This window comes from Lactuca saligna, chromosome 8 (genome assembly GCF_052625555.1).
Source record: "Lactuca saligna cultivar CGN05327 chromosome 8, ASM5262555v1, whole genome shotgun sequence".
Classification (NCBI taxonomy): Eukaryota; Viridiplantae; Streptophyta; class Magnoliopsida; order Asterales; family Asteraceae; genus Lactuca; species Lactuca saligna.
Genome location: NC_136424.1, coordinates 78035027 through 78107115, shown reverse-complemented (window position 1 = coordinate 78107115; position 72089 = coordinate 78035027). Strand labels below are relative to the sequence as shown.

Genomic DNA, 72089 nt, shown 5'->3' with positions numbered 1-72089 from the left:
AGCCCACCCAACTATATAAATCCCCTACACTTCTTGGAATTTCGGCCCTAAGCTTGAGAAACCCTAGTATATCCAATTTTCCACATCTCCCCAAGTCATTCTTTGCATTGGGTGTTTGTGAATCCATTAGATACACAACACTTGGGGCACTAAGCTTTCAAGAGTCAAGGTGGTTCTCGTTATTGCTACATAACAAGTCAGGTAATGATCAAACCCTAATTTCATATGAATTTTGATTAGTGTATGCTAGATCTTGGGTTATTGATTTGGTGTTCATATTTGTATGTTCAATAAAGAAAAACATTAATCCAAATCAATTAGGGTTGTATGATCATATAGGAATGCAGATATGCTCAAAACCCATCACTTTCAGCTCATAAGTTCTGCCCCTGCAGATCCCAGCTCTTAGGTAAACCCCCTTGTAAGTGAGTTATGCTTACCCTACTTTAAGTATAACTTATGTTTATATTGTTATAGTTATTATGAACCTATAAGCAATACATGAGCTGAGAACTTTAATTTTACAAAGTGTTATAATATCTTTTAACTACTTGCAGTACAGGTAATCTGGTTTGAAGGGCCACATAAGGTTGATGGATTTTAGAACATCTTTAATGCCAAAATGGTTCTGTCCTCCGGTGTTTCATGTCTAGCCCCTGACTGTACATAGTAGTTGAAAAATATTGTTTAACGCTTATATAATACAATAAAAACAATATTACTCGATTAATGATTAGACACAATAAATATTAGACTAAAATCTAGCAATAATGATACTAGGTTTTGTCGAAGGAAAATAAAATTGTTAGAAGCGAAGCGCTGCCCGAGTTTGGAGTCATCACTTTAAAAAGTGAGTGCATAGTCACTTATAAAGTATCTTTATCTTTATCTTTATCATACATACTTATAAAACTAACATTTTTTTTCTTGAATCTCATGCATTTGAAACCCTATTTTTTAACTTCCTCAAACCACATTCATTTGAAACCTATGTTTAACTAATGCAACTCAAAAGTTTTCTTAATTATGATTTAACACTCAAAAGTTTTATAACTTATATTATGTTTACTTATCATTTAGTGAAAAGTTTACTATAAAAAGGTCAATATATTTGGGAATCCATGCATACAAATCATATATAAATTTCAGAAAGAAAACAAACTTATAGGTTTTTGTGTTGGGTTGAGGTCTTATGACCATTTTTGGAGATACGCTATTATATTAGAACTTTTAACTTGTAAGTTTGATATACTAATGCGTTTTTATATTTTCTTCGTTTTTGGATTATTGTAATACGGTCGTTGTATATTGTGGTTTAATCGTTAATATATTGATCATACGTTATATAGAGTCATGTCGAAAATATTTAATCAAATATTTTAAATGTATATTTTTTGTTTTGTAATTGTACTGTTTCAAAAAGATAATTAATTAAAACTCATATATATGTTATATTTTCCATCTTTCTATCTCTCTCTCTCTCTCTCTCTATATATATATATATATATATATATATATATATATATATATATATATATATATTATAACAGATGTCCAAACACTTCAACCAAAATTCATTTAAAATCTAATATTTTAAATGCTTGTTAATAATGATTGTAAAATTTTCAACATATGTTACTTAATTGATTGATTAATAAAAATATTAATGATTAAACTCCTAACTCTCAAACTTATATTATTTAATTTGTTAGTTAACTAAACTATTTTTCCTACATAGAGATAATATTTTTATGTTTGGTTACTCATATTTGTTTATGTAATTAGAAAAAAAAGTATACATAAAATAACTACTTCAATTTCACATAGGAATCGATACCACTAGAGAGGTATGTTGTTGTTAACCGATGATAGGAGATCCACATATCCTTTTTAATTATTTATATTAACGCATATTAATATCTATTTTATATTTCTATTCACCTTAATTTTGTAGGTACAAATTAAGGAAGAGGATTGTCGGCGCACTAACATAAAGTCAAACGTATGCCTTGCAAAATATGTAATTAAAATTAAATATCATATTTATTAATCGAATTATTTTAAAACTTTTGATGACATTTATGTATAATGATATATTTTGTATGACTTCATTCTTAATTTCAATGTTTAATATTTGAAAGTTCATATATGAAACCTTAGATGTTTTGGTGTAATATAAATAGTGTAATACAAAGTTTATTAGTTCAATAGTATTTATTAATAGCTCATTCAAAACAACTTATTTCTTATTTTATCCAAAAAAAAAATTCTCGGACATAAGAAAAGTAGATTATATTACTGTTATACAAAAAACTTATAATATATATTGGATATTATAAAAGTAAAAGTAAAGTTTATAAGGTATGAACTATATTAGACAATATCAAATTATAAATTGATGGATTTTTATGTTATTTGATAATTCGGTTAATGTAAAAAACATGACTAAAACTATAAATTTCAACATATTTCAATTTTTTCCCATAATTATTTTAACCGCTTAAATGCATTATTGCGCAACGCGCAAGATTACGCTTAGTATACTTGTAAATGAAACATTTTTCCTTTCATCACATTCATTTGAAATTCCCATGTATTTTTTCTTTCACCACATTCATTTGAAACACCCATGACTTTTTAATTTCTTTCTAGTAATAAATACAAGTTGTTTAATAAGGTTAAATAAATATCAAACCTAAAGTGTAATCATATATAAACTAAATTTCAATATCAAAAATTTTAAATAATATATTTACTTTTACTTATAAAGTTATGTTTGTTAACTTTTAACATATTATACTTAATTTATTAGTTTTAAAATATTGTTTGATGTAAACCATTATCATTTTAAAGATACAATTTTGGAACAATTAGTATATGTAACGACCTAAAAATCAAGGGTAAAAATTTTATTTTTATTATAGCCAAAACATTGATACCATTTATTTCAAACATTCCAAGACATCGTTAATTAAAACATTTATCAGAGTTTATCCCAAAATCATTTATTGCGGAAATCATAGGTTTGTGCACTACGATCAATCCGAGCCCTTCTTTTCCAAATCGATGATACCTAAAACAATAAATAAAGCTATAAGTACGAAGCTTAGTGAGTTCTCCGGAGCATACCCACACAAACCACATAATCATATAATCCATATAAGCCATGCATATTAACATATAGGGATGTCGTGGAAACCTTCCAAGGTCTTACACCAAGTGCCACGGGAAACCCCCATGTGTTCTTTACTAGCCGCCACTAGAACCCCCACGTGGTCTTGACTAATTGTTGCAAGAACCTCCACACGGTCTACATTAATCATGTAAATATCATACATGTTAAACAAGTAAACATACTAGGAAGCCATGGAAACCCTTCAAGGACTTATACCGATTGCCACAGGAACCTCCTAATGGTCTTAATATACTGCCACGGGACCCCCCCCCCCCCCCCAGGGACTTCCATACAAGTGTCATAGTGACATGTCATATATTCAATTATCAATCTAAATAGCATAAAACAGGCCACAGGAACCCCACATGGTCTTCGCATAAATACATAACAAATTGACAGCACATTCTCAAATATCCACTACATGCAAGAGTCACAAAGACAACTGTCATACTACATATAACTTAATTGCCATGGGAACCCCCACATAACATTCATAAAAATACATAATGTATCGATAGCATATCCTCAATAATCATTACAACTAGGCAAATGGGTCGGCCTTGGTGCCTTCGATCCCTTGGTATGGAGAGGAGACTCATCTCGCACTGCTTAAGTCCTGCGGATAAAACTCTCATTAATGGTTGATAGATTCCTGAACTGTCAACATCATTAATAATTAGGTTCCAATGCATAACCATAAGTCAATGCTTGGGGTAAAAAGATTATTTTACCCATAACCTAACTTGGTCCAAAACCAAGGTCCAAACACATACTCTAAAGGCCCACAAACCAATCAATGAACTAAGGCCCAACATATGGCCCAATTTTTCCAAATTGGGCCCAAACCTCTATATGGATTTATCTTAAGGCCCAACCATTTAGTCTAGTCCAAACATTTTGCATTTCTAATGGCCCAATATCTCATAATCATAAAGGACCAATTATGGCCCATCTATGGCCTAATTTTCCAAAATGGACCCAAACCCTCACATGGGCTATCACAACTAGCATTTTTGCTAGGAAATTCTATTCTCATGCAAACATCATCTATTGTAAGGCATGTACTCTAAGTGATAATCATATTCTATGCTTAATCAAAACCATCCATTTAAATAAAACTCTTGATTTAAGTTCAAAACCTAATACAATACATCTCATATGGATTGAAAACCCTAGAAATCCCAGTTCAAGTTAATTTGGACTAGGAATCTCTTATTGGGCCTAATGGACCAATAAACTTTCAATGTGACTACTTTGGGCCTACAAACCTTATTTGGGCTCTAATTGGACCCACTTCCATGAAACTAGGGTATTTCCGGTCATATGGGCCTAGAATAATCCATCTTATTTCTGATGGGCCATGATGGGCTATAACTAGTTTCATAAGCCCAAATGGGTCGTAAATTACATCCTTAGGCACCATTGGGTCGTGAACCCTCGTAAAGGCCCAATCGGCCGAAAAATATTATTTTGAGCCTCATGATTTCGAACTAGGTCTAGGAATGGCCCAAACTATCTCACTTCCTTTTTCTCCTACCCATTCTCGACCCATTTAAATAAAAAAAAAGTTTAACTTGCAAGTGCCACCTCAATGTTGCATGGTGGTCATCCATTCACAACAACCACCATACAACAAGGTAAGTCCCATGTATCTATGCAAGGTTTTCTCTCTCCCTCTTCCCTCTTCAAACTCATGGCCATAAGGCCTCCCCACCATCACTCTTCATTTTCAAACTCAACATTTTCTCTCAAAACTCAAAGAAATCATCTCATAATTCCCTTCCAAATTTCATGAGTTGTATGGGTGTTTCAAGAGAACTTCATCAAAAACTCATCTATTTTGGTAAGGTACTATTACTCAAGAAGTTTAACTTCAAGTTTACACCTTAAATCTCTTCTTAACCCACATTATTTTATGATCTATGCTCTTAGAACACCTTGGAGCTCGAAAATCATCTCAAGAACACACCTAGGGCCGAGATTTCCTCATCTCATCACCAAAAACCGAAAACATCAAAGCAATGTGAGTTCATACCCATTGTTTTTTGGTTTCACTATGTTTTGGGGGAGTATACAAGTTACTTGTGTGCTAGATCTATGTATTTGTGCATGTTTATGTGTGTTTTCTAAGTTATATGTTGTGATTATGTGAAGAAATTCATAGATCTCGACAATATATGTAAACTAAGACACTTTATGCAACTTACTATAAAGATGAAAGTGTTATACATGTTAACGATGTTGAAAAACTAAACAAAATCTTGTAAAGGGACCATTTTTGACAAATAAACAAAAAAATGGATTTTTATGAAACTTATGGTTTTACATGGACTAAAAGAGTCATATATACATAAAAATGGTTCTTTATGATAATCATAGTTTTAAAAGGGCTAAAAGTGTTAATATTTCGTATAACGGGCCTTAATGTGGGCCCTTACGGATTCATTGGACTTAAATTGTAAATTTACGATTTTTATGGATTAAATTGTCATTTAACTCAAATTTGAGCCAAAAATGCAAATTTACGGTTTTATGGGCTGAAAATGTCGCTTTATTTGGATTTGGGCCTAAAATGTTATTTTTACAAAACTTGGGCCGAAAATGTCATTTTTATCTAAAAAGGGATGAAAATGCAAACTATATATATATATATATAAATAGGCCGAAAATGTAAATTTTATAATAATGGGCTGAAAACAACAATTTATATTTACTTGGGCCAAAAATGTCAACTTATATACAATTGGGCCGAAGATGTCAATTTTCATGATATCGGGCTAAAAATATCACTATTACAAAAATTTGGCATTTATGTTATTTTGGTAAACAATTGAAGAAAAACAAATGACGTAATAACAAACAGACTAAATACATTGATTACACGTTTATTGTGCCTTAAGGGTCCATTTACATGCTTATTGGGCCTAATACTTACCTTACATGTTTATTGGGCCTTAAGGCTCCATTTACATGCTTATTGGGTCCAAAATGTACAACACATGCTTATTGGGCCTTTGTGGCCCATTTGCATGCTTATTGGGCCTATACTATACATTACATGTTTATTGTGCCTTAGTGGTCCCCCTACATGTCTGTTGGGCCTCGTACATTCACATACATACTCGTTGGACTTTTCGAACATAAAACGTACTCGGAAAAACATTATACATAACATGATACCATATTCGCGTTAACACATTTGAGGATCTAGTGAGACATGTCGGTTGACACCTCTAGAGTGTACGATCGTAGCCTGTAGTTATAACTAGAGTCTCCTGGAAGGAGAGCGAGAGTTTGTGTATAGATCTATATGGGGTGACACCCTACACCTGAGCTGTTTGCTGCGGTTAGACTAGGCCAGTCTAGGGTGACAAACCTTACCTTAATCAAGTCAGCACCTGAAAACGCCACGACAGGTGAATTTATCATAATCAAGTGTGGTTAAAACGGTTCACCTAGAGATTCTCTCCAACATAATTTTATGGAACACCTATAAAATCTTGTTGATACGAAAACATACATACACTGATATTCGGTCTTAGGGTTGAGACCACAACACTCTTATAAACAAAAAAATATGATTTTCTAGGGAAATACACAATTAAACAATACCTTTTACTTACAACAGAAAATACAGGATTTTTAATCGGATTACATCTTTATATACATTCCAAAAACAGAAAACACACATGCATTAATACTTGATTTTGACACATCATGTTCAAACTATTTTTCAGAAAATATTGGATTTTTTGGTGTTTTACTAACAATACAAAACTTTCATTCGAACATGCTTATGAACCCACAAATATTATATATGTTGACGTTTTCAAAATAACTTGTATTCTCAGGGAATCGTTAAGCGGAAAGGTCTACAAGAACATGTGGAATTTTTTGAATTTTGTTATCATCATACATTGAATATTTTGGCGTGTAACTTATGATGCTATATTTTATGTAAAACAATGTTGGTTGTATTTTGATATGTATGACGATGGTGTTGTCTTGTTTCAATTATATACAATGTGATGATATTCCAAGATGAACTTACGCTCAAGCCCCCCGACGGTTCCGTCGTCTGGTTCGGGGGTGTGACATGGGCCTCACCCTAAATCCCATCTATAAATTCTTAGTCCATATGATTGTTCTTGGATGGCCCATCAATAGCCCAGTCATCAAATCCCAATAGAAAGGCCCAACTGAAGGCCCAAGCAAGATTAGGGTTTTCACATAAAATGACGATTAGAGTTAAGTGTTTCTTACTTAACATTAAGGACTTAATCCATTAAGTCCATCAATCTATTTTGGTCAATCATATAATGTTGTCGAGCTTAATGCATAATTCCTATTCATTCATCTAAAAATGCGGGTCCTGACAGTTCAAAGCCCATATATCTAAAATTAGGGTTTTTTAAACCCTAATTAGGGTTTCCAACCCATCACAACCCAATTAGGCCCAATAGATAAGTCTTTGGATCAATTAGGGTTTCATTAGGCCCACTAGGGTTACATAAGTCGGGCACCTCCCACTACCACCTCGGGTAGTGGTGGCCAACAGCAGCTCATGGCGGCGACCACCACCTCATGGTGGTAGTTAGGGTTCTAGTCCATTTCTGTCCAAGCGTACCAAAAGCAACTATACACAAGAAAAAGCACACCGCCACCCAACACAACGGCTGATGGCGGCAGCCATCACCTCACGGTGGTGGTTATGAGTTTTTTTATTATTATTCCTACACCGATTACAATTTACAACACAAAATCCCGAATAACACACAACCACCAAGATAAACACACATAGCCACCCTTATGGTGGCCGGCGGTGGTACAAGGCGGTATCCACCATGGTTGGCCGCCATGGTGGTTCCTTTATAGCTCCGACCAATAGAAAACGAGCATAACACGATTAGCAACAACAACAGTCAACTATGTATGCCAAAACGGACGTAGCCACCTACCTGGTGGCGCACGATGGCGACAATAGTGGTACCGACGACGGTCATGCCATTTGGCAACAACTCACGGTGGGACAACACCACACGAACACGACAACACCTCTGATTGAGCTATCTACGAGAAACCGGTGACATCCCCGACATAAACAACGCGTTAACATTGGTTTTCAGGTTTGATGGTGATGGTGACAACTGGTAGATCTTGAGCGACGTAGAGAACAACAATGGTTATCAGCAGCAATGCAACAGTGGGACGGTGGTGCTTTGATGGCGAAGTAGCGGGTGGTGGACGAGGGTCTCACACGGTGGTCGCTAGCTAGTCGGAAAAATGGGGTACATGGATGGTGGCGCCGGTAGGGAGACATAAGGGTGGTGGTGGCGGCTGCATCCTTTCCTTAGGGTTAAGGTTTGTGACATGGTGAAGGTTATATACCCGATTATGAAAAACTTTCCCATATTTACATTATCAACACCTCCAATCTAACTCTTTCCAAATAAATCCCATAATTTACCCTTCATACCCTTGCTCCCATAATTCCTTTCATATACAGTCAAACAATTACCATTCAACCCCTTAGCCTCCAAAATCTCTTCAAATTAAGTCCCAATAGTTTACCAAGTAGTCCCTGCCTTCATAATTATTTATGAAACCAATCCTGAACTTACACTTTTAACCCTCGAAGGTCTAAATTATATCGTTTTACTTCCCGAGACAAACACCCGCTAAATATTATGGATTTTAGGGTCATTTAAAAAATAATATAAAATATAAATTTACATATTGGGGTTCCAGGTTTATTATCTTATTACTCCATTTTAAACAGAGTGTTACAATATAAAATACTTACATTGTTCATTTAAGTATAAAATTACAGGGTCAACTTAAATATAAATTTTAGTTTAACTTACACAACCCAAAAAATATTTTGTAAATAGTTAAAAGTGATAAATGGTAGTGTCTTTCTTATAATGATTATAAGTAGGTTAATAAGGTAAAATAAATATCAAATCTAAAGTGTAATCGTAAATAAACTAAATTTCAATTTTAAATTAATATCTCTATTTTTACTTTCAACATATTATGCTTAATTTATTAGATTTAAAATGTTGTTGTATTTAAACCTTATCAGTTTAAAGCTACAACTTTTGAACAGTTTGGACAAAATACTTAAATTGTTAATTCAAATATAACATTAAAGTGTCAACTTAAATATAAATTTCAGTTTCACTTAAAAAATCAAATAATATTTTATAAATAGTTAAAAGTGATAAATTGTAGTGATAAACGCAAAAACTAAATTGTAACCCAATTTAACTAAAATATTTCCTAAAGATATTTTTATAATCGTAAATTTTTTTCAAATAAGTAGCTTAACATAACTTAAAATAATAATAGTTTAAAATAACTCTATATAAATGATTATATTGTTACCTTTAAATCAAAAAACAATGTTTGATGTTTTAAATAATTATAATGACAAAAATTTAAAAATCAAGAAAATAAAATTTAAAAAATTATTTATCAATAATTACTATAAATAACATTAAACTATATATTATATTTAATTTTATTCATGTGTAACTCGCTGATAGAAGTCATTCAAATGATTGAGATTGTGTGGTTATAATATATATATATATATATATATATATATATATATATATATATATATATATATACATACATATTATCATATAATTCAAAATAATCAATATATCATATCAATTTAGTATATACATATATATATATATATATATATATATATATATATATATATATATATATATATATATATATATATATACATATTATCATATAATTCAAAATAATCAATATATCATATCAATTTAGTATACGAATTATTATATCAAATTTAGCAACAATGTTATTGTTATATTTAAAAAAATATATATTTGTAAAGACTTCAACTATATAGGTGTTTCTACGCAATGCACGTGCATTTGCTTAGTTTAATATAATTTATGTCTATGTGTGCATATTATCTGTGTTCTTGATATCTATACTAGATGAACGAAACATACATGCTTTATTTGATTTAAATTGTATGTGTATTTTATACCTATCAATATGTTGGGAAAGATGGGTAGATGAAATAGATGATGATTGATGAAATAAAATGACGAAAGGCCTCGATGTTTAAGCTGATCCAATCATCTGGCGGACTATAGACGGCGATCGCGGACTATTATAGACAATCTAGTGGAACGCTGGCAGACTCACAACCTGTAGGTGTTTTTGAACTACATGTTCACCCGGTGTACTCCACCCCCTCATGGTTGTCTTATTTGACATATATTACCGAGGAATCCCCTAAGCAGTGTTTGTCATCCCGATGAAAATCCTTAGGATAGGTCCCTTAAATTAGATGCTTTAAAGACAGAAAGTGAGGATAACGGGAGTGTGTAATCTGGTTGAATGATTTGATGTAATTAAAGAACTTAATCGTTATGGGATGAAAACCGTATGTGCTCACCAGGCCCACAAGTCTGGCCCACTAAGTTTGTTGTATCACAGGTAGTGGCCATAAAGCATAGTAGTGATGATCTGATGAGAGATCAATGAATTATAGACCATTATAATAATAGATGTTGTAAGGCTTATGTTGTTTCTATTTATGCTTTTGATTTTTATCGACATTGACATCCCAAGGTTTTTAATATAATGAAAATACAATTCTTCGGAAATGCTTTGATAAATTCTTTATCATATTTTGGGAACAAATTTCGCAAATATTCCTTCAAAAGTATACTTTGATTTTCAAATAAAGCATAAACAAATCGGTCTTTCTGGCCGTGAAATTGGGGATGACACAGTTATGTTCTTGGTCTGGTTTGCTTCCTATATACTCCTGGTGAATATATCGAGTTTTCTCTCTTGTGTGGACTTTATGGTGCTGGACAATAATAGATGAAAGTTGTTTTTATTTAACATTGTTGTACTATGTGTTGTGAATGGTTTGGAAAACTCATAATTTTATCATTTTCAAGAAAGTAAAATACAATCATTTGAAGACGACAAATGATATATTTTCAAATAGATAAACATATTGAAAGATCTTGTATGGCCAATAGTCATTAGAGAATGATATTGGTAATAACATATGATCATATAATGTCACACCTTATAACAAGTTACCACTAACTGATTATTTATTAAAATAATTTGATTATTAATAAATATTATCAACACTTGTATTCAAATGAAAAAAACATTATTTTATGAAAATAATATTTTCCAACATATTGAGAATTATTGTTTTTACGAAATAATAATAAAAGAGAATAAAATTGGCTTAATATCATATGTTATAACTCTTTGACACTTAGAATAACCATTTAGTTAAGGACTAACTAGCTAGTTATGAATAAAATAAAATGCATTCTACTTTTGTCTCTTCCATATAATGGCCGGAAATTTAAGGACTATTGTGACATCCCCATTTTTACGGTCAGAAAAGACCGATTTGTTTATGCTTTGTTTTATAAAATCAGAGTAATCTTTTAAAGAAAATGGTTGCGGAATTTGTTCCTAAAACAAGATAAGATAATAACTTATCAAAACATTTCTCAAAGAGAATGTATTTTCATTTAATAATAAAACCTCGGGATGTCATGTTCCGATACAGACATATAAGCATAAACAGAACTTACATTTAATTACACAATTGATTTATATCTCCTTTAAATCTCTCTGTGAAATATGTCTTCATATTAATACCTGTGATACCAAGAAAACTGAGTGGGTCAGGCTTGGGAGCCTGGTGAGCATATAGGGTTTTCATTCCACAATGTTATATCATATATTTATAAATATAGAACATTCAAACTTGTACAATTTCACCATATAAAGGCAACTCTTATCCCACCCCATCGATCCTCACAACGACACGATCTAAACCCTCGTATCTAAAATTTTCCTCTTTACATGATCCCTACTCACGGATCTAAAACTAACCTTTTTCACCTGATCCATACTCACGGATCTAAAACTACCTTTTCCCCTGATCCATACTCACGGATCTAAAACTAACCTTCTGATCTGATCCATACTCCCGGATCAATAATTGTACCCAATCCATACTCCCGGAATAAGGACAATTAACTATACCCTAATCCTGATCTGATCCATACTCCTGGATCAATAACTGTACCTAATCCATACTCTCGAACTAGGGACAATTAACTTAGTCTTTATCCATACTCCCGGACTAATAACAAGTTTTATCTCTTTACCTGATCCATACTCCCGGATCTAAAACTAACCTCTTGGTCTAATCCATACTCGTTGAATAACTAGATCAACAACAACAACATCGGGGCCTCTCATCTGTTTATCACACATCAACTATCTACCCATGTTCTACCCAACATATTAGTAGATAAAAATATATATTTTTATACATAGTTTAAAACATGTATAACATTCTCATTCAATACCTATTCCACATAACAGATGAGGCATACCCACATAACACATATTTCATAGAGAATAAATCAGATCTATGAGATAGAAGAAAGTGAATATACATTCACGCATATAACAACAAAATATACACATAACATGTATTTTATATTAAATACTTAATAATTATGCGTTAGAAGAAAGTAACCACATACTCACTTGATTAGAAGATGATCGGACAACACTACGACTTGTAGAAGTAGTATTCTTCGGCAGATCTGGAAGATGTTTACAAAAACCGGGCTCCTCGCTGGCAGAGCTTCGGCTTGGGAATCACACTTCTCGGGATCTTTGGGGGCCTCGGGACTTGCTTCGGGGCTCGGGAATGATACCGGGGCTTCGAGATGTTTCTTGCACGAAAAACGATGCAAAAACGCGAGAAAACGGGAAGAAATGAGCAAACTACTCGGCTGCCCTCGACACCCTTTTATAGGGGCTGGAAGGTCTAATTACGCTGGGCGTAACGACGATAAGGTCGCTGACTCCCCCCATGGATAATATCGGCCAATATATATTTAAATTAAATATCGAAAATATTTAATAAACTTCAAAAATTCATATCTTCCTCATACGAACTCCGTTTTCGACGTTCTTTATATCCCCACGTAGGTGAGACTACGCTCTACAACTTTTGTTTAGACTCCATTGGCTAATTTTGACTATATTTTTATTATTTATTTTTAGTAGGCGGGGACAGGAAAACTCCATTATAAAATCATAACTTCTTTATCCGACGTCCGTTTTCGCCTATCTTTTTATCGTTTTACTCCTATTAACGATACCTTCGATTCTCATTTAGATTGTTTCGGCTAAAAACCGCTCGGTCTCAAATCGAGCATTCGGGCTGCATACCGCTAAGTCGAAACTTCGAAAAATCATAACTTCCTCATACGAAGTCAGATTTGGGCGTTCATTTTATGTACGCTCATGGTTTAATGTATTCTAAGACTTTCATTTAGATTGATAAGGCTAAATATTGCTCTAACGTAAATTCACTTTTTACGTCGCGCTGTGTCGTGCCGGTTCTGTCGTGAAACTTCGACAGGTCATAACTTCTTCGTTATAACTTGGATTTTGGCGTTCTTTATATGCACGAAAACCTTGTAACGTATACTATAACTTAGTTAAGATTATTCATTCTAAATAATATTTCATCAAAAATTCATTTTTGATGCCTATCGTCTCTAGATTGACTAGCCCTGATCTACGGGCGTTACAACTATGCATGAGTTTACTTTTTGCATTGTTTAATGTTTAATCCCATGCTTGAAAGAGTAGGCTTTCACTTTCACTTTATGGTCTAGACTTTGTTCATACTTGTATGCATAAAAGAAAGGCTTAAAGGATGAAAGCGTTGGCTTTTCTACTCAAGTTTCTCTCGTAATATGACTGCCCATTCTGTGGGTTTTATCCTACTCTCCCCCTTTCCTCTGTTCTTGCAAAAGGTGTTGGAATTTAAGGGTAATATGCTATTTCTTTTTAAGAATATTTTGGTATATGTTGTAAAACTTAATAATAATATATATACAAGTGAAGATTAACATATTAAAGAGGTTTATTCTTGCTTTGATGGATAACTGGGTGTAAAACCCGTGTATTACACGGGCTGATTAAAAAAAATATATTAAAATGTAAATAATAAGTATTTTTTAAAATAAAGTTTTGAAATAAGGAATGAAGAAACATATTAATTGCAATTTATTATAATATTTATTACATTTGATACTCTACATATATAAGTATAAGATTATGTGACTTTCTAATTTTAAATTTTGAAAAAACCATAAATTGACACGTGCATATTATTTATTTAAAAAAATATCACAAAATAACAAGTGTGAAAACTCATTAGAGATTGACATTTGGCAAAAAAAACCCTTCATTTATTAGAAATGATTGATAATTGATACTTTACACATATAAGTATAAGATTATGTGGATTTTAATTTTAAAAATTGCAAAAAATCATAAATTGATATGTGGATGTTATTTATTTAAAAAATCACAAAATAACATGTAACAAACCAATTTTCAAGGCCAAAAATTGTGTTTTAATTATGTTACTTGTAAAATAGTTTACTGAAAAACATCATTAATATCATATCAGTCCATAATTCCATAAGTTAAATGTCATAAAACATGTAGTGGAATAATAATAATAATGTCAACATTTAATCCCAAGAATCTCATAATGCAGAAATCTGGTGTGCGTGTGATGTGCAGCTACCGTGCCGACTCCTTCCCCTTTGCTGGAGAGGTACTTTAAACAAGACTGAAAACTGTAAGCACGAAGCTTAGTGAGTTCCCACATAATAGCACATACCATACAACAAACATACTGTCAGGCAATTATGGGGTGCCCGACCTACCCATGTCAAGCAGTTATAGGGTGTTGACCTACCCTGCCAAGTGATTTTGGGGTGCCCAACCTACCCATGTCAAACAGTTCTTGGGTGCTGACCTACCCTCCAGTCTATTCCAACCAGTTCCGGGGACTGTTTCACCCCTACTACTACCACACAAAACATAACATAACATAATTTCAGACATATTTGGGGTGCCCGACCTACCTATCGGTCCTAACAACCGAACTTGGGGACTATTCCCCTCCTACTACCACTATCACATATAACGTATCATACTAGCACATATACATATCAGGTGGTAGCAAACCAGACAATTATCACAAATACAATCATCTCTACTATAATCAACTACTACTAGTGGGCCAACATTGGTGCTTTCGACCCCACTTCTACTGGAAGGTAACTCACCTCATAAAGCTGAGTGTCGAATCTCATGGAAAGAAATCTCTAACAGTTGCTCTGATGACTCCTGGCTACCGTAATCATAATAACACTCAATCCGAATTTATAACATTACTTAGGGTAACATGACTATTTTACCCCTTGGCATAACTTAAAATATTCTTAAGGTCCAATTCTAACTTATTAAATCCAATGCACCTATGGCCCATCAAGGCTCCCTACGGGCCTACTAATGGCCCAATTTTCTAAACTGGGCCCAACCCTTCAAACGAGCCTTTTTCATAATTCTCATAAGTCCTTAGCCCAAAATGAAATAATCTTGAGTGACCTAATATGGCCCAAAAGGCCCAATGCTTCTAATTACAAATTCCCAGGCCCAAAACTATACTCTATAGTGAGCCACGGGGTCCAACCGTCCAGACCCATTCCCTTAAGGCCTAAAAGCCAAATATAGCTAGTTTGCATGCGTACGCGCGACATAGCTGGCATGTACGCCCAGCGTACGCTGGCCTTGACCAAAACGGGGAGTTGACCTAGTACGCGTAGTGTACCAGGGTGTACGCTTAGTATACTGGCCAACTTTCTTGGGACATCATTTGTGACTTAATCCGTTAAGTCTTTATGTCCAAAATGTAGATCCAAGTCCTTTAAGACCTCCTAAACCATAAAGTCACAAACTTTATGTGCTTGCATGCATGGTTGGGGTCAAAAACATGATTTTGGTCCTTTTAACAATCTTTAAGACCAACTAACACTTGCATGGTTGTGGCTTAACCATCAAGGTCCGATTTTTATGAATCTTAGTGCCTCTAAGAGCCCAAAAGGACAACTATTATGGTCTGAAATCATAAAGATGCGAGAAGCCTCAACAATGGAGTCTAAAAGTAACCTTAAACACCCCCATAAACAAATTTAAGCATACAATGGCCAAGTATGGAACTTGATACCTCGAAAGAGTAAGAAATGATGCCAATCTCCTAGATCTACAAGCTCTTGGTGGATCCTTGCTTCTTATTCAAGCTCCTTTCTCTTCCAAAGCACCAAAACTACACCAAGGCACTCTCAAATGGCTTCTAAATCACAAAGAAACACAAACAGGGGTTAGGGTTTTCTTGGAGGCTATATAAGGGTGAGAAGGAGGCTGGACCAAAGGCATACGGTCCTTTAAATAGGGATCAAACCCTAAAAGTTAGGGTTTTACGACCTGCGTGCGTACGCTGCGCGTACCCTTTGGTATGCTGGACGTACGTGCATGGCCTTCTGTGGCATCCCCAAAATCTCAGCCAGAAAAGACCGATTTTCATTTATGCTTTTTAAATAATTTCAGAGTAAATCCTTTTGATTTGAAAGAGTTGCGGAATTTTTTCCCAAAAACAAAACATGATAAAACAATGTTTACCAAAGCATTTCATAAAAGAAATGTATTTTCATTATATAATCAAAACTCGGGGTGTCATGTTCCGATACAGACCAATAAGCATAAACGATAACATTACAAGTCATTCAACAAATATATACATATACAGACTTGTAAACAAAACAACTTGATGGTTCATCCATCTTACGCCCTCGCGCCACTTCATGTAATACAAATAAAACTGAGTGGGTTAGGCTTGGGAGCCTGGTAAGCATATAGGGTTTTCAACCCACAATAAATAATTAAATTAATTTTCATCAACCAACAATAACCCAATTACTCATTCCCGTTATTCTCACTTTATGTACCTAAAATAACTAACACAAGGGACCTAGTCTAAGAATATTTCATCGGGGTGACAACACATGCTTCGGGGGTTCCTCAACAATATAAGTCAAATAAGGCAACCATGAGGGGGATGAAATACATCGAATGAACACCCAAGTTCATTAACACCTACAGGTTATGAGCCTACTAGCGTTCCACTGGACTGTCTAGAAAAGTCTGTGGTCGTCATCTAAATTCCGCTAGATGACTGGATCAAAACAACATCGAGGCCTCTCATCTGTTTATTACACACCAACTATCTACCCATGTTCTGCCCAACATATTAGTAGATAAAACATACATTTTTATACATAGTTTCAAAACCTGTATAACATGCTCAATCAATACATTTTCCACATAACAGATGAGGCACACACACATAACATGTATTTCATAGAGAAATAATCAGATCTATAAGATAGAAGAAAGTGAATATACATTCACACACATAACAACAAAATATACACATAACACGTATTTCGTATAAAATACTTCATAATTATGCGTTAGAAGAAAGTAACCACACACTCACACATATAAACAACAATATACTTAATATACTCAAACCATACTTGTATTATTATCGTGTTTATGAAAGGTAGTATACACTCACTTGATCAGAAGATGATCGGACAGCACTACGGCTCGTAGAAGTAGTAATCCTCAGCAGATCTGGAAGATCTTCACAAAAATCGAACTTCTCGCGGGCAGAGCTTCGGCTCGGAAACCTCACTTCTCGGGATCTTCAGGATCTCGGGACTTGCTTCGGGGCTCGAGAATAATACAGGGGCTTCGAGGTATTTCTGGCACGCAAATCGATGCAAAACGGGAGAGAGAAGGGAGAAAAATAGCAATTTAGCCGGCTGCCCTCGCATCCTATTTATAGGAGGCTGGAGCCTCGGAGTACGCGGGGCGTCGCGTACTGCCTTCGAAACATCACTGCATGCGTCATCCGAAGTCCTTGAGTGCGAGTGTCGACATACCTTGGGTACGCGGGGCGTACTTCGGATGAGTCCAGTGACTCCTCTTCGGATAATGTCGGATTTAATAATTAAATTTAATTATTAATTATTTAATAGACTTTTAAAATTCATATCTTCTTCATACGAACTCCGTTTTCGACGTTCTTTATATCCACGCGAAGGTGAGACTACGCTCTACAACTTTCATTTAGACTCTGTCGGCTAATTTTGAATTTATTTTTAATAGGCTGGGACAGAAAATTTCGTTATAAATTCATAACTTCTTCGTTTGACGTCCGTTCTCGCCTAACTTTTTATCGCTTCGATACTAACAACGAGATCTTCGATTCTCGTGTAGATCACTAAGGCTAAATATCGCTCTAACGTAAATTTCACTTTTTACGTCATTCAGCGTTGTCGGTTCTGTCGTGAAACTTCGATAGGTCATAACTTCTTCGTTATAACTCGGATTTCGGCATTCTTTATATCTTCGGAACCTCGTTTCAACTACTACAACATTATCCAAAGATATCAAGTTTATTTTACACTTAAATTTTGACGCTTATTTTTATTCTTAATTAATCAAACCACATAATTAAGCAATTAAACACAAAACACATAATACTCAAATAATATACTTCTATTATTTCAAAACAGGTTACAAAGGTTAACCTAGACTATTATATCATCATTAATGACAGGCCCAGAAACACAGGCGTTACACCTTCCCCATCCTTTTGAGTATGTTGCGCATACCTGGCATGGTACCCCCGTGTAATGCCTTTCACGGCCCAAAGCTTAAGGCCCAACTATCTTGATCCAACCAACAACAACCCATTATTCAATAAAATAAATAATATTAATACCTGCCAATCCCGGATGTTACATGATAGGTGTCAAAACTCATTAGAGATTGATATTTGGTAAAAAAAACATTCATTTATTAAAGATGATTATAGATAACTTATTCTTGAAGTTTTAATGTCATCTTCATCAACTTCCTAATTACCAAAATGAACAAAAATCTTCAAAGGTTGTAAATTTGTTCTTTCTCTTGGTTATGCTTTAACTTTTCTAAGTTTTACAAAATGATCATTGGTGGGTTAAAATGATTTTAGTTTATTTAAATTATAAAATACTTCCATTGTTAATTACGTTAGTTTTGTGAATAAAATTGGATTATTTTTTGAAAAAAAAACCCAACACATATAACTAGACTTAGGGGACGTTTGATTTGCCTTCTACTTGGGTCCGAAGCTAGGACTCGATCCTAACTTCCCAATCAATGTGTTTGTTTTGGTTGTTTTCTTCTGAATCGATCCCTACTTTGAACCGAGTCCTTCACTTTACATTGGACCGAATCCCTACTTCAAAGCCATCAGACCTAGGGCATGTTCGACACAAAAGATATGGGAACGTTTGAGAGCTTATAACTTCTAGCGTTTGACAATACGCTCCATTTTGAACAGAAATCTTTGTTTGACACTACCCACTATCAAGTAATTTTACTGAACACGCCCTAGTTTGTTCTTCATTAAGCTTCAAATTCGCCCCTCCCTTGGACTCAGTTATAACTTCTAGCGTTTGACAATACGCTCCATTTTGAACATAAAGCTTTGTTTGACACTACCCGCTATCAAGTAATTTTACTGAACACGCCCTTAGTTTGTTCTTCATTAAGCTTCAAATTAGCCCCTCCCTTGGACTCAGTTATAACTTCTAGCGTTTGACAATACGCTCCATTTTGAACAGAAAACTTTGTTTGACACTACCCGCTATCAAGTATTTTTACTGAACACGCCCCTAGTTTGTTCTTCATTAAGCTTCAGATTAGCCCCTCCCTTGGACTCGGTCTTCAATCCCCATGTTTGATGTTCCGTTTTGCCTCTGACCTGGTCTAAAGTTTAACCTAATTATTAACTATCAGATGACGCTTACTTTGTCTAAATGGAATCATCATGTTGTTCTCCTGTTTTAATTTTTATTCATATTATAATTTTCTTGTAACGCTTGATGGGTTTTTTTAATGAAAAAAAAAGAGGAACCTAATTAGCAATTTTTGAGTTAACTTGTTGCAGGTTTTGCAACTTACGAATAGTTTATCCTTTCTTCGTAAACGCATGATGCACCCTTGAGTAAAGACTTATTCTATAGAGTATAGATTGTATCCAAAATATTAATTTTAAATTAATTTTCAGATTTTATAGCGTAATTTGTTTTCTTCTTGATCGTCGTTTTCCTGACTGTTACCCAGAGCTTCATTCTCTCCCTTTGTTATGGCCGCCTGAAGAAACCGTCCTGTCCTCTTCATCCCACCATCTTTCTCTTTTGTCTGTGTGAAATACAGAGAGAGAGATACACATCTTCAGACTCACACATGTATCTTCTATAAGCAAGCCGAATTTACAGGTGAGTTTATTCGCGTACTGCGTAATCGCGTCTTTTGATTGCGTAAATACATCGCCTCTTTCCGTTAGTTCAAACTTCTTTTGTGCTGTACCACTTGTTCCTTGTAGTTGATTGAAAGTAATTTTTGTTTTCGTCATCGTTCCTAATCAAAATTTCTTGCTTAAATCTTACTAATATTAATTGACGTGAAAGCGATTTTTTTTTTTCCCGTAAAAGTATCATATGTTTCTACATGTGTAAGGTTACTTAAATCTATCTGTCAAACTTTACTGGAAGTCTCTTGTAAAATTTGGGGTTTTTACGTTTTCATGTATCAGTTATTGCACGAAGGGCAACTTCGCAATTTCTACTAAATTAGAGGAAGGTTTATTACTCTGAAGCGGCAACAATAATATACGAGTTTTCACTCTACCTTTAGTTCTCCCTTTCCAGGTTTTGGCGCTATCTTGTTAATAATTTACAGAAAAGAAGAATGGTAGTTCTTAATTTGTGAAATTTATGTTAAAAGAGGAGTAATGGTGATAGTTCGAGTGAAGTTTTGTGAGTCCAGAATTCTGGAGCAAAGTAATTACATGACATCACTCTCTGCTTTCTTCCTTACTTTTACTCTTGGATTCTTGAATAGTTTGTATATCAATGGCTAGTTTCATGAATAGTTGTCAGTCATGATTTGAAATCTCCCTGTGTCTTACTGCGGTTTTGTTTCCATGTTCTTCAGATCTTCTCCAATCAGAAATTTCTTTTTGACAAGTTCCTTTTACTTAATTCCAGATTTATACTTCATTCTTGTCCATTTGACAAGGGGGATTGATTACATCGATGGAAAAGAATGAAGAGTCAGATAGCCCAGGTTGGGGCGCTTCATTCTTCATGCAGACTACTGAAGATGTTACCAGAGCTTTTATGGCTGCAGCAGCAGCAGCTAGTGCTGCTCCTTCTTCAAGACCATCAGTTTTATACTCATCAAAAGATGACAGTGGTGGCCATCTCCAAAAGCTTCAGAATCAAGTCTTCAAAGTACTGAAAGGTTTATCTCATCCTACTGAAGAGAAAAGAAGCTACAACCCAGAAGTATTAACTACCCAAAAGCGTCAATGGGCAAGCTTCCAATTACAGGCCCTGGTATTTTCTTTGTTCACAAATCTTTCATTCTTTTGGTTGTGTACTCTGATATACTATTGACATTGTTATCCTTCTCCATCATGAGTGTTTATAATTTCAAAAAATTTCAGCATCGCAGGATACTGAAAGAACCATCAAGGCTGTTTGAGAGCTTTGTAGTGGTTGGACTTCACCCTGACTGTGATATTCAGTCACTTGAGAGGCAGTACTTTGGCAGAAAGTCTGAAGTCAACGGTCAACATCAACCAGTTTCCACTGTAGAAAATCTTGACCCTCAGGTCTTGCCCTCTACCCCATACAAATATATTAACTTTGTTTCATTCTTCTAGAATATGCTACTTAGTTATATATACATATATATATATATATATATATATATATATATATATATATATATATATTCCTTTCAGGTTCTGTTTGTATACCCTCCGGATAAACAGCTGCCATTAAAATACAGGGACCTCCTTTCATTCTGCTTTCCTGGTGGAGTGGAGGTTTGATTTGGCAACAGTAGTTTCTTATTTTACCTTAATCAAGATTTATGTCTTAACTCTTGAATGTGCTTACTTGTAATTGCAGGTTAATGCTGTTGAAAGAACTCCTTCTATGAGTGAACTGAATGAAATACTTCTTGGACAGGTTCATCAACATTTGAACCCTTTAACTCTGTTATGCTGAATGCTTGTTAACATGCTAATGTTTTTTGCAGGAACACCTTAAACAAAGTGACCTCTCCTTTGTATTCAGGTTGCAGGTAATTCACACCCTTCACTCTAACTATTTTCTCAATTTTTTTGGTTTGTTTTGGGATGATTTTGTTATTAGGTTCTGAATCTGAGTTTTAATACTACATAGGGAGCAGATGATTCGATTCTTTATGGTTGCTGTTTAGTAGCTGATGAATTGGTTCAAAAACCTTCTACATTAATTTCAAGTTTGTCAGATGGACGATTTCGCCCTTCTTCCAGCCGACGCATCTTAACAACTCGCCGCTGTTACTGCATTCTTTCAAGGCTTCCGTTTTTTGATCTTCATTTTGGCGTGTTGAATAGGTTTCTTATATTATATAAACTAATAACAGCAATCTATTTTTTGATCTTCATTTTGGCCATTGATATCATCAACATTATATGTGTTTTTTTTAGCATTTCCACTGAAGAAAGGTTGGAGAGGTTGAGAGAAAGTATCAGTGGCTTAGATCTTGAGTCTTGTGATGTGCATGAGCATGACAATAAAGTATATTCAGAAGAAGACGAAACAAGTGGGATTTCAGCTGAACATGGAGATAAGTTATTGCTGAATGGAAACAGAGAGACTCTACATAATTCTATCACTGAAACCCTAGTTACAGATGATGATAAGGCTGTAGCAGTTTCTGAGGTTTGTGATGCATCTGTTTATGATATAGTTAACAATGATCAGCCATCTCAAAAGCAGATACCAAATGCAATTTTGCCACTTCTTCGTTATCAGCAATATGATAGCTCAGACTCTTCCTCAAGGTATTTTATAAATTGTTGATATTTGGAATATACAAGAAATATTGTTTTAATACATTAAACTTAATTAATGCAGTTTACAAGGGTCACCTAGCGAAGATAGAAACTTCAGGAGTGAGCTTGATTCAGCAGAAATGGAGGAAACATCTTTCTCTAGCCAAGAAGATAGCGAACATGATGAGATTCTTGATTGGGCCAAGGTCTTTTCTTCTTTGACTTTCCTGTTGACCTCTTGTTAAAGATTCTCTTTTCCGTGTTACATTTTGTGGCATAAGGATTCTCTTAGAGTCCAAACGAGATATACATGGAATCCTATTACTGATTACTTATTGTGACAAGGGATATATAATAATACATGCAGGAAAATAATCATGGATCCTTACAAATAATATGTGAATATTACCGATTACACCTCCCTACAAGAGGCTCAACAGTTACATTCCATCCTCTGGATCATCTTCATCCTTTGGAATTTTATAGACCAGATGAAACAATCTTACACATTGCAGGCTCAACTATTGATTTGATGTCATGCACCACAAGTTTTGAATTAGCAGAGGTTTTTTGTTTAATACATTTATTTGCTGCTGTTTTAGTATATATATATATATATATATATATATATATATATATATATATATATATATATAATAATCAAGATTTTGATGATGTATTATTATAATAGGCTCACAGTGCACTTGCAGTGGAAGAAGAAGCAACTGCTTTATCAGTTTGGGCAATTGCATGCTTGTGTGGCTCCTTGCGTCTTGAACATGTATATATATTAATTTATTAAAATCTTCATTGTACATTTATAAGTTTTAATGTTCTTTTATTTATCTACAGGTGTTGACAATATTTGCGGGTGCATTGCTAGAAAAGCAAATTGTGTTTGTATGCTCAAATTTGGTATGTAATGTAAACGAATGCATATTATAGTGTTTTAAGTTTTTCTTACTTGAATCTGTTGAATAATCTACAGGGAATATTATCTGCTTTAGTTTTGTCAATTATACCCCTCATTCGTCCCTACCACTGGCAAAGTTTTTTAATGCCGGTAATAGCTTTATCATATGTTTATACAAGTATTAATCATGTTTTAACTTTTTGGTTTTAATAAAACTTTATCCATTTTACTTCAGGTCTTGCCAAATGACATGGTGGACTTCTTGGATGCACCTGTTCCATTTGTTGTAAGTTAGTTTTTGTTATTTTTTTTATTTATTTATTTGTAAAAAGAATACTAGTGTTGTATAATATGTTAAACAGGTTGGTGTGAAGCACAAAACTGCTGAAGTACAATCCAAGTTAGCAAATGTTGTTTTTGTTGATGCAAACAAGAATCAGGTAAGTGTTTGTTTCACTCATATTTACCTTTTTCACATAAAAATTGAAAACATTCTCATATATATTTATATAAATCTGTTATTTTGTTATTGGGTTAATTAGGTTAAATCAGTTTCAGTACCAAATTTACCTAGACACAAGGAGTTATTTGCAGCCTTAAGTCCATACCATGCTCAGCTTGTGGGTGAAAATTATTTAGGGAAAAGAAGACCTGTTCATGATTGCACTAATGTGCAGGTATTACCTTTTTTTTTTTATATAAATTTTATTACTTCTTTTTAAGATTTGGGTTATATAAATATTGATGAAACTTATTTATTTACAAAATTGAAATGAATACACAGGTGGAAGCCGCAAAGGGATTCCTAACAGTATTACGCTCTCACTTAGATTCTCTTTGCTCTAACTTACGTTCTCACACAATTACAAATGTTCAATCCAATGATGATAAGGTATTTATTTATTTTTTTACTCACACATTATTTTCTATATATACATATATCTAAAAAGTAAATAATTTGACCCCAGGTATCTTTGCTTTTAAAAGAAAGTTTCATCGACTCGTTTCCTAGTCGTGATCGACCTTTTATGAAGGTGCATTTTTATATAAAAAATCTTGTTAACGTTATTAAGAAAAGAAGGTATATAAGCTCACTATCATTTATTTATTTATTTATTTGTTTGTTTGTTGCAGCTTTTTGTGGAGACGCAACTTTTCTCTGTACATACGGATCTGGTGTTATCTTTTTTCCAGAAGGATTAGTACAAGCAGCACATAATAAAATAAAATTATACAAAAAAAAAAAAAAAATCTCTAACTTATGTAATGATATATTTATTACATACATTTCATTTCATTTCATTTCCCCCTTGATCTTTCATGTCAGTTATGCAGAAATGGAAACCTGAAAGTGGGGCCAAAAGAGTATGGTTAAAAAAAATTGTACCAAGAAAATTTGTAACTTTAATGAGAGACCACCAAATGAAATGAGTAGGGCAAGTGTCAGTGGAGTCATGAATGTGAATTTACTTTTGGTGTTTTTAGGTGTGACTGTTGAAACAAATAATTGAGCTTTTGTGTACCTTGTTATATATAATTTAATGCTTTTTGGGACCTTTAGAAACAGGAATGAATTAACATATGCATATATAGATGTGAATTTCGTTGGTGGTCCTATTAAACATGTAAAATGCTATGTTATATCTGGAGACTTGTAGTTTCTTTTGGTAACATAAAGTTTAGATGCTTTCTTTTTGATCCTATTGGACGCTGGAATGGAACATAATCTGTATATCTATCTTTAGAAAGGATTCTCTTCTTTTTAAGGATGAGCTTCTTACCATGAAATACCGCTCTCATTGCATAAAGTACAAGTCACTGAAGCATGGTTGGTATGTAAATATTTACGTGTACCAGGATCCATCATATATTTTGATTTTGGTTAAATTGATGTTTTCAAATGTCAAAAAAAAAAACCCGACTATATGAAATTAAAAAGATCATGTCATTATTAATTTCAAAAAACTGTAATTGATATTGTAAAAAAATCTTCAAGTATTTAAAAAAATCTAAAAACATTTGAATAAATTTTGCGTTTTGATTACTTTGTGTTCTTGCACACATCCTCTAAAAGAAATCGATTACTCAAATGAAAAACCAAAATCGATTCTCAAAGCATCCCTACAACCTAGTACGATCCCTGGAAAAACATTCAGATGAACAGAAAAATGACAAAAAAATTAATACTCATAAATTCATCTAAATGTTCTTATATATTAAGTTGTCACATTGGATATAATTCGAAGTTTTGTCGTGTATACTGACATCTAGATAGAAAATCAGTTTACCCAATTGAAATCGATAATAATGGTATAATAAAAAACCAGGGAAGGGTTTATTGTCTGTTGTGTATAATTGTAAAATAGTAATCCAAAAATTATGTCAATATGTTGTTTTTACAATATTAACCCGTGTTGTAATTGGAGAAAGATGGTGGGTTTGTTTTGATAGTTGGTTCAAAGAAATAAAAGTGGGGGTGGTAGTGCTGTCACAGAGGTGAAAGAAACAAGCACTAATGATGGGAAGAGTTTCTTCAAGGGGTCTTGTTTCTTTTTTCTTGTGGTAGCAGAAAAAAGTACATGCTCCTGCATTGTAGATTGTGTTGTGATTTTGTTTGCAAGTTAATATAAACTTTCAAAACAAATCTTATTTATCATTTTCTTTAATAAATTTGACATATAAATTATTAGTTTCGCTATCCATAAACACTAGCATCTCAACTTATTATTCGAAAAGTTTTTCGTCATTTGTAATTTAATATCTTTAATATAAATTGACCCCTATTTTCACTATTAGATAATAATAACTAATATAAATTATTCTTTTTATAATTAGTTATCGTATTATTAAAATAACTATTTTATTAAAATTTTAGAGACCAAAATACTAAAATTTTAAAATGTTCGAGAATTTAATGAATCATAGACTAATATCAATTTAAAAGTAATATATCATCACAAGTAACACATATTAGCTATAGAATCTATCATACAAATAATAAATTAAAAATACCTAAATACAAAGCTTTAGCACCAAATTATATAGAAATGAAAGTTTAACAATAAGTTTGATAGATTTGGTATAAATGAATATTATAACACCATGTTTGATGTTGTTACTATTAATCAATATCATTTTTATGTACAAAATGACGTTGGATAGGATAGACATTATGAATTATTGTTAACACAACATGGATTTCATGTTTGGATAGGATACACATTATATAGAAATGAAAGTTTGACACCAAATTTCGTGCAAAAAATTAGAATTTGGTATTGTGTTGGAGATGTCTTTAAAAGTTTTAAGTCTAAATTAATGTATTATGCAATTTTCATAAACTTGTTGAATTGAAGATACATATACCAAATTTGTCTGAACGGACATTTTGTGTGGTTTCTCTTTAACTTGTGCCACCAAATATCATGATTACAAAATATTTGTACCATCCGAAATAAATGTAAAATGCGTCCTTTATATACACAGTACGAACAAAATTTTTAATAGGAATGTAAGAACATTTTCAACCGTATATTTTCTAATGAAACAAAAAATGAACCATCCGAATAAAAAGTAATATGATCCATAAAAAAAATCATGAATAAATATTTTGATGATTCCTTTTTAGTATAATTTTTTATTGTACTTCATTAAAATTGTTCAAAATATGAATTTTGTTTGATTTACTAAAACTAAATCCATTTGCACAATTTTAGCGACTAACTATAAATTTATCGTAAAAATTAATCATCAAAATATCTTTTTAGGATTTTTTTGTGGATCCTGAAAAATATTTTGACGATAAATATATTGTTATTCACAAAAATTGTTCGAAAAGTGAATTTTGTTTGATTTACTAAAAAATAAATCATGAATGTGATTTTTAAGATTTTTTTAACTTGTGAATAATATTGATTTTGATATATAATTATTCATTTTGTTGGTTCGTTAAAAAAATGCAATGAAAAACTTCTTACCTTCTTTCCAGAAATTTATCTATTATTTGATGTGTGTGTGCGTGTGTCTATATATATATATATATATATATATATATATATATATATATATATATATATATATATATATATATATATATATATATATATATATATATATATATATATATATATATATATATGGCAAAGTGAATATACCCTTAAAAGTATATAAGCTTAAGTATCCAAACACATCATAATACGTCATTTTGTTTGATATACTTATTATAATGTTCTTAAACTTCAACCCTAACTTGATTTGCTTTCAAGATATTCAAAATTTCATTATTATATTTCTCTTACATCACATCTTTTTACCGAACACCTATATATATATATATATATATATATATATATATATATATATATATATATATATACATTGTAGTTGAAAATGAAAATTATGTAAGATGAAGATAAATGTGTAATTTATAAAAATCTTGGAAGTAAATCAAGTTAAAAGTTAAATTATAAGAACATTGGACAATTAGAATATATTATATGATATAAAACAGCGTAGTAATAGTATTGTGAATTTAAGTACCTAAACTTATATACCTTTAATAGTATATATATCTTTCCAATATATATATATATATATATATATATATATATATATATATATATATATATATATATATATACACAGAGAGAGAGAGAGAGCGAGAGAGAGAGAATTCATTTAAGAACTTAAAGATTTGCAAGACTTCGAAAACCCTAATTCGCTCATCACTTTTCAAAACCAAAACTACCGGTAGTCATCAAATGTTGCATCTAAGAGGGAATAATGCTAAAAAGATGATTTTATGCTTTTTTTTTTCTTTTAAATATGCATATATGCATTTCTAAATATGTATACATGCATATTTATAATTTTTGTGTATTTTTTTTTGTACATTTTCAAGTTATGATTTTCTTAAATGCTAATATTAAAGTCTCATTGTTGTGTTGGGTTTGAAAAATATTGAAAAAACACAAATATGCATGCATGGATATATATATATATATATATATATATATATATATATATATATATATATATATATATATATATATATATATATATATATATATATGCACAGACGCAAGAGTTTATGAGTGTGTTCGGCACGGAGCGTTTGAGAGCTTCTAGCTTCTAACTTTTGACAAAATGTTTCGTTTTGAATTGAAAGTCGTGTTTGGCACTACAAACTTTTAGGTCATGTTCGGCAAAACTAGCTGATAGCTTTTGATTTTCGAGCGTTTTGTGTAGACTAAAAGCTAAACGCTCTTGTTGCCGAACGGGTATTTTTTTTATTAGCGTTTTCTTAAAAGCTAGAAGCTCCAAAAAACTGTGTACTGAACACGCCCTTAGTGTTTAGTTTAAACAAAAAGCTTCAAATACAAAAGCTACTTTATTTAACGTTTAACAAAACGCTACAAGCTACCCGCTACAAATTAATTTTGTCGAAGACGCGCTATGTCTTAAGGACTTAGAAGTGGGGCACATACCCCCAATGTGTAACATATTTTACATATAAATACTCCAATTATTTTTAATTTTACTCTAAAACACTTTATGTTTTTGAAAAGGTTCAAAAATTGCCCCCAACAAGTAAACGCTGGAATCCCCATGTATATATCCCACCAATTTGGAAATGACTTAAAAAAGACTTGGTGTCTCCTTGAAATGCAACACCGAACAATGTTATGGTAAGGTGAAACACACAACCCTTTTCGTAAGAACAAATAAGTAAGATGGATGGAGTGATGCAGTGTAAGGTACAAGTCAGGAAAGCATAAAGTAGCATGCTTGAATTGGACCATTTAGGGGTATGGGTGGATGGTTAGAGTGGATTACCCCAAAAGAAGAAAAGGTCATATTGATATTGTGGGTTATTTACTGTCAAAGTAAGAAAAAAGAAAACAGAGAAATGAAAAAGTAAAAGTAGAAAAGAAAAGAAAAGAAAGAAAAGAAAAGAAAGAAAAGAAAAAAACCTGTACAAATGGTTCTTATATGGGAACTCCCACTTTCTACTGTCACTCTCTGCCCTTTGAGATCACCTCTATCTTTTTTATATAAATCTTTTCGGTTTTTATAGTTCTAGAGTTTCATACAACATGCTCTTACATACATGGTAAAACATTTCTATAGGCATCTATTAAACGCAGATATATCAAATATGAATAGCTAGACTTTAATTTATTTTTCAAAGAAGACACCGTAAACAAAAGAAAAAAAAAAATTATTTGGTAAAATTTCTTTCCATAGATAGAATGTATGTTATATACATGTGTACGCCAGAAGATGCAATGTTTTATTTCACGTAGAACTATGTTTAACAGTAAACCAAGCGTCGCAATGTTTTCTAGGATGCAATTGCTAACGAAAATTTGTTTATTAAGATTAAAAATATTAATATCATACGTAGAATGCCAATGCTTTAAGTCTTTAACAATGTTTCTTGGGTCCATAAAAAAAAAAAAAAAAAAGTAAAGAAATATGCCCATAAATCCATAATGTTAGAAAACATGTTTCAATAGGTTGTTAGTAGATATAAATATGTTTTTTTGGCCTAGCAGGAAGGAATAACTCTCAAATGAGAAGTTATGTATTCAACTCTTATTATGAAATGTTTATAAAGTTCACATAAGGACCATTTATGAAATTTTCTAAAACTATGTATAACGATCATTTGTTAAATTAAAAAAAGTCTATTCAACATTATATTAATTATCAGAAAACAAATAAAATGACAAAAAAAAAAAAACTCAAACACATAAAATATAATATTTATATAAAAAATAAAACTTACTGATTTAATCAACATTCAAATATTTTTTTAATATATAAATAATTTTTGTTATCTAACCTGTATCTAAAATATTTAAACTACAATACATTATTATGTATGTTAGTTTTTTATTTTTTATTTAAAAGTATTTGAAGTACAAAAAATCATATCATTTACTTTTAGTTTTTATATGATATAATTGTGATATAATTTGAGAGATTTATCTTTATTTTTCTTATATAAATATAATAATTTTTATAATAAATACGATATGTTATTATAAAAAAATAAGTTGATATACAAAATAATACTATGTTGCCATTTTGTTTTAAAAATATAAGTTTGTGGTTTTGAGTTAAATTTAAAACTATATTTCCGTTTTGGTTTCGTAATATAAGTATAATGTTGTCTTCAATTAAAAATGAAATACAAATAATAAATGAATACATTGACTATAAATTTTTTATTGAAATTGAATTTTATTTCGTTCTGTTTCAGTTAGTATTTCTAGCATCAATACAGTTTATTGATTGTATGAATTTTATTTTTAAGTGTAAATTATTAAAATTGTCTCTATGGTTAGTCAAAATTATACGTTTGGTTCCATTTTTTTTTTTTTTTTTTGCACTCGGATCGTCTATATGGTTCGATTTGTTGTGTTTTTCGTTCCTATAGTTTGGTTAAAATTGCACGTTTGTTCCCTAGTTTTATGTATATAAGGGATGAAAAATGTAACAAAATCAAACCACAAGGACGATCCGAGTGCAAAAAAAATTAAGAATTAAATATGCAATTTTGATCAAATCTTAGGGACGATTTCAGTTATTTACTCTATTTTTAATTGAAGACAACAACATATATGTATTATGAAACCAAAAGGAAAACATACTTGCAAAATTTTACTAGTCAACTAAAATTAGATAACAAAAATTATTTATATATTAAATAAAATATATTTACATGTTAGATTAAACTTAATAAGTTCTATTTTTTTTCTTTATAAAGATATTATAAATTCTATGTTTTAGTATTTTTTTTTATATTTTTATTTAATTTATGATAATTAATACAAAGTTAATAGATTTAAAAAAAAAATTGCACAAATAGTCTTTATATGAAGTTTCAAAAAATTTCATAACATTCTTTATGAGAGTTTATAGAAAATTTCATAAATAATCCTTATAAGGCTCTTTATATTACATCGTAAGTCATAATGATCATTCGTATGTCCTAAAATACAATTTATAAAAAAAAATTATTTTGAAAGCAGTGATGTAAAGTGGTATGATAGAGCGGCCAAAAAATGTAATTTAATCTTTTAATTAGTTGGAGAAATTAATATCATCTTATATTTTCTTTTAATTATCCTTTTATTCATTTAATAAGTAAATTAACATATTATTATTAATTTTATTAAATATGTTATTAAATATAATATATATTAATATTTCATATGGTAAAAAGGATAAATAAGAATAAATATAAAAAATATTTAATTTATCATTAATTAATTAATTATATGATACCAAGTATCAACCATACTTAAAATGTGTAATAACAATTAAGAAGAGGTGAAGAGGAGACTACATGGAAGTGGCCTATTCCATTATTTTATGGGTTTCCGTATGATATTTGTCAGGGACAAGTGCTGCCATAAAGGCAGCATAGTAGCAGCAGAAGATGCAACAGAGGTGTTGCAGTCATTATACAGTGCACACCAGATCTCTATCACGAACAGAAACGACCTGTATATTTTTATCTCTTTCTGAAGCTTAATTCACACCCAGAAATTCCAGGGTTTCTCTTTCTTCAATATCTTGACCGGAAAAGAAGACCCGATCAATGGAAACGATGACTACAGCAAGGAACGACAATTCTCGATATCCGTTCACATCAAGTCAATGGCAAGAGCTAGAACACCAAGCGCTTGTTTACAAATACATGATTTCCGGCATGCCCATTCCTCCTGATCTCCTCTTCTCCATCCAAAGAAGCTTGGATTCTTCCACGAGACTTCTCCTGCACCACCATTCTCCCCATCATTCAAGTATGTCGTCTAATTGTATGTTTTTCATGCTAGTTTTTTTTTTCCTCAGATCTTAGGTGCTTCTCGAACATGGATATGCATGCCAACTGTTCGAAGTATTTCCCACAAGAAAAAAAAACACTATTTTTTTCACTTATCAAAACAGTATCTAAACTTGAAATCCGTTTCTAAGAAAGTTTTTGAACATGGATATGCATGCCAACTGTTTGAAGTATTTCCTATAAGAAAAAAAGAATCTCCTTTTTACTTTGTCAAAACCAGTGAACCAAACTAAATCATTTAAAAAAAAAAAATATGATTGATGATGAACATATATATTAAATCTGCAGTTGGAGTTGGATGGAACTGTTTCCAGATGGGATTTGGGAGGAAAATAGATCCAGAACCAGGGAGATGCAGAAGAACAGATGGAAAAAAATGGAGATGCTCTAAAGAAGCTTATCCCGATTCAAAATACTGTGAAAGGCACATGCATAGAGGCAGAAATCGTTCAAGAAAGCCTGTGGAAGTAAACTCAGCACCCAACACACCACCACCATTATCATCAATCTCTACAAAACCCATGATGAATTACCCTGTTTCACCTTTCCTTTATCCCCAATTACACATATCATCATCATCCAGACCTCCTGTTAATGGTAATGTCGTGTCATCTCATCAAGATCGGTTTTGGTTGGAATCTAGCAGCGGGTACTCATCACGTTCAGAAAAAGATAACAGGTAATTTGTTTGTGGAGTGTCAAAACTTTTACACATGCATTAATCCCTTGTCATCATCATGATTGTACACATGCACACAGACAGATACCCACATGCTAATGTCCAGTCGCATAAATGATTCTCTTCTCTTTCTCAACATATCAACTCATCTACATACATATATATGCCTTTCACACCCTGTACTTTTTTCATGCTAACCAGCATCTTCCCATTTCAAGACCCAATTTTTACCTTCATTCTATCATTACGATAATATAGTTTTGGACCATTTGTCACTTTCTTTGATTGTACTTCTCATAAACCATTTATCTTACTTACTAAACAGTAATAAATAATAATCTATCCACCTTTTTCTTTTTTCAAAAATAAATAAATACCTTATACCTTGGTCTAAAGTTGCATGTCACAACTCACAACCATCTTTTAGAAATGGATAATGCTTCATAGTTGTTACTTTCCGTACATAACATAGGGTCCATAGCTCCATTCCTAGTCACTTAGACCAGACTAGACAAAAAATACTTGCTTTTATTGATTCGAATTGGAGGTTATCTATTTCTATAGGCACCCTTGCTTTTTTTTTTTTTTTTTTATTTATAAGGTTTAATTAATTAACTACTATCAAAACCAATTACACTTTATTTTCTTTCACACTCAACTAGGTTTATATAACTATTTCAAAATGATAGTAGTTATCAACTACAACAAACTTATACTAATAAGTGTCTCTTTGGTAAATTTAACTCATTGTTATATATTTTTAAGCTGATTTTTTTTTTTTTTTAATCTTAGCTATGGGATGAAAGAAGAGATGGATGAACATCCGTTTCTCTCAGAAAGATGTGGAAGTGGAATGATGAGTGCTTCAGTGGGTGGTGATTCTTGGAACTTGGAACCACTGGCTATGAACAACAACAACAACACATCATCATCATCTTCTTCTTCTTCTTCATTAATGGTCCATACAAAACAAAGGGCTTATTATGATTATGATCAGTTGACTTTAAAAATTGATCAAAGAAAAGATGAACAACCCAAAAAAGTTATGCATCATTTCTTTGATGAATCTCCACAGAATGACAATGTTGATGGTGGTAACAAAGATTCTTCTACTACTCAACTTTCCATCTCAATCCCGAATGGTGCTCGCGACTTCTTCCAGACCCATAATGGTAATTTCAACTCATTTTTCTTTCTTTTCCCTTTGGTGTTCTCTGTTTGATTAAGCAATGAAAAGTAATTGTACTTTCTCAATGTGTTGCAGATAAATGAGGTTTTCATTTGAAAAAGGACGAGGAGTTTCACAGGGGTGTTGGTGGATTAGTAAGTGTTAACTTTTTTTTTGGTTGTGTAATTGTGAAAGGAATGCTGCTACTTATTAGGCGTGTTTATGTAGTTTGTTTAAAAAATGACACGTTTCGTGAGGTTTTTGACTGGGCTATAAAACGTTACAACGATTAGGGCGTGTTTATTTCACAGATTTCGAAGGAATTTGGAGGATTTGAAATGTAAATTTAAGTTAAAATTGCTTTTGGTTGACAAAATCATAGAAATTAGTATTCTTTAAATTCTATGTTTAAAGGAATTGTTATTATTTGGTTTGGTTACGAGCAAATATTTTAGATACAATTACTTATATTTTATAAAAAAGACAAAAGGTCCTCTCACCATTTATTTTAGTCATATGATTGATCAAATAAAAAAATTATTAAGGGGTGCAAACAAACTAATTTACTTGTGAGCGAGCTATTTGGAAGTGATTCGTTAAAAGTTCAATTCGAAATCGATTTTAAATGAGTTTGAGCCACGCACGAGTTTAACATTAGGTTGTTTGTTAAACGAGTTTGAGCCTATATTATTAAGTCCGATTAGGCTCGTGAGTCTAAATGAGTCTTCATATATATAATATAAAATTTAGAATTTTATTTTTATATAGTAGAATAAATAAATATTTAATATATACCATTTTAGGGAGTTAGGGTATAACTGTATATGAGTCGAGCCCAAACATAATCTGAATCCGTATAAATCTAAACAAGTCGATCTCGAGCTTCATCCCATAAGGCTCGAAATGAGTTGACTTTGAACCTAAAGAAAATTAAACGAGTCGAATCTGAGCTTGGTCAAACTTAGACTCAGCTTAACATGTTTTCACCCCTACTCCTCTACCCACCTGCACCACTCTCCACACACATGCATGAGTTATATATTTATTTTGTAAAGTTATCTTTTTGTTTTATATTATATTATGTGCAAATTGAATAAGAAATTGACTTGTGTTGGTAAGAGTTTAAAAAATTTAAACTTTAACTAAATAAAATTTTATTATTTTTATTAAAAAGTACAAAACAATTTCAATAAAAATGTAATTTGGTTATATTACATAGTTTACTTTTTAATTATTTGACAAGTTGCAAAACAAATAAAAAAAATGAGTTTTATTATATTTCATGTCGGCAAAAAACATAGAAAATTTGAATTTCTGGGTATTCTAATTCCACTTGTTATTTGATTTTTTTGACTTGTGGAAAATAAGACTTGGAGGGTAAGGGTATGAGAGTATGGGCCACTGGGGTGATGTTTCCCCATTTAAGCCCGGGTAAGGTTGATAATCTGATTTGAGCCCAAATATTTCTATTAAGGGCAAGTTGGGCTCAGAGCCGAAAGACTTAAAGGCTCAGTCCTTTCTAGTTCCTACAAAAAAGCCTAAAGAAATCCCTTGCAGACGAATATCTAGGAAATGGTGCGTATAATATTAAATATTTAAATACATGTTAAATTTTATACAAGTAACCAACTGTTGTCATATAATACATGTCAATATGCTAAGAATAATATTTAAAAGAACAATCAATTACATATCTACATATGATTATATGGATTTTTTTATAAAAAATTCAAGCAAAAGTATGTGTTGTTATTATTAATGTTTTATTCTGAATCAGATACTACACACCTGGAAATTGTTGGTGGCTTGGTGCCAAGTATATATATCACAAAAGAAAAATTACTCAAAATTGTATTTGAAAGTTAAAAGTTTGATCTACAAATTACAATCTACGTTTTTTATAATTAGAAGTTTAGAAGTTTTAATCCCGATTTCCCCAACTAACGAATATCTCAAATATTTAATAACCCTCCTATCGAAAATACAAAAATCCAACCATCTTTCGTTGGTTGCTAATTACCATGTAAAGATACTGCTTCCTTGCATACAGAAAATATAAGCATAAAACATAAATTTCATATATCATCAACATTAAAGTTTAGATTCTCTTAATTCAAAACATCATGAAATTTATATACCTATCTTAATAGAAAGAAGAATCAGAAAAATAAATGCATGCATGCATGTTCTAATCTAAGTCTATGATCTTCTAGCTACTCCTGTTTGCCCAGCTTCAAATTAATTGGTTCAAAATCTGATCGGTAGATGAACATTTGATCATCAGATGAGTTGGAAACGATTGTCTTCTCTTTGTAAAACAAAAAAACTCCAGTCCATATCATAACTCTTGCATTTGGATCATCAAATAACTCCAGTTTCCTTGCATTAATATCTTCTGATTCCTCCTTGTTGAAAACATATATCTTCTCCCACGATTCAACATCAGTCCCGAGAACCCAAAATTCACAACCACCATTAATCGAAGACTTACAAAAATACCCCAATCTCCCGTCATGTTTTACCAATTGTCTTGAAGTATATAACTCATAGTCCCGGTCTTGAATTGGCGATGAAAAAGTTGACCATTTTTCAGAATATGAATCAAATTTCAAGATGTCATTGTTCAACAATAACATGTAGATTGAGCCTCTCGTGGTGATTACTGGTCTTGACACATCCAGGCTAACTGAAGATGGCAACATTAAGAGATCCATCAGCTTCCATACCCAAGTGGTTGAGTCGAAGATTTCACAACGATATGTCCTGTAAAATTCACCCCTCCTTTTCACGCTATTGGAAGAAGATAACCTGACAATCTTGTAATGGAGTACTGGATTTGAACCCACCACCACAATCGCAATCTTCTCAGTTGTATACCTGGTTCTTGGATTCGGCAATGGTACAATCTGTTTGGTCGCAGGTTTACAAACATAGTATGAAATAGACCCAGAAAATCTTGTATAAGGACTCTGGAACACGATGATTCCTTGCTCCGAAGATGCTAGAATTCGAGCATTACGTGGTAGAAAACCAAGATCGATGCTCTTTGATCCACGTGATGGAGCAAACTTGTGGATGTATTCAGAGCATTCAAGACCACACTTTTGCATGAGAAAGCCAGAAACAATGTCGTTTCTTTGCTTGTAAAGGTCAAGAAGATAGGGTTCATACGTGAGCTTTTGGAATTCTTTACTGATACAACGCATGACATCCAGTGTCTTTAAAGATGTACGTGAAAGAATTTCAGTCTTCACCATGTCGTCACAAAGCTTGAACTCCATTGAAAAGAATGTGAAGTTTTCGTATGGAGGTTTTCTTTTGAAGGAGGGCTGGACGTTTTTGTAAAGAGAAATACGAAATACTAATACGTATAGAGGATGATGGTGATGGGTTTATGAAGGAATGTGATACATTTATATGGATGTAGACATGGATTGGTATTTGGTAAGTTGAGTTGTAGTAGGGTTATATATTTATTGCTTTACTTGCGTCCAAAGTTTCATAATTTACGGTATATATTGTGGTATATAGTTTCATAATTTACGGTATATATTGTGGTATATATTGTGGGGATTTTCTAATATGTGTTCTAATTAATCAAAATTATTATTATAATTAAATGTTAAACACATTAATTATAAGAAATATTACTATAATTAAATATAAAATTCATTAATAATCCTCATAAATAATATATTTCACATTTAATTATGATAATATTTTTGATAATTAATATTTTTTATATGTAGCATTGGGTACATATTAGAAAATCCATATATTTTTCCATGTAATAAAATAAAGGATAAAGGCTTGAAGAAATCTAATTCGTTGCTTTAATTGTAAGCTGTTTTGATATTTGTTATTTGTGAACATTTCCATATTTTGATATTTATATTGTTTAATAAATATAATATTTTTAATAAGCATATAACTCCGATTTATACATTAGTTTCTTTACTAAAAGTAATATAACAGTAATGGTATTTATTTTCCATACAAGTTATTTAATAACGAGTTTTATTACATGCGCATAATTATTTAATCATCTTTAGTTTTTAAGGCCATCTTCAATGGATTAAACCCTTGGAAAGTTGTATCAAATGCCAAGTAGGAAAGAGAATGTATACATTCATTTAAATTCTTAAAAAATTCAAAAATTTCCATTACAAATCCATTGAACCATTGTATGGTCATTCAACTCCACACTCTCTCTCCTTTTTATTATATTCATATTTATTCTATTAAACCCTCATACACCTCCCATTGTAAATGGACTAAGGTTTAATCCATTTCATACAACTTTCCTACTAGGCATTTCAAACAACTCATATGTCATAAGAATAATTTAATATTAATAAAATTGGTTTTAAATGAATATTTTTATATGTAGATTGGTATAAAGTTTAATTTTATATTTTGTTTTGATTTTGTAAAACCCCGACACGCTACCTAGCTAGCTTCACCGCTGGTTTCCATGGTTCACCTCTTGCACTATAAACTTATTGTGGCGAGGGTAAAGATTGTCAATGCTACAATTTATCATTTTTATCATATCCTAATAAATGCTTAGATACATTAGTTAATGATACAAAACCAATAAGAATGGACAACATATAAAAAAAAAAAAAATAGAATCTAATATGATATCTTTATCCATAAAATCCAACTTTTTGTTGGCTAGTAGAAAATGGGGATATTACATAGATGTACAAAAAAACTATTTTTCTATTGGAACGAATAAACACTTAATGTAAATAAATGACTATTTTGCCTTTCTACTACTCGAAACAATTTCATCATATTTATTAAGTGTTTATTTGTTTATACATATAGTGGAGATCATACCAGCTGCCCTTTCATTCTAAAAAAAATCAGGGGCTGAATGGTATTAAGGAAAATCTGGACATCGAGGGTAAATGCATAAAGGGTAAATCTAGAAATTAAACCACGAAGAGTACAGAAGTACAAGGATGTTTAGGAAGAGTACAAAAAGGGCAAATCTGGAAATTGGAGGGCTGAATGGATAAAGTGAAATTATTTGCACTTTCAGTTTTATTATTATTATTATTATTATTATTATTATTATTATTATTATTATTATTATTTAATTTTTTTTAAGGTGTCGTACTTTAGAAAATCATGGTAGTCTTGAGTTTTAATGAATATTCTTAGAAAATTGGGGGCTGAATGCAAAAGGGGCAAATTTGGAAATTAAAGCTAAATGTATAAAATAGGAGTGTTCGCAGTACGGTTTGTGTAGTTTAGACTCAAAATCGCAAACCGCATCATATATGTGGTTTGAGATTTTCTGAAACCGTAAACTGCACCGCAAAGGTTCTAAACCGCATTATGCAGTGCAGTTTTATACTGACGGTTTTGCAGTTTTTGTGCGATTTATGTGATTTAAGAACGTAAATATTAAACTTAATTTAATAATTGTAGAATATTTTCTATGATTATCTTTTGTTTTATCTTATACATTAAGTATTTTGTAATATTATCTTTTACACCCTTAAAAATCACAACTTAGTTTAAAAATATATATCATTGATCAAATTTGATTTATAATAAAAAGAATATATATTTTTAAGAGAAAATTACAAAAATAGGAAAAGAAAAAAACTATTACTTTGCAAATTTTGCCAAGAAAAATAACAATTACAAAAATAACCACTGATTTCGCAGTGGGAATGGTCCATCTAGGAATTTACCATTGAAGGTACAAATGCTTAAAGTACATTTGTGCTTTAAGCACTTGTATCTTCGCAGATGGACCAATCCATATGTAATTTTGGGTTTCCATCTGCGATTTCCCTTAATTTTTTTGTATAAAATTGTTTGTTTTTTTTTTTTTTCATTTTCACTTTTCAACTTACAAAAACTCTATCTCTAGGCAATTTTTTACAAAAATCTATATATAATAAAGTTATTTCGTAGTCAAACCCATTGATTTTATAATCAAAATTAAAAAAAAAAAAACCAAAAATATACCATAAAATCGCAGATCAAACGAAGAGGAAATTGCAGATGGACACTGTCCATCTGCGATTTTAGCATGATTCTTCCTTATATATACACAAAAAAATAAAAAATCAAAAAACCCCATCTGCAAATATACAAGCGATTAAAGCACAATTCCCATCTACGATTTTAGTGGTTATATTTGCAACTTCAATATTTTTTTGGCTATTTTCTACTAATTAGTGTTTTTGGCTAAATTTACAATTTTCTCTTTTTTTAATCGTGAGGTAATACTCGAGCGGATGCAATTACAAAGACTCTTTCGGTAAACGATAGCAAAATTCTTGCAAGAACGATCGACTAGTTCACAAGCATCGATGAATAACACAAGTTTCAAGATTTGAAATTCACTAGCTTCACTATATTAAATTGTATATATCACTAAAGAAATATTTCTGAAAATGTAATAGTTCGTTATTTGTTACATAATTGAGAACATGCATGACATATTTTAATAAATGCAAAAACTACTAAAATGTTACAAAAGTTTTAAACACACACACACACACATATATATATATATATATATATATATATATATATATATATATATATATATATATATATATATATATATATATATATATATATATATATATATATACACGGTGCGGTTTAAACCATGGTTATGTAATTATAAACCACAAACCACATCGTGTAATGCGATTTTCAAAAATTACAAACCGCAAACCACATCATAGACGTTCAAAACTGCATTATGCGGTGCGATATAATGGTTTATGCGGTTTTTTGCACGGTCTAATATAAAGGCTAATCGGAAGTATTAGTGTATATTTTTAAAGAAAAGTGAAAATAAATTAATTACATGTTTTATGTCTTATTTTTATCATAATACAATTTCCACACGAATGTACTCCAACCTAAAGATTAAAAAAGAGTTTAAGAACACATTCATACATTTTCTTCAACGTGAACATCTTATTTAATATTAGATGTTTACTTGAAAAAAAACTATTTTTTTCTCATTAAATATTGTCCATATTATAAAAAAAGCAATGTGGTTTTCTTTTGGGTGGAACGAAATATCCATATTTACAACTTTGTGGATTTGATGCTAAATAAAAAATAATCTCAGTAGTAACTATTTTCATGTGGATACCAAATGGTTTCTAGCACAACGGTATTAGGTGTTGTCATCCCTCCTTAAGATTGAAGGTTCAAGCTTTATCGTAGACATATATGTAACTAACTAGTAGTATAAGAGTAGATTAGATTTACCGTTAAAAAAAGTATAATGAGAATTTACAACTTTGTATTCCTCCTGCCAGTGCTGCCGATATGGAAGCTATGGGTAGTCTGGCGTTGTCCCATAACATGACCTGCGTTGCTGCGCAAGCCATGTTCTATCTTGTTGCTGGGGCCCGGCGTATTCAGACACTTAATGAGATGGAAACCGTGCACGCTGGCTATGGGAACCGTGTTACTGAGTTAGAGCAACGTATTTTGGAGCTTATTGGTGAGCTACAGCACGCAGAGCAAAGGTATCGACTTTTGGCTTCTGAAAAGGTTGCGATGGAGGAAAGCAGGTCTAATTTGGAAGCCAAGGTTGACTTTATTTCTCAGGTCAATGAGGGTTTAATGATTTAGGTCGAAAGCCTTGAACGTTATGTAGCTGATTGTGATAAGGTAGTTGTTGATCTACAGTCAAGTGTGGATGCTGCGCAGCGTGATCTAAATTGCTTATTGTAAGTGGTGCTTGTACGAGTGGTAGATAAACTGATCGAGCATCCCGAGTTTACAGTGGCGGTGAGTCTCATTTGCCATGCCACCTTTGTTGTCGTAGAGTCTGTGTGTACATCTTTGGTTAATGCTGGTCATCAAGACCTTTTGGATATCCCTGTTACTGGCCCTGTCACAAGTGTGAATGATGCTCTCTTAGCGTTTGCTAGTATGGATCATGCTTCGCTGTTGGGATTGGGTGAATTAGATGTGCAGGGTGTTCGTGATCTTTGTTCTTTTTCAGGTTCAGATGGTACTCCTGAAGATGTGGTGAATGATAGCAGTGGAGTTGATCATGGAAAGAATGTTACGACCGGTGGTGAAGTTGTCCTTGATGAAAATAGTGGTGGAGGTCGTTTGGATGCCGATGTCTGTTTGAGCTAGAATGATACTGTTGGTGAGCCAGGTTGTGTTGATGAACTCGTTGTCAAGGATGTTGAAGATGTGAAAGATGCTGTTGTTCGTGGAGGTGGTGGAGACGGTATGGTGTAGGTTTGTTGTTTTGTGTGCTGCCCTTCCGGGGTGTTAAGACTCTTCCTTCCTTGTGTTGTTTGCTGTTTTAATGTTTGTGTCCTAGACTACCACATGATTATTTTTGGTTTTTCTGTGCTGGTGATATTTACCCTGCCGTTACATTTGATGGTATATGCAACGTAATTATGATGTGTTTTTGTTCTATATGTCATTAGTTGCTAGATCTATCAATGCTGCAGGGCTACGCACTAAGCGTTTGACCTTATTCTGGATGTGAGGATGACACCTCAATTGATTTGACGCACTGAGCGTCCATGTAAGGTTTAATAAGCCGAGTATTAAGGCCGGACGTATTGGTCTAACATACTGAATATTTAATACACTAAGTATTGTCATTGAATGCGCTAAGCATTGTGCGCCTGAAAATTAAGACTCAAATGCACTGAGCATTACACACGTTAATCGTTAAGAGTTCAGTACGCTAAGTACAAATTTCATCATTTTAACTGACTAGGTTTGCATGCTAAGTACAAAAGTTTTACATATCGAATATTAGGACCTTATTTAGTGCTCATGCACTTAAACTTTGATCTCGGGTTCTTACGTTTTGATGCTTGGATCGCCCTTCGGAACTTACTCTAGCTTTGCCGTTTGTGGGGGCCTTCTCTTAGAAGTAGAATTTCCTCAAATTCCTTGCATTCCACGTTCTTGGAATCTGCCTTCCTTCCATTGTTTCTAACATGTACGCCCCATTCTGGTTTGCTTCGATCACCTTATATGGACCCTCCCATACGGGTGCCAGTTTACCCTGAGGCTGAGCCCGGCTTGCCTCGTTCTTCCTTAACACATATTCTCCCACTCTAAATGATTTTTCCTTGAATCTTTGATTATAGTACCTTTCCGTTGTACGTTTGTATGCTACCTGGCGTAGGCCTGCCCTCTGTCGCTTCTCCTCAAGGATATCTAGATTCAACCTTAGGTCCTGGGAATTGGCCTCTTCATCAGTATGGCTTGTCCTCAGTGTGCTTATCATCATTTCCATTGGAAGCATCGCCTCCACACCGTATGTCAGGCTGAATGGTGTCTCCCGCGTTCCTGTTTGCGGAGTAGTCCTATATGAACACAACACCGTTGGTATCTCCTCCACCCAGTTTCTTTGGCCTTCCCTAGCCGTTTCTTGATTCCATTCACAATGGTTCTGTTGGATACCTCTGTCTGTCCGTTCGCTTGCGGGTGTGCCACCGATGTGAACCGCTGCTTTATCCCTTTGCTAGCGCACCATTCCTTGAACGGTTTTTCAGCAAACTGAAGTCCATTGTCGCTTATCAATGTTTTAGGTGTGCTGAATCTAGTCATGATATTTTTCCAAACAAACTTGATTGTGTGTCTTCTCGTTATGCATGCTAGCGGTTCTGCCTCGATCCATTTTGTAAAATAGTCTACTGCTACAACCATATACTTTAACCTTCTTGGCGTTTCCGGGAATGGTCCTACAATGTCTATTCCCCATTGATAAAACGGCCACGGGCTGGATATATTAGATAAGGGCGCTGGTGGATGCGCTTGCACCGGGGAAAACACTTGGCACTCCTCACATGCTTTTGTCAACTCTGTCGCGTCTTGATGCGCGGTGGGCCAGTAGATTCCCATCCGGAGCACCTTTCTCGTTAAAGCTCATGCGCCCTCACGTGCAATTGCTTGGTCTGCATGTGCTTCTCATAATGCCTCTCTCCCTTTGATCTCATCCATACATCTTAGCCATGGGGTCGTGAACCCTTTCCGGTATAATTCCCCATTAATCAAAGCATATGAAAGTGCCTTTATGCGTATTCTTCTGCCTTCGTCATGGTCATCAGGTAGGATCCCTCGCTATAAGTAGTCTATCAGCGGGGTTATCCATGTGGGTCCCGCCACCGATAGTGTGTTTACTTGCCGCTCGTCTATGCTTCTTTCCTTAAGCACTTCTACCAAGACCTTATTCGATAAGTGATCAAAGTATGTAGACGCCAATTTTCTTAGGGCATCCGCCCTTCTGTTCTCACTCCTTGGGATTTGCTTGATAGTAAACTCTTTGAAAGACTTGGTAAGCTGTCATACCAACTTAATGTATTTTTCCATTCTTTTGTTTCTTGTTTCGAAACTTCCATTAACCTGGTTGGCAGCCAGCCTTGAATCCGTCAGTGCTACTACGGCCTCCGCCCCCATTTGCTTGGCCAAGTGTAGGCCAGCTAGCAGTGCTTCATACTCTGCCTCATTATTTGAGGTGTGAAAATCGAAACGGAGGGCATACATAACTTCTTCTCCTTCCGGGCTAGTCAAAATTAGGCCCTCCCCCGATCCCCCCCTACTGGATGCCCCGTTGGTGTATAGCGTCCAGCCTTTGTTTCCTTATGACTCCTCCTTTAGTTCCATGATCCTTTCTTTGGTTGCGTCCCCTTCCCCTGGGACTTCGAGTAAGAAATCTGCCAGCGCCTGCCCTTTGATACTTGCTCTCGCCCGATAACTAATATCGTGCTCGCCCAGTTCGATTTCCCACTTTGCAAGTCTTCCGAACGTTTCAGGCTTGTGTATGATTTGTTTGATCGGAAAATTCGTTAGGACCTCTATTTGGTGGGCCTGAAAATACCGTCTTAACCGTCTTGCAGCATAAATCAGAGCTAGCACCAATTTTCCAAGGAAAGATAATTAAGCTCAGGGCCTTGTAGCGCTCTGCTCACGAAGTATATCAGCTTCTGTTCCCCTTCTCTTTCCACCACTAGTACAAAGGATATGGCCTTGGTTGAAGTTGAGAGGTATACCTGCAATATCTCGCTCGGGATGGGACTGACAAGTGTGGGTAGTTTGAGTAAGGCTTCCTTGATGCCTTGGAGTGCCTCCTCTGCTGCCGCTGTCCGCTGAAAATTACTTTACTCGATACAGCCTTTCAGCATGTTGAATAGTGGCATAGTTTTTTCAGCTGATTTCGAAATGAACCTAATGAGTGCCGTGATTTTCCCATTCAGGACTTGTGTGTCCCTAAGAGTATTTGGGGGTGGCGTTTCCATGAAATCATCCACTTTTGCTGGGATAGACTGGATGCCTTGTCTAGTAACGTAGTACCCTAGGAACTGACCCTCTTCCACTCCAAACATGCATTTGCCTGGGTTTAACTTCATCATTGCTTTCTCCAACGTTATACAAGTCTCCTCAACATCATGCAACATCTTTTCTCCGTCCTTGCTTTTGTCCTTGCTTTTATTGACCATATCATGGAGTCGACCAGCCGTTGGTATGTTGCCCCCACGTTTTTTAGTCCGAAGGGCATTTTGGTGTAGCAAAATGTGCCATGGTCTGTGTAAAAATTTGTTTACTCTTCATCGTCCTTATTCATCAATATTTTATGATACCCTTTGTATGCATCCAAGAAGCATTTTAACTTGAAACCTTGTAGTGGCTCTACCTTTTGGTCAATTTCCGGGAGGGGGTAGCAATCCTTGGGGCATGCCTTGTTAAGATCAGAGAGTCGATGCACATGTGCCATGATCCATCATTCTTTCATACCATGACAGGGTTGGCTATACAAGTTAGGAAAACTGCTTCTCTCAAGATCCCTGCCTTTGTCAGTTTGGCTACCTCTGCATTGATCGATCTATTGCGATCTCCTTCCTGGACTCTTTTTTTCTGCTTAACTTCTTTCGTAACCGGTTTGATCATGAGCTTGTGTTCAATGATTTCCCGGTTTACTCCCACCATGTATGTAGTAGCCCATGAAAATATGTGTTTGTATCGTCTGAGCAGCTCGACGAGTGCCTGCCTGGCGCTTCGTGGAAGGTTGTGGCCGATGTTGATCGCCTGGTCAGGGTGTTCTTCGCTGACCACTTCTTTCACGTATGCCAACTCGCCCCCTGCTTTTTAGTTTCTCTTGTTATCTCATCTGGTTGCATAATCGTGAAGCATTGCAGCCGTCTTGGCAGTGTGGATAAGATTGTGGCCGACCCTCCGCTAGTGTTGAACTTCACTATCCCGTGCATCGTAGACATAATTGCTCCTAGTTTGAGCAACGCTGGCCTTCCCAAGATGATATTATGCTCTGCTGAATGCCGGATCACAACGAAATCAACCAGGATCGTTTTCCTTCGCTGCTTGTCATGCCTGGTCAGTGTAAGAGGGAGTGAGATCGTGCCTAGTGGCCATAGACTATGTCCCGTGAATCCGACCAGTCTTCCCGCTGTAGATCTTAGACCATCCTTCCACCTATCTGGGAGGAGGCGGAAGTAATGCTCGTAAATGATGTCTGTGGAGCTACTTGTGTCGATATACACCCTATGTATGACCACGTATTTGATAGAGGCTTGTATTATAAGAGGGTTATCACTTGTCCAGCCTTCGGGTCTGGGGTCTTGTGCAGAGAATGTAAAAGCTTGTATCATGGGTGCGGGGCCCTCCTGGTGTGCGGTTCCATCGTGTCTGCATCTCTTTCCTTGTATCATGAATATTTTCTTGGGCTGGGCAACTTCCTTCGGAGTTCCCTTGGAGTTCTCCGCATCAAACTTGGCGTGCATGCTACGTGCTATCTCCACGAGGTCCCCCTTGAGTTTTTTCTCCTCCATTTCTTTTTGAAGGACCGAGCAGTTGGTAGTTTCATGTGTTTTGCTTTTGTGATACTCGCAGTATCGTCCTTTTGGTACTTTCTCTTATTGTTTATCTGCGACCACATACACGTCTAGTCGGTGACTCCGTCTGTCGTCTCTGACGAACGGCCTGAAGTGGCCCAGCGGTCTCTTTCCTCGCCCGAAGTGTCTGCTTCCCCCTTACGTTTCTATGTGGGTTTGGTTGGAACGCTTGGTTGTTATGGTTTTTAAGTATGCTAGCTTTGTTGCTTCGCCTTCTTCCTGTCTTAGATATCTTTCCATCCTTTCCTTCAATTCAACTCTTGTCTAAGGCTTTTTACCCATTAGCTTTTGCGACAGAGGACCGGGCAGGAGTGCCCATGTGAAAGCTCCTACTATGAGGCCCTCGTCAATGCCCGACACGTCAAATGTGGCGTTTGTAAACCGTGTGAAGTATTCCCTTACGCTTTCTCCCTCCTTTTGTTTGCACCCAATGTTAGAATGGGAATCTCCTTTGTACTTTCGCAATTGCATGAAGTTTGTGAGGAACAGGTACTTGAGTTGGCCAAAATTGTAAATGCTACCTGGGCGCAACGTCTTGAACCACGTGCCTGCATTTCTATCTAGCATTGTCAGGAAATACGTACACCGGAAGCGTTCATCCAGCTTTAATGACGTCATTGTCCACTCGTATGTATCGATGTGAATATCCGGTTCGGTGGTACCATTATAAGTTTTTAAGTTGGGGAGTTTCGCTGTGTTTGGGATCTCGTAATCTAGTAGCTCCTTTGCAAACGTAGATGTAACGCTCCATGACAGGCAATCCTGGTTGGGGATGGTTAGCGTGCCTTGTAAATTATACTGGTGGGGTGCACTATACAGCTGTGTCCCGAGATGACCGTAGAGCGTCTGGTATCCTGGGTTAGGGCCATAGAAAGTTTGCTGCTGAAGCAGTAACTACAACGAGTACCCCGAATGGACGAGTTGAGGTTGGATTAGGGGTTGCGTTAGCGCAGGCTGCTGCAGACTCGTGTTGATGGTCACTATAGGTTCGCCCCATGTGCATGTCGAAAGGTTAGGAAACAATGGATGTACGACCATGGTTTAGGTGAGTGGTGGGAGCATTATAGGTTTGCTCGTCGGTATCTGGCTTTGTGGTGGCATGTGGGTTGGCAGTTGGGTGTTTGGTGTCTGGCTTGTGGTCATCGTGGCTGGAAAAAAGGGGAGTTGGCGCTGTGTCATCGGGGTAAAAAAGGGTGACATTTGATTGACGGAGAGTTGCGTCGTCGTTGGCTGGAATGCTAACTGCGTGGGGAAAGTTATGGCTAGTGGCACCGTCCCCATAGATGGCCTCGGTTGCTGGAACGGTAGTTGCCGGGTTGTCGGAGGTGTTGCAGTTAACACAGAGCTCCCCTGCCCCGTTGGTTCTCCGGTGGCCGCTATGGGTGGCGGTATGTCATCCAATGATGTCATGGGGTGTATAGGGCTATTTTGGATTCCTTCGACCCCGTTGCCACCGCCGGACGCCATGGATTTTGTTGAAACAATGGTTTTTGTTTCGTTCTACGTCACACAAACTGGATGACGCAAAATGATGCAACCTTGAACTTCCGCTTAGCTCTTTTTTCTGATACGATGTTGGAAGATACCTGCAAGGTCACACGAAAGAACAACCATCAGCCATTTCTTGGGAGGAGACTCCTAGAATAAGACTTCGACGGTCAAGTTAGATAGGGTTTCTAGATCTTTTCTTTAGAGATTGCTCTTAGAGAAGATGGCTTACCTTTAGGGCTCCTGAATGCGCCCTTTTATACTTAGCGATCCTGCTAGTCCGTACGGGACATAATCACTTTTAGGGGACAAGGTCAAAGGCGCTGATTGGAGGGTTGTGCGCCTCTTTATGTCAAGATACTGCCATTGGCTCTGGCGGTAATGCTCTGACCCTCTGCCTTGTCGCTTGACCGTATCCTTTGTCTTGGCATTAGGTGTTGGATTAGTGTCTAAGTTCATAACTATTTTGGTATGTACTTGACCCGATGGTGCATGGTCCTTTTGGGTTGCCTTCACCAAAGCAACTTGATAGGATGAATTATGGAGAGAGAGGATTAATTATGATTTATTAATATATTATGATAATAATATATTAAAGGAGAAATCATATTGGTTAATTAATATTAGTCAATAATTAATTAAGAATTAATTTTGTGGCTAAAAGACATTAATTAAACTTAAGGGACTAAAACTGTCAATTGTATGATAGTTGAATATTGGGCTAATGGACTCCATATTAGAGGGGTGAACGAATTCTATGGGGAAACCCATTAGAAATCGTCGTAGGTCTCTAAGGAGGGAGTCCATGGGTTGCTTAGGGCTTAAGCAGTCAAATTAGGGTTTCCTTGTTAGATAACACTAATAGCCTCACTATTTAAGGATCCCTAAAGCACCAAAAACGTGGCCAAGAGTTTCCTTAGGGTTTCCACATGTTTTTTGGGTGCCTCCTCTCTTATCATTCTTCAACCTCTTGCTCTTGGTGTTTGTGAGCCATTAGAGGTGTGACACTTGTGACTCTAAGCTTTCTAAAGCCATTACAAGGAGGATTTGAGTTGTTATTACTATATAACAACAAAAGGTATGTATTCTAATCTTCTTGGTGAATTTCGAAAATAGTATGAATCATTAGGGTTTTATTATGTATTTATAATGTTGTGTAACTAATAGTAAAACATAGATCCAATTCTAGGGTTACATGCACACATAGGATTATTTGTATAAAACCTATCATTAGGAGCGTCTCTGGCGGGCACGAGCCTTTCGCCGGGGCGCCCTGCTCTTAGGGGCGCTGGCGGACGCTAAGCCCGCTTCTCCTAGCTCGGAATCTGATACCACCATTACCATCAGAAACACTAGAAGTAACTTATGTCTCGATCCCAGAACAATACTCCAACAATGAGTAGCCTGACCACAACCCTCCACCATCGACGCCATGTAGGGTTCCGAACCTTCACCTTAATCATCTCATTTCTAAGATCTCTCGCTGCCGCCAAGAGCACCACTGGACTTGAAGCGCCACAAAGGAAGTGTAACTATGTTCTTCGGAGGATTTGTTGGCGTGAAAACACGTCAGTGCCGACGCATGTACCACTCGACGATGGTGGCTATTATATCGATGCGAAGGAAGAGGGGTGAAAAAGAGGGTTCACCAGATTTTAAAGCGATAGAGGTGGAGCAAGGGTTTCGAACAGAGATGAAGGCAGAAAATAGCACTTTTGTTCTTCCATTTTGCTCCAGCGATGGTAGCTCCGATGATCTAGATTTAACAGCTCTAAAGATGTCACCATCAACTCTTCCAACTGCCAATAATACAGATGAACCACAATTTAGATTCAACAGCTCCAAATGCCACCATCTACTCCTTCAATGAATCCACCTATAACCTCCTCCCCCCAACTTTCAGGTCACCATCTCCTCCCATAAACCCAACGACATAATCGGTGTACTAGGGCCACAAGGATAACAACGCCTGATTGCTATTTGTGTATGGAACCAACGTCTCGGTGCTTCCTTTTTGCTCCGTCAATGGAGGCTCTGATGATATAGATTCAAAAGCTCCAAAGAAAAAGATGAAAAAGATGAAGACTAATGGGTAGAAGATATATGGGGAAAGGGGAGGTGGGATGAGTGGTGTGTTTAGTGGATATATATACATATATATATATATATATATATATATATATATATATATATATATATATATATATATATATATATATATATATATATATCAAGGTTGTAAAAATCGTTTGACGGTAGCTCGACGGTCGACTGGTGTTAAGGGATTAATTGGTCTTGGCGGGGATTAATCGAGGATTAATCGGGGACCATAAATTATTAATAAAATATTAAAATTAATTAAATATTATTATATCTTAAGAAAAAACAAGTACTTCAAAATTAGAAAATAAGAAAAACTGTAATTCGAAAATTTCGAAATACGAAAATATTAACATTTTGGTATAATATTTGAAATTTCGAAATTTTGAAAATTTTGGAGTAAAAAAAGAAAGTTGGTTTTTTGAATTTTTTAAAATTTTTTTGACCTTTTCTTGACTTTTTTTCGACGTTTTTTGATTTTTTTGACTTTTGTTGACCGATTAATCTCGCCAAACCCGATTAATCCTAAATTTCCGATTAATGCCCTAATCCTCGTCGGTTGAAGAACGCCAAACGATTAATTCACGATTAATTGCCGATTAATCCCGATTTCTGCAACCATGATATATATATATATATATATATATATATATATATATATATATATATATATATATATATATATATATATATATATAAGTTAAAAAAGATAAATAAACAAAAGAAAAATAAAAAAGAAATTATTAAGGGCAAATTAGTCTTTTTATGTTCAGAGGGACTAAATGTGCAAGAAAAAACAAACATAGGGACGCTCCGAGTTAATTTTTGAAAATAGAGACTGAACGTGCTTTTGGGCACATACACACGAGACGAACATTGTAATTTACCCAAAACTGAATAAACCCATAAAATCCAAAAAATATAAAAAAAAAAGCATAAAAATGTATCAGAATTGTATTTTAGTCTTTTGAGTTTTCCGATTTACCAAAACCACAAGTAAACTAGTTTAAAAGGACCTCCAATCCAAAAAATAGGGGTTTGTACCAAAGCCCAAAAAAATACATACCATAGACTATTTTTGTAGTTTTGTCTAAAATTAATATGTTTATGTGCATTAGATGACATTCTTGTCGTTTTTAAGGTGACAAGTCAAAGTTTCTTACCAAGTACAACATCTAATGATGCTGTTATATATTGTAGATTATGCAATGGTGTAATTTTTATAAAGCTGCAAAAATTGTCTCTATGTAATGCATTTTTGTAAACTTTTGGATTGATCATAATTTTGAGCATGTTTGTATGTATTTTTGGTCAATGAAAAAACTAAATTTCCATTTTGATACATTTTTATGTTTTCCTCTATTTATTTTAATGCTTTGTTATTAATAAATATGACTCTCGTTCTCTCTCTCTCTCCACACACATACACACATACACACACACACACACACACATATATATATATATATATATATATATATATATATATATATATATATATATATATATATATATATATATATCAAGGTTGTAAAAATCGCTCGATGTTAGCTAGTCGGTGGACTAGGGTCAAAGGATTAATCGGCTAGGCGGAGATTAATCGGGGGATTAATCAGGGACCATTAATTGCTAATTTGTTAGGTTTGAAAAAATTAAATATGACTAATATCATATAAAAGTTCATAAATACCACTAATATCATAACAAAATAGGTTAATATGATAAATACAACACTAATTATACATCAAATAGTTTCTATTGAGATATAACTACTTCAAAGTGTTAAAATTTTATCGGGTTCTACTATTTAAATCATTTTTTATGCATAGATTAATTGCTAGGCGCTCTCTAATCGGTCAAGTAGCGCCTAGGGATTAATCGGGATTTTTACAACGCTGATATATATATATATATATATATATATATATATATATATATATATATATATATATATATATATATATATATATATATATATATATATATCAAGGTTGTAAAAATCGATCGATGTTAGCTAGTCGGTGGACTGGGGTCAAGCGATTAATCGGCTAGCTGGAGATTAATCGGGGACCATTAGTTTCTCATTTGTTAGATTTAAAAAAATTAAATATGACTAATATCATATAAAAGTTCGTAAATACCACTAATATCATAACTAAAATAGGTTAATATGATAAATACAATACTAATTATAGCTCACATAGTTTCTATTGAGATAAAACTTTTTCAAAGTGTTAAAATTTCATCGGGTTCTACTGTTTCAGTCATTTTGTATGCATGGATGAATCGCTAGGCGCTCTCTAATCGGTTAAGTAGCGCCTTCGGAGATTACTTGGGACCTAATCGGGATTTTTACAACACTGATATATATATATATATATATATATATATATATATATATATATATATATATATATATATATAAATACAACACTAATCATACATCAAATAGTTTCTATTGGGATATAACTACTTCAAAGTGTTAAAATTTTATCGGGTTCTACTATTTAAGTCATTTTTTATGCATGGATTAATCGCTAGGCGCTCTCTAATCGGTCAAGTAGCGCCTAGGGATTAATCAGGAACTAATAGGGATTTTTACAACACTGATATATATATATATATATATATATATATATATATATATATCAAGGTTGTAAAAATCGATCGATGTTAGCTAGTCGGTGGACTGGGGTCAAGCGATTAATCGGCTAGCCGGAGATTAATCGGGGACCATTAGTTTCTCATTTGTTAGATTTAAAAAAATTAAATATGACTAATATCATATAAAAGTTCGTAAATACCACTAATATCATAACTAAAATAGGTTAATATGATAAATACAATACTAATTATAGCTCACATAGTTTCTATTGAGATAAAACTTTTTCTAAGTGTTAAAATTTCATCGGGTTCTACTGTTTCAGTCATTTTGTATGCATGGATGAATCGCTAGGCGCTCTCTAATCGGTTAAGTAGCGCCTTCGGAGATTACTCGGGACCTAATCGGGATTTTTACAACACTGATATATATATATATATATGTATATATATATATATATATATATATATATATATATATATATATATATATATATATATATATATATATATATAAGTCCCAAAAATCATGACCAAAAATTTTATTTTTAAATCATTAAATAAACTATAGTTAATAAAATCATCATATCAAAATAGAACCATAATATCTCAAAACATCGTAATCAGTATATCCATAACAAAAGACATGTCAAATATATCAGAGTAACATCCCATGCTAAACATCATGGTGTGTGCAATGCAGTCATCCCGAGTTCTTCCTTTTGCTACCGGAAGTACCTGAAACCAAACTGAAAACTGTAAGCACGAAGCTTAGTGAGTCTCCCCAAACTAGCACATACCATAAACATAAGCGACAAGTCAATATAAATAAAGGGATAAGACAAAGATACATACACATCACAATAACGGGAGCTGCAAGTGCCTCCTTTACTGTCAGCTAGAAGGCTCTGCTCTTCGCTACTGGCGCCTCTGTCTGGCCCTAGTGGCCATTAGTAATCCTCAATGTAGCAGGAGCGGGTGCCGCCACCTATCCTGCTGCTGCTAAACTCAGGCACTGTGACCTCTTGTGGCCCATCTACTGGAAGCAAATCAGATCTGATACTTTGGTGGTATTGGTGGTAGTAGTACAATCCTTGCGGACATGACCAGTTCGACCGTACTTAAAGCAGCCCCACCCCCAGACAGATGGCCAAAGCGAGAGGACGATCCAGACACTCGAGGATATGCTTCGGGCATGCATGTTGGATTTTGAAGATAGTTGGGATACATACCGCCCATTAACAGAGTTTTCATACAACAACGCTAGTATCGACCGACCTCCGTTTGAGATGTTATATGGTCGAAGATGTAGGACCCCGTTTTGTTGGGGTGAGGTGGGACACCGAGTCACGAGAGCACCAAGTAGTGCTCAAGACTACTAGATTGATTCAATAGGTGCGCAACCAGCTACGCATCGCACATAGCTGTCAGAAAAGCTATGCTGGCCGGTGGCGATCGGATCTTAAGTTCCAGGTGGGGGACTTTGTGTTACTGAAGGTGTCCTTATGGAAGGGAGTTATCAGGTTCGGGAAGAGAGGAAAGCTAGGTCCCCGATATATTGGACCATTTAGGATTTTAGCCTGAGTGGGCAAGGTGGCTTACCGCTTGGATCTACCAGATGAGCTTAGCTAGATACACAACACCTTCCATGTATCTCAGCTCCAGCAGTGTGTCACAGACGAGGCCGCGATCGTTTCTCTGGATGACATTCAGGTGGACGAGAGCCTGAATTACATTAATAGGACCGTTGCGATTTTGGATAGGAAGACCAAGGTTCTTCAAAACAAGGAATTAAAGCTAGTAAAGGTACAATGGCAGCACCGAAGGGGTTCCGAATGGACATGGGAGCCGAAAGAGGTGATGTGAGATCACTATTCAGACTTGTTCGCTTCAGTAGACTTCGCGGACAAAGTCTAGTTCAAGTGGGGGATATTTGTAACACCTGTTCCAGGTATCATTTAAATTTTCAATTTTTTAGGGTTTTATGCTAGGACTCGAAAAGTTGGGGAGCTCCAACTTGAAAAGTAGAGATCATTTATGAGGACACGGGAATTAGATCCTACTCGACGAGTCGGAAGGCCCTGACTCGACGAGTAGGCGTTGTAAAGGAAAACTCAAGATTTTATGGTTTATACCATATATAAGACTTAATCCGCCTCTTGTGGCTTCCCTTACCACTTCACTACCCAGAGAAGAAACACTAAGTCGTTCTTTGTTGTTTCCTTGTGTTTGAGAGGCTAAGAGAGGATTTTTGGTGCATTTTGTTGAAGGAGTTTGAAGGTTGAAAAGCTTGGAACGGGAAGGAGATTGTAGATCCAACATCTACAACATTTAGGCACCCATTTGAAGGTAACAAGTTGTTACCTTGATCATTCTAGCATTCGATCCCCTTTTTCTTGGGTTTTAGGCCATTTTTAGTATATTTTTGAAGCATTTCGGGTATTTGGTAAGATCTGGAGTTGCAACTTCAAATCTGGACTCCTCTAAGTCCGTAGAGTTATAAAGTCACTGAATTTATCAAGCATTGGCCCTTCTCTTTGGCTAAAACCCCTCTCTTAGCTTGGTTTTGGCATTTAAGAGCTTGCATGACGTAAAGTTTGCAACTTTACGTGGAACCATGCCTTAGGAGGCTAGATCTGCAATATGGAGATTTAGGGTGGCTTAAAAACGTCTGAACACAAAAAGGACTGAAGGAACTCGTCGAGTCCCTTAGCCAACTCGACGAGTCGGGTACGGTTTAGCCGTTTTCGAGATTTCGAATGATTTCAGTAAAGGATTGGAGTTTTCGGTCTACATCAGTTTTCAGTCTACATTAGTTTTCGATCTTCTGGACATGGAGGAACTCGACGAGTTACATAGGTAACTCGATGAGTTGACGAGTTACTCAGGTAACTCGTCGAGTTATTGGATGCACTTGATGAGTTGAGGTTGACTTTGACTTTGACCAGGGTTGACTTTGAGGGCATTTATGGTATTTCGGGATTGTGACAACTTAATCACATGATGATGATGATGGGTTTTGAGCATTCTAACACTTCCTAAGTGTACATGCAACCCTAATAACCTTGGATCTATGTTTGTCTAATTGTCATGCAAAGTTGAATTCCAAGGTTATATTCCTATCCAGCATACATGGGGAACTATTTTAACATAAAACATAGATAGAATAACTTACCTTGTTGTTGTTTGTGTTCCTTGAAACCTTGTGAGCCTAGCACCCCAAGTGTGATGCCTCAAATGCTTCACACAACACCAAATGCTCTTGGAAGAACTTATGAGAGTATACACACTTCTTCAAAATCGGCCAAGCCCTCTTATTTCTTAGTGTAGCCGATTTTGGGTGGAGAATATGTTACTTATATAGTGTTGATACATCTAGGGTTAAACCCTAATGTGTCATGACTCTTCATTTCCATGACCCATGGGTTTGTAACTCCCATGGAGCATCCATGGAGCATCCTATGGGTGGAACCCAACTTGATAGTCCATGGAGCCTTTTAGCCCACTATACAAGATATGGATGATTTACATAAAGAACCCATATATTTAATTAGTTATCTTTTGATCACTTAATTAATTCTAAATTAATTCTTGATCAAACTAATCAAATAATATTATTAATATATTAGAACTTATAATATATTAATAATCTCCAAGTGTTATTTCTCTCATTTAGTCTATCCAATTGCATGGTGCCATGCAACCCAAATGGACCATGCCGGGTCGGGTCAAGTACATACCAGAAATAGTTATGGACTTAGACACCTTATCATACAGTCTCCCACTTGGATAAGTCTAATAACTATTACTGCAAGTATGACTTCAGGAACCGATCGGCAATCGTAGCTCTTTTCAAGGTTTCTCGAAACTGAGAAGATGATGGTACGCCATTTAAGATAAGTGATTATATAATCCTTTGTTCTAGATATCAGTCGGACAAAAACATGGAACAATGTCTTACTTATTGTCCAACGTTTGTTTCCCGATTTCCGATTTGTTTGACAAAGAACTTCATTGAACACATCAATTTAGTTCTGACCGGGCCCGGTACATAGGTCAAAACAAAATCATCGAGGGGCCCAGATATCAGCTTCTAATCCAAGAAGGAACAGATAAACTTCGACTCATATGTTTGTTCTACTACTCTTTGAATTACACATAAGAGCGCGATTTTATAACATCGAGTTACCAATGCGTTTTTCATACAATCAATGCATAACCAACTTGTAAGTAACAAATCATATCTCTAGGTTTAAAGATTTATATGATATTACCGTCTCACGATCACTCGAGATAGAATTCCATGAAGTGATTCCAGTGAGCGTGGGTTGAGTCCAATGCTCAGAACTTATGAGCACTCATGATTGTTGTAGCCTTGTCCCAGACCTCTACAACCAAACATGACAGTCTTGATTCATACCTACTTCCGACATATGACCGACTGTGGAGGTTTGAATAATATGTTATACCAAACAAAATTATTCTGGAAGTCAAAACATGCAAAAAGAAATATAGTAAACGATCGACAAGAGATAGCAACACTTTACTCATAAATAAAACACTTATTATTCATCATCAAATGTCAGTTACACTTTACAAATTTCGAGGTTATCTAACTACTAAATCTAATATCATCCTTCAGCCCTATGCTCCGAGCATGCTGGAGATGCTTAACCCGAGTCAGTCCCTTCGTGAGGGGATCTGCCGGATTCTCATCTGATGATACCCTCTTTGCCACGAGGAGTCCTTCTTCGATCCGATGTCTGATGAAATGGTATTTTCTGTCGATGTGTCTGGATCTCCCGTGATCCCTTGGTTCCTTGGCTAAGGCAACAGCGCTTTCACTATCACAGAAAATTTCCATTGGCTCTTTAATAGCTGGTACAACTCCAAGGTCTCCAATGAAGTTCCTCAGCCATAAAGCCTCCTTTGCCGCCTCGCTAGCTGCAATATACTCTGATTCACAAGTAGAATCTGCCACTGTCTCTTGCTTGGAACTCTTCCAAGAAATTGCTCCTCCATTTAGGGTAAAGACCCAGCCCGACTGAGAGCGGAAGTTATCCCTATCAGTCTGGAAGCTAGCATCACTATACCCTACAACTCTCAAGTCATCACTCCCACCGAGGGTAAGGACCCAGTCCTTAGTCCTTCGTAGGTACTTGAGAATATTCTTTACCGCAGTCCAGTGTGCCTTGCCAGGGTTCCCCTGAAACCTGCTAACCATGCTCAAGGCAAAGGCTACATCAGGTCGAGTACACGTCATAGCATACATGATTGATCCTACAGCCGAAGCATAACGTACTCGACTCATTTCTGCTATCTCAGCCTCAGTGCTAGGGCTTTGTGTCTTACTCAATTTGGCGCTACTCTGGATGGGCAACTCTCCTTTCTTGGAGTCTTGCATTCTGAATCTCTTCAGAACCTTCTCCAAGTAGATACTTTGACTAAGTCTAATTAGTCTTTTACTCCGATCTCTCAAGATCCTTATTCCTAAAATATAGGCAGCTTCACCAAGGTCCTTCATAGCGAAACACTTTCCAAGCCAGGACTTTACTTCCTGCAGGGTTGGAATGTCGTTTCCTATGAGTAGTATGTCATCCACATACAATACCAAAAAGCTAACTATACTCCCACTAGCCTTGACATATACACAAGATTCATCTTCACTCCTAGAAAAGCCAAATTCCTTGACCTTTTCATCAAAGCAAAGATTCCATCTGCGAGGTGCTTGCTTTAATCCATAAATGGATTTCTCAAGCTTACACACTCTATTAGGGTACTTGTTGCTGACAAAACCCTCTGGCTGACTCATGTAAACATCTTCAGCCAACTTCCCATTAAGGAAAGCGGTTTTGACATCCATTTGCCAAATTTCATAGTCATGAAATGCGGCTATGGCTAACAGAACCCGAATAGACTTAATCTTGGCTACCGGAGAAAAGGTCTCATCATAATCCACTCCAGGAATTTGAGAGAAGCCCTTTGCAACCAGTCTAGCCTTATAAGTGTGTACTTTACCATCCATGTCGGTCTTCTTCTTGAAAACCCATTTGCACCCTACAGTCTTTCGACCTGGTACATTCTCAACCAAGTTCCAAACTTGATTGTCATACATGGATTGTATCTCGCTATCCATAGCCTCTTTCCATTTAGCAGACTCGGGGCCTGCCATGGCTTCCTCGTAGCTGTTAGGATCATCTTGACTTATTAGTGTCTCATCACTAATAAGTGTCTCACCTTCTGCAGTAATATGGAATCCATAGTAATGCTCAGGTGCACTCCTAACTCTCGTGGAACGCCTCAGAGGTACAGATTCGTCAATTGGCTCAACAGGAGTTTCCTCCTCAAGTTGAGGGCTAGAGTTTAAAGTTCCTTCACCACTTGACTCTTGAATTTCTTCAAGATCAACTTGCCTCCCACTGTCTCCTTGGCTTATAAACTCTCTTTCTCGAAAGACTCCTCTTCTTGCTACAAAGACCACATTGTCACTAGGTCTGTAGAAGAGGTAACCAAAGGATTGTTGTGGGTAGCCGATGAAAATACACCTCTCGCTTCGGGGTTCGAGCTTATCATGAGTCTCGCGTCTCACGAAAGCCTCGCAACCCCAAATCTTGATGTGGTCTAGTTTAGGTACTTTACCAGTCCACATCTCGTGAGGAGTTTTGGCAACTTTCTTTGTAGGGACTAGATTAAGGATATGGGCGGCAGTCTCTAAGGCATACCCCCAGAATGAGATTGGTAGCGAAGCTCGACTCATCATGGAACGAACCATGTCCAACAAGGTTCGATTACGCCTCTCAGCCACACCATTCAACTGCGGTGTCCTGGGAGGTGTCAATTGTGAGACAATCCCACATTCCCTTAGATAGTTGAGGAACTCTGAACTAAGATACTCACCACCTCGATCGGATCGAAGCATCTTAATGTTCCTGCCCAATTGATTCTCGACTTCCTGTTTAAATTCCTTAAACTTCTCGAAAGTCTCTGACTTATGCTTGATTAAGTAGACATATCCATATCTATTGTAATCATCGGTAAAAGTCAAATAATAACGATTAGCATCCCTTGTGGCATGTTTGAATGGTCCACACACATCCGTGTGTATAAGATCCAACAAACCTTCACCCCTTTCACACGAGCCTGTGAAGGGTGACTTTGTCATTTTTCCAAGTAAGCATGATTCGCAACTATCATTTGACTTTAGGTCAAACGACTCCAAGACTCCATCCTTTTGGAGTTGGCCTATGCGTTTCTTGGTTATATGTCCAAGACGACAATGCCATAATGATGCTTTATCCAAGTTATTATTATTAGTAGAATCAATACACAAAACATTATTTCCTAAGTTATCTACAATAGATACAGCTTCATACACACCATCACAAGGTAATGCTTTAAAATAAAGTACATTATTAAAGAAAGCATTAATCGAACCAACTTCATTATCAAACGAAAGGTGAAACCTTGTTTGTACAATGCATGAAAGGAAATAATATTTCTTGCCATTTCTGGCGAATAACAACATTTATTCAAATCTAAATTTAACCCACTACTTAGCGATAAAGTATAAACTCCAATCTTGGTGACAGGTGTAACTTTCCTATTTCCCATGATTAAGTTTATTCTTCCTTGCTCCACATTCTCACTTCTTCCTAGTCCCTGCAAGTCACAACAAATATGAATACCACAATCGGTATCAAGGACCCAAGATTTCGGATGGGGTGAGTTATTAGAAATGATAGTGTAAATACCTGCATGGTTGGGTTTGACTTTCCCATCCTTCACATCCTGCTGGTACTTTGGGCAGTTCCGCTTCCAATGAGCTTTTTCATGGCAATAGAAGCATTCAACCTCTTTTGGGTCAGAAGAAGGAGTAATGAAACCTTTCTTGGTTCCACTTGAAGAAGAGCCATCAAGGGTCTGAGCCTTGGTACCCTTCGAAGATCTCTTTCTCTTCCTCCCTCGACTTTGCCCGATTGCCAAGACCGGAGTTGAGTCTGGAGTAGGAGTGATAGCAACCGACTTCCCCTTAAGACCTGTTTCCGCGGTCTTGAGAAGTCCCTGAAGTTTGCTGAGGGTGACCTCTTCCTTATTCATGTGATATGTCATGCGGAATTGATCATAGCACGATGGTAAGGAGTGCAAAATGATATCTATTGCAAGCTCCTCAGGGAAGTTCACATTAAGCTTCAGCAAACGATCCACATACCTTTGCATTTTCTGCATGTGGCTCGTGACAGACTCTCTGTCCTTCATCATGGTTGTTATCATGGAGCAGATGACTTCGTACCTCTCTTGTCGTGCACTTTGATGGTATCTTTCCATCAAATCTTGGTGCATTTCATAAGGGTAGAAATCCTCATAAGACTTTTGGAGTTCAGCTGTCATGGTGGCCAACATGATGCAAGCCACCTTGGTTGCATCTCTTTCATGAGTATGAAAGTCAGCGATCTCCTGGGGAGTTGTAGTGGACTCGTCAATTTCCTTAAGCTCCTTGTCAAGGACATATTCTTTGTCCTCGTAGCGGGTAATCATCCTGATGTTTCTGATCCACTTATTGAAGTTGGATCCATCAAAGGTGACTTTCCCACACAAACTCATAAGAGTAAAGGAGCCATTAGGATTCGAGCCAGAAGCATTATTTGAAGACATCTGAAAGAGAAGAACAAGTTTAGTTTAGATTTAAGAGAGTCCTTAATAAAACACTCAAATGTAATATTAAGGATAGGATCCAATCACAATATAATATAACTTAGAAGAGGTATGCCGTAATCTAAGCTATACCATATTTGAAAGGTAGGTGAATGACGATTCACCAATTTCCACCACGAAAACCGAAATATTAGATATTTAGTTTTTATTGGTTTTAGAAATTCCTAGATTCTTTGAGATCCAGTGAACTTTTCAAAGGCATGTTTCAATCTCGGGAGTGCCCTCCAGGTTTTGTGACTGGGATGCCGAGGATCACAAAACGAGGTGTGAAGTAACCATGCAAATCACTTGGTACCCTTAAAGTTTATCACTCAATCGATGTGCCGGTAAACCACACACGCTCCACCGATACTATAATAAACCTTAAGTCACCCTTTACCTACCTTGTTAAGTCCAAGTTAGTGTGCCGGTTAACCACACACGCTCCACCAACGACTTAGACAAAGTGTAAAGTGTAATTTCATGGATTAGCACCTTATTCACATTTTTCCTAAAGTAACTAAGATTGGGAATTTAATAAATATTTAGTTACTTTATTATATTCATCATACTTTGAATGAGAATTTATAAGTCCTTGTCTTACCCGTTCGGCTAACGACCCTCCACCAGTCAAGCAAGCGGTGGGTGAGAATGTACACCCATTAAGTCACCATTTTATAGGCAACAACCTTATACCCACCTTATAGACCGACTTCGTGAATGAGGCGTACTAGCGGTAAGACGACTTTATTCTTATACATATATATATAATTATTAAATCATCATAATATAAGTATAAGGGTTGAATTTTAACTTTTAAAATTCTAGGGGTTGGAACTTAAAGTTTTAACTTAACTTTACTTGTTCCAAAACTTGAGGGCAAGTTTTGTAACTTTCAAAACTTTTCATTTCTTGTAACTTATGAGTTTAATAGAGTAATAAAATGAAGACTCTTCATTTTTCTAACTCTTGTGTTTTCTTAATGGTTTTAACTCAAGTGTGACTCTTGGTTTTCCATAACTTAAGGATAAGTTATGGACTCCATTAAAACACATTATGATCAAGAATTAATCTACCACATAGGTTACAAATAATTCCTATGATCATCTAAAACATCATAAGAACAAGAACATGAATATGAACACAATCAAAAATTACATTTAAAACTTTGTAATTTTGATAACTAGTTGTTGTAAATGAATTTGCCAAGACATTTCACCACCAAAAAACAAGTTTTCAATTACCAAAACAGTTTAGGGTAATGTTTCTAATTCATTTCCAGCAACTGAATCGAAATTCTGCACTCAGTCGACCCTACTCGCCGAGTGCATAAACTGACTCGTCGAGTTGGTTGAAGATACTCATGGACACGACGAGTCCCCCCTATAGACTCGACGAGTCCATTCGCAGACAGCAAAATTTACGATTCTGTTTTTCAACTTTTAAGCACAAATAAGAACAAACAAGCCTAGGCTCTGATACCACTTATGGGTTTTGAGCATTCTAACACTTCCTAAGTATACATGCAACCCTAATAACCTTGGATCTATGTTTGTCTAATTGTCATGCAAAGTTGAATTCCAAGGTTATATTCCTATCTAGCATACATGGGGAACAATTTTAACATAAAACATAGATAGAATAACTTACCTTGTTGTTGTTTGTGTTCCTTGAAACCTTGTGAGCCTAGCACCCCAAGTGTGATGCCTCAAATGCTTCACACAACACCAAATGCTCTTGGAAGAACTTATGAGAGTATACACACTTCTTCAAAATCGGCCAAGCCCTCTTATTTCTTAGTGTAGCCGATTTTGGGTGGAGAATATGTTACTTATATAGTGTTGACACATCTAGGGTTAAACCCTAATGTGTCATGACTCTTCATTTCCATGACCCATGGGTTTGTAACTCCCATGGAGCATCCATGGAGCATCCTATGGGTGGAACCCAACTTGATAGTCCATGGAGCCTTTTAGCCCACTATACAAGATATGGATGATTTACATAAACAACCCATATATTTAATTAGTTATCTTTTGATCACTTAATTAATTCTAAATTAATTCTTGATCAAACTAATCAAATAATATTATTAATATATTAGAACTTATAATATATTAATAATCTCCAAGTGTTATTTCTCTCATTTAGTCTATCCAATTGCATGGTGCCATGCAACCCAAATGGACCATGTCGGGTCGGGTCAAGTACATACCAGAAATAGTTATGGACTTAGACACCTTATCCAACAGATGACAGGCAGTTGAGTTAGAGTAGTGCATGGGGATATCTGATCTTATCTTGTCAAGTTCATCATTCACGAGAGCTGAGTCTCCTCACCATACCAATGGGTCGAAGGAACCAAGGCCGACCCATTATTGTTGTGAGTTATGATTAGTTGGTTATGGGATATGTGATATGCTAGTTATTTGTGATACTCGCATGAAAGACCTTGGGGGGTTCCCGAGGCACTTATATGTAAGACCTTGGAGGGTTTCCATGGCATTCTAGTATATTTGCTTTTGTGGTTTGTATGTCATCTCTTGATTGTAAAGACCGTGTGGGGGTTCTCATGGCAGGAAGATCATGTGGGGGTTCCCATGGCATGAAGACCATGTGGGGGTTCCCATGGCAGTTTGTTAAGACCATGTGGGGGTTCCAGTGACACTGGGTGTAAGACCCTGGAAGGTTCCATGGCTTCATTATATGTTTGTATGTAACAACCTAAAAATCAGGGGTAAAAATTTCAATTTTAATATAACCCAAACATAGATATCCTTTATTCCAATCATTCCAAAACATTGTTAATTAAAAATGTTTATCATAGTTCATCCCAAAATCATTCTTTGCGGAAAACATGGGTGTGTGCGCTGCGATCAAGCTGAGCCTTTCCTTTCCAAAACAAAGATACCTGAAACCATAAACAAAACTGTAAGCATGAAGATTAGTGAGTTTCCTAGACAATACCATACACACAAACCACATATCACATATCTTGTTTCTATAAAAGCTACATGTATCACATTTCCTGCTAGCTATAAAAGCTACATATAACACATAATCCATGCATACAAAAACCTATAAGGATGCCATGGGCTCCCCTAGGGTCTTACACCATTCTGTCATGGGCTACCCCACATGGTCTTAACTTGAGAATGTCATGGGCGACCCCACATGGTATTATATCTAATTGCCACGGGTTCCCCCCAAGGTCTTCCATGCAAGTATCACACAGACAACTAACATAACACATATCACATAAACATATCATATATCACAAAAATATCTACACATAACACAAATAAACCTGTAAGGATGTCGTGGGCTCCACCAGGGTCTTACACCATTGTGCCATGGGCTACCCTACATGATCTTTACCTAGGAATGCCATGAGCTACCCCACATGGTCTTACATCCAATGTCACGGGCTCCCCCCGGGGTCTTCCATGTAATAACACACAATCACATAACATATCAAATCATAGAATGACTAACACATATACCATAAACACATAATGGGCCGGCCTTGGTGCCTTAGACCCATGGGTATGGTGAGAAGACTCACCTCGAATGCAGAAGCTTCCTAAAAGAACTCCTTAGCTGCTGCCCTTCCAGCTTCCCGAGCTGTCACTACCAATCAATATACCTAATTAGCAATTGGGTCCATGACATAATCCTTAATCCATGCATGGAAGTAAAATGACCATTTTACCCCTCGCCTTGTATGATTCAAACTAAGGTCCAAACCCAAACCAAAAGCCCAACACTATAATGTCCATAAATCCATTAATGGCCCAATTTTCAAAATTGGGCACAAGACCATAGTGGGCCTCCACAAATAAAATATCAACCCAAAACCTGATGGCCCAACAGCGCCCAGAACAACAAAGCCCAGAAGATGGCCCAAATCGAAGCCTAAAAACCCAAATCCCATTTTGCTGAGTACGCGGGGCGTACTCTGCTTGTACGCTAAGCGTACTAGCTTAAGGGCTTGTACGCTACGCGTACAGGCTTGTACGCCCAACGTACTCCTCCTGTTGACCAACTTTCAATCCTAGTTCTTAATCCATTAAGACAAGACATCCAGAACCTCAAAATGGCTAAATAAGTGACTTGATCCATAAAGTCGAATGCTTTAAGTCTTTGCATGTCTTAATGAATCCTAAACACCAAAGATGAATTCCAAAAGGTCAAAATCACTCCCAGAATGTCTTAAAACTTCTTAATACCTTAAGACCTCAGTCCAAACTTTCAGATCTGATTTCAAGGGGCTTCTTAAGTCATAAAGTTTCCAACTTTATGACTTAGCATAAATCAGTGGGGTCTAAATCTAAACCCTAAGTCCCAAACTTCCATCAAATAACTACCATCTCATGCATGGAAGGTTTACACTCCTCAAGATCCAAACTTTATGACTCCATAACCTTAGTAAGGACCAAATAAGAGGCTCAAAGGTTCTGGAGTAACTTCTACTCACAAGAACCACCTCAAAGGGACCAAAATCATAACAATGTACCACTTAGTTAGATCTACATGAAATAGTTGTAAAGGTTGAGACTATATACCTCCAAAAGATAGATCTGGGTGCACAAAGCTTGGATCCAAAAGCTCCAAGTCAAACAATGACTCTTCAAGAAGTAATTTCATCCTCCTCTAGCACAAAAATACACCAAAAATCACTTTGAAGCTCTTCAATCACTAAAATGGCAGCTAAGTGTCGATTTCTAGGGTTTGAAGGGATGGAGGCTGAAGATCTTAGGGTTTGGTTATGAGATAAGGAGCTTAAATAGGGTCCAAGACCCTAAAATAGGGTTCTAATCTGACTGGAGTACGTCCATCGTACATATGGTACGCCTAACGTACTCCAAGGAACATTCGCGACCATCCTGGTCAGTACGCCCAATATAATCCAAGGTATTCCCAACGTACTCCCTTCTTCACTAGTACGCCCCACGTACTTTGGGTGTACGTCCCGCGTACTCGGCTAAGCCTGAAAAACCACAAAACTTCCGAAGGCCATAACTTCTTCGTTATAAGTATGATTTCGATGATCCTATATCCACGAAAAGGTGACGAGAAGATCCACACTTCTAACAACTCAAACCTTTCTTAAGACCTTTCGAACAAAAATCCATTTTCCACAAAAGCCCGAACTGGCACTTTACCAAAATACCCCTAGGCTCCAAAACATGAACCGAACACTCAGATCACTTCTAATACATCACCCGCACCCAAATGGGTCTAGGTATTACCTTCCTAAAAGCCATAATCCTTATAATGACCGCCCCTCGAGCCACAGCCTCAGACTAGAAGTCAATTCGGATTAGAACGTTACATTGTATGCGTGACTTATGTGGTTTATGTAACTTTTTAGCTAACATGATTATGTGATTATGTGGATTGGGTGGGGTATGAGATGGGGAACTCACTAGGAATTAGCTTACAATTTGTTAATTGTTTTAGGTACTTCAGAGCCTAAGGGCAATGGAAAGGTTTGATGGCGCGTCATGAACTCTTACAGGCGTTTTTCTTTTGGGACACTGTGATATTTGTGACATCCCCATTTTCACGGCCAAAAAAGACCAATTTTGTTTATGCTTTATAAAAATCAGAGTACCTCTTTTAATAAAAATGTTGTGGAATTTTTTCCCAGTAAAACATGATAAATACGTTATCAAAGCATTTCCGAAGAAAAGTATTTTTATTCATTTTAAAACATTTGGGATGTTATCATCAATACAGAAACATAAGCATAAACATAACTTACATTCATCATCACTAGTGATTTATATCTCCTTAATCTCTCAATGTAATGTGACTTCATATTAACACATGTGATATAAATAAACTGAGTGGGTTAGGTTGGGAAACTTGGTGAGTACATTGGGTTTTCAACCCACAATAATATAATTATTATGTTTAATTTTCAAACAATTAATCAACCCAATTACCCATCTCCATTATCTTCTTTACTCTTAAGGATCTACCCTAAAAATCAGCTATTCCTTGTTCATTTATTCCTAAGGATTATCCTAAGGAATTGGCATGAAGTCCAACGTCACCCGGTTTAGGCACTAAGTCTGCATAGTCGCCAGGGTTTATATAACAGGCACTAAGTCCGCATAGTAGCCAAGTTTTAGGTACTAAGTCTGCATAGTCACCAGGGTTTAGGCATCCACTCTGCATGATCGCCAAGGTTTAGAGTACACCGGGTGAGCACATCATTCACAACAGCTACAGGTTGCGAGCCTGCTAGTGTTCCACTGGACTGTATAGAATAGTCTGTGGTTGTCATCCATACTCTGCTAGATGATGGGTCCATCATTTGAGTAAAAAGCTTATCTCATTGTTCATCTCTCACCCTTATCTCATGGTCTATATCACCTCTCATCTCATCATTCGACTCATATTTCATCTACCAATGCTTTACACAACATATTTTGTAGATATAAAATACATATATACATTTTAATTTATTTGACGCATGCATAAAATCGCATACGAGCTCCGTTTTCGACCGCCTTTTTGTTGTTTAACTCCTATTAACGATATCTTCATTTCTCGTTTACATTATTTTGGATAAAAATCGACCGATCTAAAATTCGAATTTCCATGCTGTTTACTGTTATGCTAAATCTTAGAAAAATCATAACTTCTTCATACGAAGTCAAATTTGGACGTTCTTTTTATGCACACTCTCAGTTTAACATATAATACAAATTTCTTTCTGATCTCTAAGGCTATAAAGTATTTTATCGCAAATTCACTTTTTACGATTCCCGGTGTCGTGCTGGTTTTACCGTAAAACTTCGATGGGTCATAACTTCTTCGTTATAACTCGGATTTCGGGATTCTTTATATTTACGGAACCCTTGAGACATATTCTACAACTTGGTTAAGATTATTTATTCTAAATAATATTCTATTAAAGTCATTTTTGATGCTTATTGTCTCTAAATTGACTAGCCCGAATCTGCGGACGTTACAATATTTGAAATAAAAATATGTTGATATATGAATTTGAAAACAATTGTTTTGAGATTTTATGGATAATTGGAAATGTTTTGATATTTAAAAAATGAAAATTTTCTTTTGAAAACTGGGTCGTTAAACTATGGATTTTATCAAGAAGTTACCTAAGATGGCGTAGGGTGTGGATTCCATTTGGGTTATTGTGTGTAGGTTAACCAAGAGTGCGTATTTTATTCCAATTTTCTAGAGTATCTCGGCTGCGAAATTAACGGACATTTATGTGTGGGAGGTGGTGGCCAGGCATGTGGTGCCAGTACCTGTGGTCTCGGACCGTGATGTTCGTTTCACCTATAGATTATGGAGGAATTTTCATAAGGAGTTGGGTACTCAATTGCATTTCAGCACTGCTACTGCTTACCACCCCTAAACCGACGGTCGGAGTGAGCGGAAAACTCAGACGCTCGAGTATATGCTTAGGGCACGTGTATTGGATTTCGGAGGGAGTTGGGATAGTTACCTTCCACTAGCAGAGTTTTCATACAACAATAGTTATCATGCTAGTATTGATCGATCCCCGTTTGAGGCGTTGTATGGTCTGAGGTATAGGACTCCAGTTTGTTGGAGGGAGGTTGGCCATTGAGTAATGGGAAGCACCAAAGTATTGCTTAAGACAACCGATTTGATCCAACATGTTCGCGACCGGCTTCAGACAGCGCAAAGCAAACAGAAGAGCTATGCAGATAGATGTAGGTCAGACCTGGAGTTCTAAGTCGGGGACATGGTGCTCCTGAAGGTGTCACCCTGGAATGTTGTTATCCGGTTCAGGAAGCTGGGAAAGTTAAGCCCCAGATATATTGGCCCATTTTAGATTATCGCTCGGGTGGGTAAGGTTGCGTATCAATTGGACTTGCCTGAGGAGCTTGGGTAGATCCACAGTACATTTCATGTTTGGCAGTTGCAGAACTGTGTGGCTGACGAGTCGATGGTTGTATCCCTAGATGATATTCATATTGTTGAGAGCTTGAATTATGTGGAAAAGCCCAATTTTGGACAGAGAAATGAAAGCCATGCGGAACAAGGAAGTGAAGTTAGTAAAGGTACAATGGCAGTATCGAGGAGGCTCCAAATGGACTTGGGAGTCGAAGGACGAGATAAGGAAGCACTATCCAGACCTTTTTGCATCAGCAGACTTCGAGGACGAAGTTTAGTTCAAGTGGGGGAGATTTGTAGCGTTTGGTCAAGGTATAAAATATTTCTCAAAATAATAAAAACTTATTAGTTGGAACTCGATGAGTTAGGGAGCTCCAACTCGTCGTGTTAAGAGCATTGTGGCCGCTGGTTTTAAGGACCCAGCTCGACGAGTCGGGGTGTCCCAACTCGACGAGTTGGCGGTTGGGATGAAACCCCAATTTTAGGGTGTTGCACATAATTTAAAGAACCTAAACCCCCTTGGCTGGCCTCCTTACTAGCCTCCCTTTTGTCCAGAAAACCCTAAGTTCGTATATCCTTGAAAGCTTGAGTGTGTGAGTTGTGGTGAGCTTGGAGAATTGTTTTTGGTTAATCGTTGGAAGAAGCTTGGAAGTTGGAAGCTGTCACACCCCCGAACCAGACGGCGGAAACGTCCGGGGGCTCGTGTGACTAACAATTGAATTATCATTACAATGAATGTACATGAAACCATTCATCACCAACATTACATATAACAACCAACATTGTTCACATCAAGTACATTGCTATAAATTACATAAATTTAAAGTATTAATAGTACTATGAGTGATGTTACACAAAATAAATCCATACACACTTGAAAATCTTTCTGCTTAACGATTACCTGAGAATACAAGTTATTTTGAAAATGGTCAACATATATAATGTTGGTGAGTTCATAAGTATGTTTGAATAAAAGTCTTTGTATCTTTTGTAAAACCTAGAAAATCTGATATTTTCTGTAAAATGTCTGAAAATGATGTGAAAATCAAGTATAAATGTATGTGTGAATTTCATAGCAGTAACATATATGATTGCAGTTTAAATTTCTTTGTATTGTAAGTAAGTGATAGGGATGGCAATGGGTACGGGTATACCGGGTTTCATGTTCCCCATCCCCATACTCGAATCCTCATACCCATCCCCATACCCGACCCCATCCCCATCGGGGATTAGAAACCTATCCCCATCCACATCCCCAATGGGTATCGGGGATCCCCAATGGGTAATCGGAGATTTTTCCCCGTTACAAAGTTATGAACTTTTATGAAAAATAACTCATAATTATATATTAACCAACAAAACAAAAACTAACAGAATTAATATAAAACACTATCATCACTGAATGTCTTCAAACACGAACAAGAACATTCAAGGTTACAAATTAAATCATTCTTTGCAAAAAAAAGACATAAAAATTCTTCCCAAAACTATACGTTTGATTGTTAGAAAACCTTATTTTGTCTACTGAACATTTGCTTATGCATTATTAAAAATAAAAACATAATTAATACTATATATATATATATATATATATATATATATATATATATATATATATATATATATATATATATATATATATCGGGTACCCATCGGGGCCGGTTTCGGGTACGGGTATGGGTACCCGACAGG

General features: G+C 35.3%; 3 protein-coding genes across 9 annotated transcripts; 2 read left to right on the top strand and 1 right to left on the bottom strand.

Annotated features, from left to right (window-relative positions):
• Positions 1–20204: 20204 nt before the first annotated feature.
• Positions 20205–25588, top strand: LOC145011029 (uncharacterized). Of its 6 annotated transcripts, none has more exons than XM_078969648.1 (21): positions 20205–20222; positions 20342–20496; positions 20814–20928; positions 21268–21618; positions 21729–21896; positions 22029–22112; positions 22198–22257; positions 22328–22372; positions 22474–22670; positions 22764–23120; positions 23194–23317; positions 23479–23676; positions 23803–23892; positions 23964–24026; positions 24100–24174; positions 24260–24310; positions 24387–24464; positions 24567–24701; positions 24809–24916; positions 24993–25058; positions 25159–25588. In XM_078969648.1, exons 4-21 carry the CDS (start codon positions 21316–21318, stop codon positions 25225–25227), a joined length of 2271 nt encoding a protein of 756 aa, XP_078825774.1. In that variant the 5' UTR covers positions 20205–20222; positions 20342–20496; positions 20814–20928; positions 21268–21315; the 3' UTR covers positions 25228–25588. The 6 variants fall into 6 exon arrangements, 5 of the variants coding, with proteins under 5 accessions (XP_078825774.1, XP_078825773.1, XP_078825771.1 ...); XM_078969647.1 differs by lacking the exon at positions 20205–20222 and adding an exon at positions 20234–20251; XM_078969645.1 differs by lacking the exon at positions 20205–20222 and having other exon boundaries at positions 20275–20496.
• A 6808-nt stretch (positions 25589–32396) lies between these two features.
• LOC145013219 (growth-regulating factor 3-like) lies at positions 32397–35073 on the top strand. 2 transcript variants are annotated; one of them, XM_078972023.1, is made up of 4 exons: positions 32397–32855; positions 33170–33560; positions 34353–34732; positions 34825–35073. In XM_078972023.1, exons 1-4 carry the CDS (start codon positions 32636–32638, stop codon positions 34830–34832), a joined length of 999 nt encoding a protein of 332 aa, XP_078828149.1. In that variant the 5' UTR covers positions 32397–32635; the 3' UTR covers positions 34833–35073. The 2 variants fall into 2 exon arrangements, with proteins under 2 accessions (XP_078828149.1, XP_078828150.1); XM_078972024.1 differs by having other exon boundaries at positions 32400–32840.
• A 1868-nt stretch (positions 35074–36941) lies between these two features.
• On the bottom strand, positions 36942–38009 carry LOC145009786 (F-box protein At5g49610-like). The gene has a single exon (XM_078968420.1). The coding sequence runs from the start codon at positions 38007–38009 to the stop codon at positions 36942–36944; it is 1068 nt and encodes a 355-aa protein (XP_078824546.1).
• Between the last annotated feature and the right edge of the window lie 34080 nt (positions 38010–72089).

Bases quoted from the DNA above. Each gene is read 5' to 3' on its own strand.
- LOC145011029 (XM_078969648.1), top strand. From the start codon at position 21,316: ATGGAAAAGAATGAAGAGTCAGATAGCCCAGGTTGGGGCGCTTCATTC. The intron at 23,121-23,193 runs GTATTTTATAAA...TAATTAATGCAG, and splicing joins AGCTCAGACTCTTCCTCAAG to TTTACAAGGGTCACCTAGCG. The intron at 24,917-24,992 runs GTATTTATTTAT...ATTTGACCCCAG, and splicing joins TTCAATCCAATGATGATAAG to GTATCTTTGCTTTTAAAAGA.
- LOC145013219 (XM_078972023.1), top strand. From the start codon at position 32,636: ATGGAAACGATGACTACAGCAAGGAACGACAATTCTCGATATCCGTTC. The intron at 32,856-33,169 runs GTATGTTTTTCA...TTAAATCTGCAG, and splicing joins TTCAAGTATGTCGTCTAATT to TTGGAGTTGGATGGAACTGT. The intron at 33,561-34,352 runs GTAATTTGTTTG...TTTTAATCTTAG, and splicing joins CGTTCAGAAAAAGATAACAG to CTATGGGATGAAAGAAGAGA.
- LOC145009786 (XM_078968420.1), bottom strand. From the start codon at position 38,009: ATGGAGTTCAAGCTTTGTGACGACATGGTGAAGACTGAAATTCTTTCA.